The sequence below is a fragment of the Phoenix dactylifera genome, chromosome 16 (genome assembly GCF_009389715.1).
Source record: "Phoenix dactylifera cultivar Barhee BC4 chromosome 16, palm_55x_up_171113_PBpolish2nd_filt_p, whole genome shotgun sequence".
In the NCBI taxonomy this organism is placed as follows: domain Eukaryota; kingdom Viridiplantae; phylum Streptophyta; class Magnoliopsida; order Arecales; family Arecaceae; genus Phoenix; species Phoenix dactylifera.
This window is the reverse complement of record NC_052407.1, coordinates 1-72,089: the sequence shown is the minus strand read 5'-3', so window position 1 is coordinate 72,089 and position 72,089 is coordinate 1. Positions and strand designations below refer to the sequence as shown.

The 72,089-nt window shown below is 38.3% G+C and overlaps 2 protein-coding genes across 2 annotated transcripts; both read right to left on the bottom strand.

Moving 5' to 3' along the window:
* Positions 1-31,430: 31,430 nt before the first annotated feature.
* Positions 31,431-33,160, bottom strand: LOC120113373 (aspartic proteinase nepenthesin-2-like). The gene has a single exon (XM_039134512.1). It carries the CDS (start codon positions 32,888-32,890, stop codon positions 31,601-31,603), a length of 1,290 nt encoding a protein of 429 aa, XP_038990440.1. The 5' UTR covers positions 32,891-33,160; the 3' UTR covers positions 31,431-31,600.
* A 10,776-nt stretch (positions 33,161-43,936) lies between these two features.
* Positions 43,937-71,765, bottom strand: LOC103697305 (magnesium-dependent phosphatase 1). The gene is made up of 4 exons (XM_008779145.4): positions 71,406-71,765; positions 62,876-63,047; positions 44,833-44,949; positions 43,937-44,266 (listed from the first exon to the last, which is right to left on the bottom strand). Exons 1-4 carry the CDS (start codon positions 71,513-71,515, stop codon positions 44,144-44,146), a joined length of 522 nt encoding a protein of 173 aa, XP_008777367.2. The 5' UTR covers positions 71,516-71,765; the 3' UTR covers positions 43,937-44,143.
* Positions 71,766-72,089: the final 324 nt, after the last annotated feature.

Below are 72,089 nucleotides of genomic sequence, written 5' to 3'. Positions count from 1 at the left end.
ATGTAAATATTTCTTTGCCTTTGTCCTATAAATACAATGCTATTATCTTTAGGATTTGTGATTATGCATACTGAGGCTTCAAATGTGACTTTAAAACCTTTATCACAAAATTGACTTATGCCAAGTAGGTTATGTTTCAAACCATTAACTAATAAGACATTTTCTATAAAGGTAGATGGAGTAATAAAAATTTTATCCTTTCCAATGATATACCCTTTTCCATTGTCTCCATAGGTTACTACTCCACCCTTCTTAGATTTCAAGGTGAAAAATTATTCTACGTCACCTGTCATGTGTCTTGAACAGCCGCTATCTAGATACCATCGTTTATCCACCTTATTAGCTGCAAGACACCCCTGCAATCAAAATCAAGAATAAGCTTTAGGTACCCAAACTATGTTGGGTCCTTTAGGGTTAGTACTTGATGTTCCTTTTGGAACCCAAACTTTCTTGAATTTAAGCTTATAATTATTACTCAATTTGTTGTTGCTAGACTTTCTATAGTTACATTCATATGTTTTATGTCCTAATTTATTGCAGCAATGACAAGTTATATTTTCATTTTTAGCTTTCACAAATATGTTCTTTAAGTATTTTTGTTTCCTATTTGTTTTATATCCTAATCCAGCTTTATCATATACGGCCTTTTGACTATCAAGAATCATATTTAATTTGGTTGAGCTAAGTATAAACTTGTCTACTAAGGATTTGTATTTTTCAGCATCTTCTTTTAACTTGACATTTTCAGCAATTAGATTCTCGGTTTCATTTGTGAATCTCCTACTTAATGTTTTATAGTTATTAGATAGTTTCAGCTTATCTTTGATAAGAGACTGATTTTCATCTTTTAGAACTTTATTTTTATTGATTAGTTTTTTGTGTTCTTCCATGAGTTCTAAAAATGCATCATGTAATTCTTCAATAGTAAAATCACATTCAAGTTCAGAATCTACCTCATCGTCATTAGCCATATGACAGATATGGGCCGTCTCTTGTTGATCTTCCTCTTCCGAACTTGACACCTCACTTTCACTCCATTCAGCCATGAAGTTCTTCTTCTTAAGCTTTCTTGCCATCCACTTCAATTTCGGATAATCTATCTTGAAATGCCCGGGCTTGTTACACTCATAACAAATTGGTGTTTCCTTTTCCTTTTTTTTGTCCTTACCATTTTCTTTGTTTGAGCTACCTTTGAAGAAGGGCTTCTTTTTATGAAATTTCTTCTTTCCTCTCATAAATTTTCTGAATTTTCTTCCAAGCATAGCCATTCCTTCTTCATCAAATTCCTCCTCATCATCAGATTCTTCCGATTCAGTTTCATGTTATGGAGTGGTAGTCTTTAATGCAATGGTCTTTCTTCTCTTGACCTCATCTTCTGAATTTTGCCTCATGGTCAACTCATGGGTCATGAGTGATCCAAGAAGTTCCTCCAATTGCAGTGTATTGAGGTCATTTGCTTCCTGAATTGCTATTACCTTGGCCTTCCAAACTCTTGGTAGAGATCTGAGAATTTTTCGCACCAATTTAGAGTTAGTATAAGACTTTCCTAAACTTTTTAGCCCATTTATGATTTCCGTGAAACGAGTAAATATTTCAGTTATGGACTCAGTGGATTCCATTTTAAACAACTCATACTTATGTACTAATATGTTTATTTTTGACTCCTTAACTTGATTAGTTCCTTCATGTGTGACCTCCAGTTTATCCCAAATTTCTTTTGCGGAGATGCATGTAGATATTCTATTGAATTCACTTACATCTAGTGAACAGTAAAGCACATTAATTGCTTTAGCATTTAGTTGTGCTAGTCTTCTATCACTCTCATTCCAATTCATTTCTGGTTTGGGAATGAGTGTGCCCTCTATACTAATTGTGGGTGTGTGAGGTCCTCTAATTATAATATGCCACAATTCATAGTCTAGAGCTTGAATGAATATCCTCATCCTAGCTTTCCAGTATGTGTAATTAGTGCCATTAAATAGAGGAGGTCTATTTGTGGATTGACCCTCACTCATAGAACATCCTACTTGGGTTGTCATGATCTTTGTCTCTTGATTGTGAGATCAACAGAATACTATGTGAGCACCTCGCTCTGATACCACTTGTTGCCCAAGGTGACAAGCCAAGAGGGGGGGGGGGTGAATTGATTTTTCTAAATTTTTGCTATCTTACTTTAGTCAATTGATGAGTGAGTAAAATTAAACTAATACACAATACAAACACACAAGAAATATAGTGGTTCGGTGCTCTCCTAAGCACCTACGTCCACTCTCCAAGTGACCTCTTGAAAATTTACTATAATCCCACGGATTACAGTTGGATTGTTTTCCGGGCTCACAATCCAAAAACCTTTACACTTTGGTTTTCCGGGATCACCAAAAATCTATGTTGGTTTTACGAGCTCACTAACGAACCTTCACAATTGGTTTTACGGGTTCACCAATAAACCTACACCGTTGGTTTTGCGGGCTCACCAACAAACCTTTACAAGATGATTAATAAAAGAAAGAAGAAAGTTGAAGCTCCTAGATGAGCAAATATAACAATTATAAGCTACAAAGAAGAGTTTAGAATATAGTTATTGCTTGATGAAACTTCTCTCTTCTTTATCAAGAATGCTTTACTCTTCAAGGGTGGATGGAGCTCTTAATATCTCTTGAAATATGCTCAACCACTTCCTTTTGACTCTTTGAATGAAGCACTTGGATGAAGAAGATTAGGGCATTTGTCTTTCTTATGTAAGCTTTGATATTTTGCAAAAGAATCTTTTTCTCTGATGAATAGTGTCCCTTTAAATAGTTTTCCTCACCCATTGGACACCCCCCATTGATCAGATTTCAAAAACTAGCCGTTACTTACTGTTGGGAGGACAAAAAATACTTCTGCAGAACTAGCCGTTATGTTTCTGCCCGTGCTTGGGTCGACTCAACTTTTACTGGGGTCGACCCAACTTTCACTTGGGTCGACTCATGCAACATTGGGGTCGACCCTCTCAGAAAACACAGAACCTTGTATTTCAGCCTTCCTTCACTTGGGTCGACTCAACACTTTTTGGGACGACTCAAGGTTCAGTTGGGTCGACTTAAATTTCACTTGGGTCGACCCTCTCAAAGATTTCAGAGAACTGATTTTTGAATGACATAGCCTTTGGGTTGATTCATGAGCAATTGGGGTCGACTCAAGGTTGGGTCGACTCAAGTTCCATTTGGGTCGACCCTCTCAGGGATTTCAGAGACTTGTTTTCTTAAGGCTTGAAGATGGGGTCGACTCAACTTTCACTTAGGTCGACCCAAGTACTGTTCATCCGTGCCAGTGCCAGATGTTTCCTTGATGTGCCGGGGTCGACTCTACCAATCTTGGGGTCGACTCAATCCACACTTTGCTGCAACTTAAGGTTAGATTCATCCATATAATCAATGAAATAACCTTCAAACAATTTCGAATATATGTCATGGTGGTGCTACATACTCTAAACAATGAAAATTACTATTGTCTACTTAAGAGTACGTTTCACTTGAAACTTTGCCAAATTGGAATTTTGAATTCACTATCCCTTTTCTATCGCAAATTTTATCTCATTGTTAATCATTAAAATATATCTTGATCTCATTCTACTAATGTACCGAGAGTGACAAACTTAGTAATGATGTATCATATTACCTTGTAATATTTAATTAGGTATACCCTCAATGGTTGTGTTAATCATCAAAATAACACTATCATCCTCAGCAGTAATCCCAGCAATCCGTGGTAATTAACTGCAGGCTTTGTCATTATATAATGAGTAAGGAATGGCCGGTAAGATCTTGGGAGGGAATTCAGAATCGCATCCTTTCCCAGTTGATTGTGCAGGAAAAATTCGAGTGTGTTCAGGTGCTCAATCAACTCGATCATATACAGTACGTGATCAGTAACTAAAGTCCCATCCTTCATTCGGGCGCTGAAAATGGCACAACTAGTCTTGTGCCTTTCAACATCATCGAAAACTTCAGAAGATTTGTTCAACATTTGAAGCATGTAATACCCAGAAAAAAAAAAGGAAAGGGTGGACGGGCCGGCCCAAAAAGACCGGGCCCATTCCCCTTATTACGATCGTGCCCTAGGCACGATCGTGGAAGAAGAGGGGTGAAGGGGCGGCGGTAGCGTTCGGGGGGGGGGGGGGGGGTTGATCGCCGGAGAGGACCGAGCGCCGGAGAGGGTTCCGAGATCCGGCCGGCTGTGGGGAAGCCTTCCTCTTTCCTTCGGTGAAGACCCTCCACAAGAGAGGATTTTTTTTTTTAATCCAAGTTGTTCATAATTTCTCCGCCGATTCCTCGTCGGAAAGGTCGCTGGAGCACGCCGTCGGACCGAGGTAAGTGGGGCTCCCTTCCTTATGCTTCATATTCTAGATTTTGGGCTGCGCCGGTTGGGGTTTGGCCGATGAGATCGCCGGAGAAGAGTCCGAAACAGGGAACCCCTGTTTCGGCTTTTCTCCTCCGGATTTTGCCGCCGCCGGCCGCCGGTTGGCCGGGATCTATGGCATTGGGGGTTGATCGGGTTTGTATGGAGATTGGTGAGGGATTGCAGGTTTGGTTGGAGATGGGGGACGGCGGATCCGAGGCCTTCTTCCTCGTGATCCCGTCCTCTCCTCCTCTTTCCCCCGTCGGTTGGCCACCGGCGACGACGACGGCGGCGGCGTGGGCCACCGTGGCTGCCGTCGGGTGGGAGGGGAGCCGAGCCACCATCTCAGTGGTTCTTCTGTTGATGATGGAGGAGGGGGAAGGGAGGAAAAAGGGGGAATCTTTCGGTTCTTGGGGGGGAAGAAGAAGAAGAGGGATCTCCTCTTCTCTCTTTCCTTTGGCCGGCCACCATCGCCGGTGACTGCAGCAGAGGCGGCTGGCGATGGTTGGGCCAGTGGTGGCCGAGGTTCGGGTGGGTGGTGGCCGAGGGTTGGGCAGGTGGCGGCTGCTGCCCTTGGACCAAGAAATGGAGAAGGTGAGATGTACTCCCATCCGTGAAGAGAGAAGGGTCTTCTTCCCTTCTCTCTCATTCATCCTCCTTTTGGTCTTTTCACCGAGACCGGCCATCGTCGCCGGCATGGCGGCGGCCATGGCTGGCGACGACATAGGCCAGTGGTACAAGGCGGGGAGTCGGGCCTCCCCGACTGCCCCTAAATTTGGAGGGGTTGAGATGATTAGGGACCTAGTAATGGGCCCCAAAGTATATGTAAGTTATGGTTCAGAATATTTTAATATTAAATAATTTAGTTCGTGATTTGTAATTGATGTTGTAGGGGAAGAGTCAGCGGTACGAGGAGGTTTTGATCAGGGGACTCAGCACCCCAGCTTGTAGGTTATGATCCGGATCCGTATTTGAGTCAGTCCATAAATTTCTGTAAGAATTCCTACAACTGAGCACCTCTATTTATGCATGTATGGAATTTATCGTTGGTTATAATTTATCAGTATGTTGATATTAATTTTATGAGCTTGTATGACACATATGAGATGTGCATTTTGTTATGAAAATATTGAAATAATTAAATTGGGAAGAATTAACATATTTTTGAAAATTTTAAAAAAATATGTGATGTGATTAAAATTTGATTAAACATGTAAAACTAGACATGTAGAATGGGTTGGACTAACCTTCTTATGAGATAGCCTCTACGAGCTTATACGTAGGATAGCTGCCACGAGCTGATGCGTGGGATAGCCTCCACGAGCTTACACGTGGGATAGCCTCTACGAGCTTATGCATAGGATAGCCTCCACGGGCTTACGCGTGGGATAGCTACCACGAGCTTATGCGTGAGATTTGTGCAGTCTTGGATTGGGATATGAACTTGGTTAGTCCAAAGCCAGAAGTGAAAAGTCTGAAAACTTGGGAATCAGAGTATTACGTGAATGGATCACATAATGTGAAAAAGGATTTATGTATAAGAAATAGTTATATATATTTGTTATTTGTTGAGCTTTTGAAAAGATAAAATGACATTTATTTGATGCTTGATTATTTTATTATTATTACTGTGTGTGGTTGTTGGGATTCTTACTGGGCTGGAAAAGCTTATACTACACTTACCTTCTTTTTCAGAGGCACTGGATTTGTAGAGTCCATCGGGTGGGACGAGAAGTGGATGGATATGGAGTCAGATTGCTAGACAGATAGAAGTTAATTTGTCTTTTGCTTATGGACATTTGAAATTATGTAATTAATCAGTACATTTTGGTTGGATTTGATTTAATTACATTAATCATTAATTTTGGCGTTTATGTGAATATTGTACCTTCTAGGCCTTACATGATCTCTAGGGTTCTACTTTAGGGATTATGTGGCCGTGTCACGTGGTCGACCCGAGTGATGGGTTTGGGGCGTGACAAAGCATGTCTTCTGGTTGAGTGTTGTCGAATCTGCGACTGAACTCGTCACTCATAGAAGCCAGCATAATACAACGAACCGTGGTTCAGTTATTGAGCCACTTCAAGTAAGTGTCTCGGATCGCTCTCCGTGCATTTGGAGCAGGCTGCTCAGGTGCCGGATCTGTCAGAATGTACATAATCCGTTTGTGCTCTAAAACAATCTTCAGCTTTCTATGCCAGTTATTAAAGTTGGGTCCTATCAGCTTGTCGCTATCTAACTGGGATCGGAGCGACAATTTGTGGCCATTTCTACATAAAGAAAAATCATAAACTTTATTAGTATATGAATTAATTAGACCCAAAGACTTAGACTTTAGTCTAAAGGTTCTCCCACTATTTTATACAAATTGTTAACCTCTACATTCAATTTGAAGAACTACCCTAATCCTTTAGTGAGCACTAGAATCCACATGATCGCATATGGGCCCGAGTGTGGCTCGGCTAACCCATGTGCATCAATGGGTAGGTTCTTAACCAATTGTTTCATCTAAACAATTTCTAGTGTTAATTTTTTCCCATGCACCTCTTCAGCAGGCGTGTGGCGCCTCCACTAAAAGTCTTGGTTAAGTCCAACCATTAACATGACAGAATTCAATGTAACTCACTAACAAATAGCCAGGTCGGAGTTGGCTCGGCTAACCTGATTATCTATCAGAGAGCACAATTGAATCATCATATTATGGATAATAATTCCAATGGCCGATAAGCACTAGGTGTGTGGCGCCTCCAATAATTATCGAACCATTGAACCCATTATCATTCAACTTAATGGGAGGATTTGAGCTAGTTATCTCTATAACTATTTCATTTTAGGGACCTAATAATTTTAGAGGATTTGATGTAATAGAGAGAAGAGAAGAGAAGAACCGGTTAATTTTGATCCTTCCACTGACTTCACCAAGTCAGATTAAAAAGGAACTAGATTCAACCCGGTTCTTAGGCATCTAAATCAATCACACTGATTTTCCTTACAGGCATGGGTCAACTCGAATCATTAAGTGATCTAATCAAAAATGATTGACCAAGTCAGCCAGGTAAGTGAGATCGGTGGAAGAGATATGCCATTAACTCGACAAAGACGAATCAGTGGGAGTAGCTCCCAATTAAAAATCACTAGTCAAAACTGCCAAACTTACCTTAGACACCGACTGGTTAATCAATTTTGATTTTGACCATCCTAATGACTCGGGCTCAACCACTGAGCCTCAATCAAGTTCCATTTGGTCCAATCTAAGATATAGACTTGATCAAGTACAACTATTGTATTTGATTGAGTATCCTTGACCTAATCTAATTACTACTTAGTTAGATTTGATCAATTACTCCAATTAGTCCATCTTTAATTTTAACCTTAGGTCTAACCCAATTCACTAAAACTTGATTTGAGCTAACCCAAATATTCCCAAGATTTATGCAATGTCAATTAGATTTCAATTCACAATTCTAAATCACTTAATTCTCAATTAAGTGTAGGTTTATGAAAAATTTCAGATCATTGCATAAGTCTTGAATCACATATTATATACAAACTTTTAGTTCTTAAAACTTATTTTTAGATCTGAATTTGTCAATTAAACATGCTGATTTCAGATTTAATTCATGTTTAAATCTTATTCGATTTATGTTCATACATCATATATACAAACTAACATGAATTTAATATAAACAACATACATCATATGCATTTGATTTTCAGATCTAATTTACCATATAAAAACAGCAATTAAACCAATCATGAATCTCTTTTAGATCTAATTTAAACATATCTATGATTTTAGATTTAATTACGAAGATTAAAACTACTTTTAATCTTCTTTTTATGGTTCATCTTCAAGGATTGGATCACAGTTGCACCCCTACACGCCATAAGAGATCCCATTGAATGGAAAAAGAGGGTTATGGACCCTTCTATCTCCTATGACTGGATGTCCTGGTGATCATTCCAATCGGATTATATGACTACTAGGATTAGAAAACTTGTTTTAAGCATAAATGTTTAAACTACTTGGAACCTATGACTCTGATACCACTGTTGGAGATCCTGGTGGTCGCATGCATATATTTTTAAAAATTCTACAGCGGAAGCATGAATTAAACTATTTAATTTTTATGCATGCTAGAGATCATATCTCTACAACAAAAATAGATCCAGAACTTTAAACATTTATCCTAAATAAGTATGCATGATCCTATGTCTAATATGTAGTCATGCGGAATTTCAGCAACCTAGTTAATTTCTAATCCTAATTTCTAATGAGATCAAATCTCATACCTTTTTGCTTTGAGGACTTTGATGATGCCTTGATCAACTTGTGTAGCCGCACACGCATCCGGCCTCTACGAATAGTCTACATGAAGCTCTAGAAAAATCCACAACTGCAAGAGTGCTAGCTCGCGCAGAGGTGCTGCAGTGGTTGAACTTTTCTCCCTCGAAGCATTCAACTTTTGATTCTTCTTCGAGAGGATGAACGATGAAGATGAAGGAGAAGAAGTAGGAGAGAGGGCAGCTGGCTCTCAAAATTTTTCTAGAATTTAGAACCCTTTCTAAAGACCATTTTTTTCAAACCCTAGGCATGGGGGTCTTTTTATAGCCAAAAGACCCCCCACGCCTCACACCTATTTTAGGCAACGACTTTGGCTGATAAAATTTTCAAAAAATTCTGGTGAACCGGAAGCTAAGAAGTGAGCAAATCCTCTTTTAATTTTATGCCATGAATCCCTAAAAATCAGGGGGTTCATGTGTCCCAAACTTCGGTCGCACGCCACCCTGCTTGATGCGTCATGCAGTCCCTACAAATTAGGGATTTGATTCCTATCTTTTTAGGAAGATTTATGTGCCATATTTTTCAAAAAAATAGCCCCACACCTTCTCTTTCCTCACGTCAAAAATTGACCCAAAATAAAGAGGATAGGCACCACTAATTTTAGGGATAAGGATGTGGTGTTTTTCTTCTCTAAGAAAGAAAGCTAGGGTCCTAAAATTTAGGGATTCTTCTTCTTATTAATTTCTGAATTTTTGAACTTAGAATTCTTATCAAATAAAAACTTTTAATAGGCTCTGGTCAAGCCCAATCCAATTGGGTCAAGTCCGATTAATTGGATCGAGCCTAATCAATGCGGATCAAACCCAATCCAATTAGGTCAAACCCTGATGTAGCCCAAATTGAATTTTATTCAATTTGGCTTAACCTAAACTCAATCATTCAATCAATTGAGTTCATTAGCAATCTAATTGCTAATTAATCCTTCAATAATTTAATAATTATTTTACTGCAACTTTTGCTTAGGGTAATTTATCAATCAAATTGACCGATGTACTCCTAAATGATTCTTAATCATCGATCGGCCATTTGATCAACCTAGAAACTTCTATGTGTGTGACCCCATAGGTTCGAACCTAAGCCGGTAGCACATACTAATCGAAAGTGACCATCTAGCAATGGTATCCAACGTCCGGATAGATCGAATAATTGCAAAGCAATATTCTGGAACCCTTGGACTATGGTTACCGTATAATTAATCCCTATGACTCCAAATGCCTAGGATGACTTCAGAGTTCTGTCAACTCTTTAATCAGTGCATCTAAAATTTGTTTCAACTTTACAAATCCTGTGACTCCTCATAAGAATTATTCTAGCCAAGGTTTTGCTAAATTAAACACAAGGACGTACATTATCTCCTGTCACTAGGAGAGGTCAATTCCATCTTAACTCACACACTGACTTCGCAAGTACCTGACTGCACCCAGTAGCCTTCCATCACTGAATTAGAAATTCAGATAGTCCGGTACCAAAGTGCAGTGAGTTGCTTGCAAGTCACTGTGGTGATCTCAGATCTGAGGGATACTTATATCCATATCCACTCGAAACATCTCTTGACAGCAGAGCATTCCGAAACTGATCACGTTCATTAAAGTGTATTCCTATACTTCACCTATGTGACATATCAGTGTCTCTACACTCCTTGGTTAAGAGAATAACCAACGTATATGGCACACAACGACCTATTCTTGATAATGCTATTGTCCTAGTGATAGCATATCTTTGGATCGCGAACTAGTTTAAGGACTCGTAGATAAATCCTCCTTTATCGTTTATAGAGTCCTAAGGACTTCATTACATTACTTGAGCTCATGAAGATGCAAAATATATAATGAAATATTGCCAAATAACTTTTATTAATTTCATTAATTCATGTACAATTCAATCATCAACAGGCTGACGATTGTCTTTCAGGACACAATTTCCAACACATTGAGTTTCAAGAGTTCTAGCAACCATAATGCTACATACACATAAGTCAAGTTATAACGAGTCCATGAGTCGAGTCACATTGAGTCCATGAGTCGTGTAAAAGAGTCCTAGCTAATTTGGACTCTTTGTCATGTGCCAATTGAAGAGTCTAAGTTGATTAGGAGTCTTGAATTAGGGAGTTTGGGTCCAACATTGGGTGTGTCCAATGTTAGATTAAGTCCAATTTTTAGGTCTTTTGGCACTCATGTCCGGTTCCTCTTCTAATCCTACATCATGGTTTCAATTTTTCCATCCATCTCCTCAAACCACCTATTAAGGTAAGTCTTTCCCACAGGAGTCCTCTTAGGTTAGCTTGAAAGAGACTCTCAAGGGCTTGAGCCCATCTTTGAACGAGGCTTATGTTGGGAATTGTATCCCAAAGCCAATTTTTATTGTAAGAATAATGTATATGTTTTATTTAATGAATAATAAAATCTATTCTGGCATTCTTTTCATCACAAGTGTTGCATCTTCAAATAGGAACTCCTGTGTATTGTGATGAAGTCCTTAGGACTAATTTAGTGGATAAAGGAGGTTTTATCATTTAGTCCTTAAATTGGTTCGCGACCAAATGACAAGCTATTAATTAGACAATAGCTATGTCAAGTATAGGTCGTTGTATGCCATTTAGTTGGTTGTCCTCTTAACCAAGGAGTGTAGAGACACTGGTATGGCATATAGGTGAGATGTAGGAGTACATCGTCGCTGAACAGTGACTCACCTGTTGAGCACTCCACTGTCAGGAGTTAGCTCACAAAGCATATGGGCATAAGTATCCCTTAGACCTGAGACTATCACGGTGACTTGCAAGCAACTCACTGTACTTTGGCACTGAACGATCTGAATTTCTAATTCAGATATTGAAAAGTTGCTGGGTGCAGTTAAGTACTCGCGAAGTCTGTGTATGAGTCAAGAAGGGATTGACCGCTCCAGATTATAGAAGTTGATGTTTCGCTGTGTTTCAATTTAGTAAAACCTTGGCCAGGGTAAACCAAGTGATTGGTCACTTGAATTTAATTAATTGAAATACAATATGGATGACCGGACCCAAGTGTGACAGTTCACTTTGGGACATCTTGAGCATCGTTGGTCAAAAGAATGAATTATGCGGTAACCATATAAATGGGTTCTTGAATGTTGCTTTGCATATTCGACCTATCCGGACATCGGGTATCATTGCTAGATGGTCACCTCGATTAGTGCATGAAGTGGTTCATGTACTACCGGCTTAGTGTTCGAACCTATCGGAGTCACGCACATAAGTCAAGTTAAGTAGGAAGGACTTGATCCAATTTAATTGAGAATTAAATTGTGGGTCATTTGAGATTTGGTTTTGTCTATGTTCAGCTAGCACTGAACATGAGGTACATACTGAATTTCATAGATGTGTATTTAATTATGTCTGTATTCTGGCTTAATCAAGTTTCAATTAATGTAATTGAAATTGATTTGGACTCATTTGTTGAGTTTGGTTTTGAATTGGATTCAAATGAATGTAATTGGACTTAATGATGATTTTATTAGAATTTATTCCATATTTATTCTAGTCCAAGTGTGACTTGGATTGATCTGAAAATTGAACTAATTGGAGTTCACATGAATCAGATTCATGTGGAATTTTTTCGGATCCAAAATCTTTCAAATTGGTCTTCAATTTGGTTTAGAAGCAATAATGGACCCAAGCCCATTTGATTCAGCCCATTTGAATTAACCCATTTAAGAAAAGTCAAATTTGATTTGGAAATTTACTTGTTTGCCCCTCTAATTGAATGACACGTTTTTTTTTTGTTGGTTCTGGTTTCTTCCTTGGTCCAGTGGACCAATTTTTTCTGCAAATACTTCTCCCGTGGACCGCGTTACTTCTTCTTCTTCCGAACACTTCGAAGGCCGCTTGATCTTCCCTTTTTTGGCTACCATTTGAAGATCCGAAGAGACGTGTCTCTTCGATTTTGAAACCTCTTTAATATAGTACTGATTTAATTGAAATCAAACGGTTCAAAAAATTCAATAAAATCATGAAACGTTTGGCGTTCACTCTTCCTTTTTGGCGTTTTCTCTTCATTCATAGCTAGAAATTTTATTTGGGGAGAGGGGAGATTCATAATCTTTTGAGTAGCCTGTAAAAGAGAGAAAAAGGAAACGGGAAGAAAGAGGAAAAGAAAGAAAAAAAAAACAGGGAGAAAGAATTTTTGAAATTCTTTTCTTCCAGGGGTTTATTTGCAAAAGGGTTTTTGCACTATACAGACATCATCCTACCTTCTTGCATTTCTTGGCGTGCGTGTGAAGTAGAGGGTCCGTACATCCGGGCCTCGCATAGCACCAGATCCACTAGTACCAGATCCGGCACCAGATCCAGTTCCAGATCCAGTTTCCGATCCAGTACCAGATCTAGCATCCGATCCAGTATCTGATCCAGCACTTGGCCCTGTACCAGATTCTGTTCCAGAGTACCTCGACCATCTTCCGCTGCGGGATCGAGGTATGGTAAACATAATATAGTTATGTGTTGCCCAAGGTGACAACCCAAGAGGGGGGGTGAATTGGGTTTTCTAAAAATTATGTTCCCTAATTTTTACTTTGAATAGAATGCAGCGGAATAATAAGATGTTATTTACTTAAGCTCTAGGCAATTACAAGTAAAGCAGTGAAAAATTAAGCTAGAGCAATTATACTATGGCTTTAGGGTGCAATTGATCTAAAATTAACTTTTAGTTGTATGATCAATTTTAATCTATGTGTATGGTAAGAATGGAGTGGAAGCTAAGCAAATTCTAAACAATCACTTATAACTCTATAGAAAACAAAGCTAGAGATATTACACAATTAAGCATGAATGTAAGGCATGAAATACAAGAGATAAGGCATCACAAACACAAAGATGTATAGTGGTTCGGTGCACCCCAGCACCTACATCCACTCCCCAAGACCTCTTGGGAATTTCACTATAATCCCTCAGATTACAGTCGGTTGTTTTACAAGCTCACAACCCAACTTGTTGTTTTGCGAGATCACAACGAACTCGGTCGGTTTTCACAGGCTCACCGACTAGAACCAACCGATTGTTTTCACGGGCTCACAATCCAACCCAGTTGGTTTTCCCAAAGGCTCACCAACCACAACCTTACAACGATTGTTTTCCGGGTTCACAATCAACCCAGTTGGTTTTCCCAAGGGCTCACCAACCACAACCTTACAAAGTTGGTTTTTCCTTTGGCTCACCAACAAACCTTAACCCCTTGATTCAATCCCTTGATTGAATCAAGTTACAAGATATTAGAGCAAGAGTTTAAATCAAATACAAGCTTCTCAAATAAGCAAATATAGCAAATATAAATAAGTAAAGTAAAGAGATGAAGCCCTCTAACAAATTTGTAGATGGAGGAACTCGGCTTCTTCTTTACTTGACCCTCTTCTGATTTTGCACGAAGTAGAGGATCACCGAGGCAGCACACGGATGGAGAGGAAGCTTTGGGATTCACTTGGATGCTCTTCTTCTCTCTATTTTACTTTGAATGGCCCTTTTGTGCTTATGGGAGATTTTCCTTGTAAACTCTTTGAAATCTCTTCCCTAAATGTTCTCTCCCACTTCCATACCTTCTCCCCTAGCTCTCCTCTTGATTTTATAGCTTTAGAGGGAGTGCCAACAAAAATCTAGCGGTTAGAGACAAAAATAGAGCCGTTGGAACCAAGAAAAAACTAGCCGTTATGCCTCCCAGCGTGCTGGAGTCGACTCGGCTGAAGTAGGAGTCGACTCGGCTGAAACAGGAGTCACTTGTGAATAGTAGTCTGTCGGCACTGTAGCTGGGAGTCGGCTCCGCACTGTAGCACTGAAGTTGGAGTCGACTCGAGATCACTGTAGCGCTGAAAATCAATTTTCTGTTTTTTTTGTTTGTTCTCAGTCGGAGTCGACTCGTAGAGTATCGGAGTCGACTCGAGCACTGTTTCTTGAAACTCTAGAGTGCCAGAGTCGACTCTAAACTTTCCGGAGTCGACTCGAGGACTATTCTTTTGAATCTTTCTTTGAATTTGCTCCTCCAACTTAAATCCTTTGAACTTGAAACTTGGACCAATAAATTGTAGCTTTCTTCTAACTTTTCTTGAGAGCTTTTGAGGCCTTCTTGTATTTTTCCAACTTGCTATGTTCCTTGCAAAATAAATTATCTTTCTTCTTGCAACACAAGCATTAGTAATTATACTTTAAGGTTTTGTGATCATCAAAATCAATCTTTAACTCAATCTTTGGGTCATCATTATGTTATTTATTTATACCTGTTATAAATAAATAGATAAAATTTTAAAACTGATTTTCTGACCTGGCATCCGATTTTATCAGATTTGGCGGGATATTTTCCCTTCAATTGGTATCAGAGCCAGGTTGGCCGATGGAATTGGCCTATAATATCTAGAATTATGCATGATTTAATTTTTAAATTTAGATTAGATCTAGATTTATTGATAAAATATCAATCTTGTGTTGAATTATAAGGTTGTCCTGCTATAAGGTTAACCCCTTATAGTGAAAAGGTTGTCCTAGCACAAAATTGAGATTAATTTGTATCATAAAATAAATAGTTTATTTTTGTAAAATTATGCATAATTGATGTTTATGAAATTTTAGTTTTAAATTTATTATGACACAAAGTTTAAATATAAATTGTTTATATTTGGAATAAATTGACACCTTGAATCCATGATCATAATACATTTAATAAAGAATTAAATGTTGAATTTAAAATTTAAAATTTGAATTTCAAATAAAGATTTAAAATTCAAAAATTTGAAATTCGAATTAAAATTTAAATTTGAACATGAGATTTGGGGCATGGGTTAGTATAATCAGATTAGTTGACTACGTTAGACCTAATCATGAAATCAAATTGAAATGGACTAACTTAAGAAACATGATTTAATCTAATCAATAGTTGAACTAGACTAAATCAAGGTTTATAAAATGATCAAACTCAATAGTTGTAGTTTATCATATCCAAACATTTCAATTGGATCTGATTATGGCTCAGTGGTCGAGCCCGATTCCCAAGGATAACCTAAATCAACTTAATAAACCAATTGGTGTCTAAGGTAAGTCGGCATTTGATCATGGTTTTTAATTGGGGCTACCTCTTACCTGGCCAACATAGTTGGTGTCTAGGAAAGAGGTTAATGGCGTAACCCTCCCATGATCTCTCTTACCTGGCCAATTTGGTCGATTAAGTTTTGATTAAGGTACCTTGAGACTTGGCACTCACCCATGCCATTAAGAAAAATCAGTGTGACTGATTTAGGTGTCTAATAGACCAATAAGAGCTAGTTCTCTATATGATTTGGTGAAATCAGTGGGAGGATTTAGAATTATCGATCAGGTTACATATTATTTAAAATCCTCTAAATTATTAGGTCCTTAAAATGATAAAGTTGTAAGAAAAATAATAGATGAAAGAAGGAAGAACTTATCAGTTGAGGCGTGATTTCACTGTCCTTAAGAATAGATCGCGCCCCTCGGAGATTGAATCTCGGTGTAGCAGGTAATGGCGGCCTATCCTCCAGGATACAACAACTGGATCACTCCAAGCGTACACTCGCAGATGAAGTGACGGTCGAACAGCCCAGAACCGCGCTCTTGGAATGACAACAGAGAAGAAAACAGGGAGACTCTTCTCGGGAACAAGAAACAGAGAGGCTTTCGGAAACAGAGAGAGGATAGGTTAGATTAGATTACTCTATCGGATCTGATAGGGTTTAAAAAGAAATGAAGAGGCGTATTTAAAAGACACGTCGTTTTATGAAAGAGGTGTTTTTAAAGACGCGACGTTTTATCAAGAGATAACCAAAGAGCTGTTTTAAAGACGCGACGTTTTATTCAAAACAATTCAAAAAATAAAACGGCAAAAAGAAACCTGGCTCAAGCCCACACCCGCGGGGGGGGGGGGGGGTCCCCCTGCGCGTGATAATCGCAACGCGCCCGGTTAAACGTTTCCGGATCGGATTCGCCAATTTTGGCTTGGACCTCCATTGGGCTCATGCGCGCGTGGGCTACTTTCTTTCTTTGCTTCACCAAGTTAAAATGTTGAATACTATATAAAGATCTTTTGAGTTTTGTTCCTTTCCAATGTGGGACTAAAGAAAGTACACTAGACAAAAAGACAAAAGAGAGAGAAGGGCAGACTCGAAATTTTGAAATATTCCAACAATCCCCCACATATTTTAAAATTCAATAATAAGTTAACGAGCGCGAGAGTTCAATGCATCAAATTGGTGTCTTTGAGACTATGAACCATTTTTTAGGACTAGTAAGTATGACTTACAGAACTTTTGGTGAAATATGAAATTTCTATGAACCAAAAGTCCTTTATGTAAAACAGTGACTCATAGCCCACATTGACCTCTCAAGTTCTGGGCTTGTTCTAAACGGGTTGGTGCAAATAGGCCATGCACCTTACCTGGATATTCATGAGTGCTTTAGAGAACTGCCTAATTCTCATAGGAAGCGGCCCCACTCCCACACCCATATAGGTGGATCCATCAAGTGTGTACTGCAGGTATACACACCATCCTAAAGGACTATGGTATCCATTAAGAGCTTTACCTCATCCTTATCTACTGCAGTTTGCACTATCTACACCATAGGGATGGATTTTCCAAAATTAAATACGATAGTGTACTCACAATCAACTAGCGACTTGTTATTACCCATATAAACATGCTTCATGGGATCTCCAATCACACATGTTGGGTTTCTGTCGTTATTGACTTTGATATAGGCATTAGTCCCATCCCCCTCGATGTTTCACTCACTAGTTTTCTACCTAGTGGTTTTGTCAAAGGATCGGCCAAATTCAACTCTGACTTTACAAACTCAAGAGATATAATCCCATCATCAAGCAGCTGCCTTACAATATTATGTCTCAACCTTATGTGTCTATTCTTCCCATTATAAACTTTATTCTTAGCTCGATATATAGCAGCTTGGTTATCACAAAGAATAGACACAGAAGGTGTTGGTTTATTCCATAATGGAATATCTCCCACAAGATTTCTAAGCCATTCAGCTTCAGAACCTGCCTTTTCTAAGGCAATAAACTCGGACTCCATTGTAGACCGAGCGATGCATGTTTGCTTGGATGATTTCCAAGATACTGCACCCCCACCAAGAGTAAAGATATATCCACTCGTGGATTTCATCTCATCTGAATCAGAGATCCAATTTGCATCACTATACCCTTCTAGTACAGCTGGAAATCCACGATATAACAAACCATAATTAATGGTTCCTTTCAAGTACCTTAGTACTCTATGAACAGCACTCCAATGGTCCTTACTAGGATTATGAGTATACCTACTTAATCTTCCTACTGCATAAGCAATATCAGGACGAGTGCAGTTAACTAAAAACATTAAACTACCAATGATGCGAGCATATTCTATTTGTAAAATACCATTATCTTTATTTTTCCTTAAATGTATACTAGCATCATATGGAGTAGATACGGGTTTACTATCATAATGCTCAAATTTTCTTAAAATTTTTTCAATATAGTGTTCTTGTGATAGCATAAGTCCATTAGAACTTCTTGTTATTTTAATCCCAAGAATTACATCAGCTTCACCCATATCTTTCATATCAAAATTTGAAGCTAAAAATTTCTTAGTATCTATAACTATATTCAAATCAGTTCCCATTATAAGCATATCATTAACATACAAACATATGATCACAACAACATTATTAACAACCTTACTATAAACACACTTATCAGCCTCATTAATTAGAAAGCCATTAGATACCAATACTTTATCAAATTTTTCATGCCATTGTTTAGGTGCTTGTTTTAATCCATATAAGGATTTTACTAATTTACAAACTTTGTGCTCATTACCAGGAACAACACAACCTTCAGGTTGTTCCATGTAAATTTCTTCATCTAATTCTCCATTCAAGAATGCAGTTTTTACATCCATTTGGTGAATTACTAAATTATGAATAGTTCGGCATGGATTCTCCAATTGATTTAATTCTCCAATTGATTTAGCACCTGGAGGCAAATCAACTAAGGTCCATGTATGATTAGACATAATAGACTCTATTTCATTATTAATAGCCTCCTTCCAAAAAGGTGCATCAGCTGAAGTTATTGCTTCTTTATAAGTTTGAGGTTCATTATCAACAAGAAAGGTGTAAAAATCATTTCCAAAATTTTTCTCTTTTCTAGTTCTTTTACTTCTTCTTAAATCAATTTCATAATTTTCATGTGCCTCCTTTTCTTGTTTATTATGAGACTGAGAGTCAATTTTTTCTTTACCTAGTTTCATAGGAAAGATATGTTCAAAGAAATCAGCATTTTTAGATTCTATTATAGTGTTGGGTTCCATAATATTAGATTCACATTTCAATACCAAGAATCTATAAGCAGCACTATTTAATGCATAACCAATAAATAAGCAATCAAAGGTTTTAGGTCCCAACTTTCTTTTCTTTGGTTCAGGTAATAGAACTTTGGCCAAACACCCCCACACTTTAAGATATGTAAGGTTAGGTACATGACCTTCCCAAAACTCATAGGGTGTCTTACCAGATTTTTTATAAGGTATTCTATTTTGAATGTGACAAGCAGAAAGAATAGCTTCCCCCCACAAATAAAGAGGTACTCCTGAGCTTATTAACATAGCATTCATCATTTCTTTTAGAGTTCTATTTTTACGTTCAGCAACTCCATTAGATTCAGGAGAATATGGTGGGGTAATCTCATGGATTATACCTTTATCTTCACAAAATTTATTGAAGAGATTATACTCATATTCTCCTCCTCTATCAGTCCTTATTCTTTTAATTTTCTTATTAAATTTATTTTCTACTTCAGTAACATATTGCTGAAATTTTTCAAAAGTTTCATCTTTCGTCCTAAGTAGATATACCTTAGTGTATCTAGAATAATCATCAATAAAAGTTATGTAAAATCTTTTTCCTCCTCTAGTTGGAGTGTTTTTCAAATCTCCTAAATCAGAATGTATTAATCCAAGTAATTCAGTTTCTCTTTCTATTGACTTATGACTCTTTTTAGTAGATTTAGATTCTACACATACTTCACATTTATCATTCACATTTCCAAAGATAATATTATTTAACAAGCCTAGGTCTTTCATTTTCTTGATATAAGAAAAATTAACATGTCCTAATCTACCATGCCATACATCAACAGAATCAATCAAATAAGCAAAAGATGATGCATTTTCATTCATAGTTTCGGTTACATTCAAGACAAATAAACCCTGGTTACAATAACCCTTCCCAATGAAAACATTGTTCTTAGTCATTACAATTTTATCAGACTCAAAATACACTTTAACTCCAGCCTTTCCTAATAAAGAAACAGATACTAAGTTCCAACGGATATTAGGAACATGCAGCACATCATTCAGGGAAAGGACTTTTCCTGATGTTAGCTTGAGGAGTACTTTTCCTTTGCCAACCACTGGCGAGGGTCTCGAATCACCCATGAACACTTGTTCCTCGCCTTCATTCAATGGAGTGTAGGAAGTAAACGCACTTCTATTTCCACAAATATGTCTGGTAGCCCCAGAGTCTACCACCCAGTCCTTTGCTCCCATAACCATGTTGGTTTCAAACACAACTGCTGCAATAATATCTGTCTCCACCAAGTTAGCATTTGGTTTAGCAGATATATCATTCCTTTTTCTAAACCTGCATTGATTAGCATAATGTCCAGGTTTTCCACAAACAAAACAAGTTCCTTTTCTTTTAAAACCTGGACCTTGGAACTTAGGTTTCTTATCATTTTTGAGATAAGGCTTCTTGGACTTTGAACGAGACCCACCTAGTTTGCTGACTATTACATTGGCTTTTGAAGTCATTTCCTTGGCCAATTGTTCTCGGTCTCTGACTCGATTTTGTTCTTCTATTCTAATATGAACAATAACATCTTCAAGAGTCATATGTTTCCTTTTGTGCTTCATGCTATTTTTATAATTTTTCCAAGACTCAGGTAATTTTTCAATCAAACAGCCGGCTAGGAAAACTTCTTGAAGTATTATGTCTTCATTTTTAAGATCAGTAACCAGCCTATGAAAATCATGGATTTGTGATGACACATCCCTATCCTCAGACATTTGAAAGTGCAGAAAATTTCCTATAGCATATTTCTGTACTCCAGCATCTTCTAACACATATTTTTTATTCAGATTTTCCCAAATTTCTGCAGCTTCTTTGTATGAACAGTAGACATCAAAAAGTTCATTGGACAGTGTACTCAGAATTGTGTGTCTACAGATTTTATTTCCATGTTCCCACTCTTTGAATTTAGTGTCAAAATCTTCAGACCCTTCTATCGGTTTTGACTGATTTAAATACTGAGCAAAATTAAGCATATCCAATGCAGAATAAACACGTTCTTGCCATCTCTTAAAATACATACCATTGAAACTCTCAATTTTAGAAGTATCAGGAATTGATCTAGCAGTAATCATAGCAGAATCCATGCCGATCTATTCTTAAGATTGTAAGAAAAATAATAGATGAAAGAAGGAAGAACTTATCAGTTGAGGCGTGATTTCACTGTCCTTAAGAATAGATCGCGCCCCTCGGAGATTGAATCTCGGTGTAGCAGGTAATGGCGGCCTATCCTCCAGGATACAACAACTGGATCACTCCAAGCGTACACTCGCAGATGAAGTGACGGTCGAACAGCCCAGAACCGCGCTCTTGGAATGACAACAGAGAAGAAAACAGGGAGACTCTTCTCGGGAACAAGAAACAGAGAGGCTTTCGGAAACAGAGAGAGGATAGGTTAGATTAGATTACTCTATCGGATCTGATAGGGTTTAAAAAGAAATGAAGAGGCGTATTTAAAAGACACGTCGTTTTATGAAAGAGGTGTTTTTAAAGACGCGACGTTTTATCAAGAGATAACCAAAGAGCTGTTTTAAAGACGCGACGTTTTATTCAAAACAATTCAAAAAATAAAACGGCAAAAAGAAACCTGGCTCAAGCCCACACCCGCGGGGGGGGGGGGGGGGGGTCCCCCTGCGCGTGATAATCGCAACGCGCCCGGTTAAACGTTTCCGGATCGGATTCGCCAATTTTGGCTTGGACCTCCATTGGGCTCATGCGCGCGTGGGCTACTTTCTTTCTTTGCTTCACCAAGTTAAAATGTTGAATACTATATAAAGATCTTTTGAGTTTTGTTCCTTTCCAATGTGGGACTAAAGAAAGTACACTAGACAAAAAGACAAAAGAGAGAGAAGGGCAGACTCGGAATTTTGAAATATTCCAACAAAAGTTATATAGATAACTAGATCATAGCCTCCCATTAAGGTGAATGATAATAGGTCCAATATTATAGTTGAACATGCAGGACGCTTCCGTCTGGTGTTCCTCTAAATAATAGAATTATCCTTCATTATATGATAGCTTTTTGAGCTATCTAATTGTGATTAGGTTGGCCGAGCCTTCCTCGGGCCTGATCATACATTAGGTAGTATCATCGAGTTAGTTCATTAATGGTTGGACCTAACCAGGATTTTTAGTGGAGGCCTCCGCCTACTGATTACCACTTGGGGCAAAATTGATTGCTAGAAATTGTTTAGAGAAATAATTGGTAATGTACCTACCCTTAGATGCACATGGGTTGGCCGAGCCTTCCTCGGGCCCGCATGCAGTCTATGCGGATTCTAGTACCCACTAGGGAATTAAAGTAATTCCTCGAATTAAAGGTAGAGGCTATCAATTCGATTAAAATAGTGGGAGAAAACTTTAGACTAAAGTCCAAGTCTTTAGGATTAAATAAATCATATACTGATTAGTTGGGTTTTTCCTTTATTTTTCAGATATGGCTAACTCATTATCCCTCCGAACACTATTAGACAATGATAAGCTTAATGGACCTAACTTCGATAGCTGGTATCGAAAGATGAAAATAGTATTAGAGCATGAGCGGATCCTGTATGTGATATCGGATCCTGCACCTGAGGAACCTGCAGCCGATGCACCACGTGCAATCAGAGACGCTTATCAGAAGTGGCTCAACGATCGCACTACAGTGCGTTGCATCATGAGGGCCTCAATGAATGACGAGTTTAGTCGTAAATTCGAGGAAGCGCAGCCAGTCGAAATCCTTCAAATGTTGAAGGAGTCTTTCGGCACACCTGATGATGTTGAACGACATAAGACCTCCTGCGCTATATTCAATGCCCGCATGAGGGAAGGGGCATCGGTCACCGATCATGTACTGTACATGGTCGAACAAATCGATCGCCTAAGTAAACTTGGCTTTCCTTTGTACGAGCAATTGGGCAAGGATGCCATTTTGAATTCACTTCCCAAGTCCTACCTGACCTTCCTTAGTCATTATAGATTGACTAAACCTGAAGTATCTTATCATGGTTTGCTAGGTTTACTGCAGACCTATGAGAAGGATCACCAACTCAAAAAGGAGTCGGTGAATGTGGTAGGTGGGACTTCTGCAAGACTTTCTTTCTTTAAGAAAGGAAAGAAGAAGAAGGTGCAGAAAGCTCGTGTTGGGGTCTCTAAGCCCAGCCAGACTAAGAAGCATAAAGCCGATAAGAGCAAGGCAGAGTGCTTCTTCTGTAAGAAGATGGGTCATTGGAAGCGGAACTGTCCGGCTTATATAGCGTCCCTTGATCCAAACAAGCCTAAGAAGAAAAAGCAGCAAACAGTTGCTGCACAAGGTAATTATATGATAACACCTTATAATTTTTCAATTTATGATTCTACCACTTGGGTATTGGATACCGGAAGTCCAATTAGTATTTGCAATTCATTGCAGGGACTTCAAGTTAGTAGAAGATTCAAGAATGACGAGAGATTCCTGAACGTTGGAGATGGAAGATCAGTTCCAGTCCTAGCTTTAGGAGTCATTCAGCTTGTTTTTGAATCTAGAGTAGTCATATTAGATGATTGTCATTATTGTCCAACATTTTTAATGAATGTCATCTCTGTAGGCCTTTTGGCCAAAAATGGTTATTGTTTATCAATAAAAGAAAATTTTTGTGATATCATTTTGAATGGTATTAAAATTTTTCGTGGACAATTGAAATATGACATTTATACTCTATCACTGCCTGTGAATGTAATGTACACCTCTAATAAACGCCCTAAGTTAGATAATGTCAATGAAGCCTATTTGTGGCATTGCCGGTTAGGTCACATAAATAAAAACAGGATAAACAGGTTAGCCCAACAGGACATTTTAGAAATCAATGATTGTGAATCATTGCCAACTTGTGAATCCTGTCTTCTGGGTAAGATGACCAAGTCACCTTTTTCTGGAAAGGGTAAACGAGCCAGCGATGTTCTTGGCCTCATACATACTGATGTATGTGGACCTATGAATGTAAGTGCCAAAGGTGGTTATGCCTACTTCATAACCTTCACAGATGACCTATCCAGGTATGGGTATGTCTATCTGATGAAGCATAAGTCGGAATCATTTGAAATGTTCAAACAATTTCATAATGAAGTAGAAAAATAGACTGGAAAGAGTATTAAGATCCTTCGGTCAGACCGAGGAGGAGAATACCTTTCTGGTGATTTCTTGACTTATCTAGAGGAGAATGGGATTCTCTCACAATGGACCCCTCCAGGAACACCTCAGCACAATGGTGTATCCGAAAGAAGGAATCGAACTCTGTTAGACATGGTTCGATCCATGATGGGATTTACTAGTCTGCCTGTATCTTTTTGGGGTTATGCTTTAGAGTCTGCGTGTATAATACTAAATAAGGTTCCAAGTAAGTCTGTTGAGAAGACTCCATATGAGATATGGACTGGGCGTAAGCCGACACTTTCATACCTTAGGGTTTGGGGATGTTCGGCTTATGTTAAACGTTCTCAAACTGACAAACTTGGTCCTAGATCTGATAAGTGTTATTTTGTAGGGTACCCCAAGGAAACTAGGGGTTATGACTTCTACCTTCCTAATGAACAAAAGGTGTTCGTAGGACTTAAGGCAACCTTTTTGGAAAAGGAATTTCTTAGTGAAGGAATTGTTGCCTCTAAGGTTGAACTTAGTGAAGCTCAGCAGATGGAAGATTTAACACAAACTACTGAACCCACAGAACCGAATTCGATTAGATCAAACCCGAAGCCCAATGTAGAAGCACCATTAAGGCGATCAGGTAGAGTACCGCGTCAAGTGGACAGATACTATGGTTTCTTGGTCCAAGACGCAGATCCCATTGAGCTTGATGAGAACAATGAGGATCCGATTACCTATATGGATGCTATGCAGAGGTCCGACTCTGAGTTATGGCTTAATGCCATGAGATCCGAAATGGAATCCATGGAAATCAATAGTGTATGGACACTAGTTGATCTACCTGAAGGGATAAAACCCATAGGGTGTAAATGGGTCTTCAAGAGAAAGAGAGGCGCAGACGGAAAGGTAGAGACCTATAAAGCCCGTCTGGTTGCCAAGGGGTATCGTCAACGTTATGGTATCGATTATGACGAGACTTTTTCTCCTGTGGCAATGCTAAAATCTATTCGGATCATGCTAGCTATAGCAGCATATATGGATTATGAAATCTGGCAAATGGATGTGAAAACAGCTTTTCTAAATGGAGAGCTGGAAGAAAAGATGTATATGATACAACCTGAGGGTTTCACATCCATAGACGAGTTCAAAGTATGCAAGCTACAAAAGTCCATTTATGGACTTAAGCAAGCTTCTCGAAGTTGGAACATACGTTTCGATAAAACTATCAAAACATATGGCTTCGTTAAGAACGAAGAAGAACCTTGTGTCTACAAGTGGGCTAACGGTTCAGTGATCACATTTCTTGTGTTGTATGTGGATGACATTCTTTTAATTGGGAATGACATTCCTGCATTACAAAATGTGAAACTCTGGCTGTCATCACAGTTCTCCATGAAGGATCTGGGAGAAGCATCCTACATCCTAGGGATGAAAATCTATAGAGATAGATCTAAGAGGTTGCTTGGATTGTCCCAATCCACGTACATCGACACTATGTTGAAGCGGTTCAATATGGAGAATTCCAAGAAGGGCTATCTTCCGATAGGCCAAGGAATTTCTCTCTTTAAGAAAGATTGTCCGACAACTTCCGAAGAGAGAGAGCGTATGAGTAGAATCCCATATGCTTCTGCAATAGGTTCTATCATGTACGCCATGACATGTACAAGACCGGATATTGCTTACTCACTAGCAGTAGCGAGTAGGTATCAGTCTGATCCGGGTGAGAACCATTGGAAGGTGGTGAAAACCATCCTAAAGTATTTAAGAAATACTAAGGATCAATGGTTAATATATGGAGAATTTGATTTAAAACTTGTGGGGTTTACAGACTCTAGTTTTCAGTCAGATCATGATGACAGTAAGAGTATGTCAGGTTATGTATTTACCCTTAATGGAGGAGCAATCTGCTGGAAAAGTTCCAAGCAGCATTCACTAGCCGATTCAGTATGTGAAGTAGAATATATTGCTGCATCAGATGCCGCAAAGGAAGCTATTTGGATAAAAAAGTTTATCAATGAACTTGGTGTGGTTCCCTCAATCAACGGTCCAGTTCTTTTGTACTGTGACAACACTGGAGCTATTGCACAAGCGAAGGAACCAAAGTCTCACCATAAGACCAAGCACATTTTGCGTCGCTACCACCTTGTACGAGAGATTGTGGAACGAGGTGACATCAATCTTCATAAGATCGATGGAAAGGAAAACTTAGCTGACCCATTCACTAAAGCCCTTGCTGTAAAGGAGTTCGATTATCACAAATCGAAGATGGGTATTAGATACTGTACAAATTGGCTTTAGTTCAAGTGAGAGTTGTTGGGAATTGTATCCCAAAGCCAATTTTTATTGTAAGAATAATGTATATGTTTTATTTAATGAATAATAAAATCTATTCTGGCATTCTTTTCATCACAAGTGTTGCATCTTCAAATAGGAACTCCTGTGTATTGTGATGAAGTCCTTAGGACTAATTTAGTGGATAAAGGAGGTTTTATCATTTAGTCCTTAAATTGGTTCGCGACCAAATGACAAGCTATTAATTGGACAATAGCTATGTCAAGTATAGGTCGTTGTATGCCATTTAGTTGGTTGTCCTCTTAACCAAGGAGTGTGGAGACACTGGTATGGCATATAGGTGAGATGTAGGAGTACATCGTCGCTGAACAGTGACTCACCTGTTGAGCACTCCACTGTCAGGAGTTAGCTCACAAAGCATATGGGCATAAGTATCCCTTAGACCTGAGACTATCACGGTGACTTGCAAGCAACTCACTGTACTTTGGCACTGAACGATCTGAATTTCTAATTCAGATATTGAAAAGTTGCTGGGTGCAGTTAAGTACTCGTGAAGTCTGTGTATGAGTCAAGAAGGGATTGACCGCTCCAGATTATAGGAGTTGATGTTTCGCTGTGTTTCAATTTAGTAAAACCTTGGCCAGGGTAAACCAAGTGATTGGTCACTTGAATTTAATTAATTGAAATACAATATGGATGACCGGACCCAAGTGTGACAGTTCACTTTAGGACATCTTGAGCATCGTTGGTCAAAAGGATGAATTATGCGGTAACCATATGAATGGGTTCTTGAATGTTGCTTTGCATATTCGACCTATTCGGACATCGGGTATCATTGCTAGATGGTCACCTCGATTAGTGCATGAAGTGGTTCATGTACTACCGGCTTAGTGTTCGAACCTATTGGAGTCACGCACATAAGTCAAGTTAAGTAGGAAGGACTTGATCCAATTTAATTGAGAATTAAATTGTGGGTCATTTGAGATTTGGTTTTGTCTATGTTCAGCTAGCACTGAACATGAGGTGCATACTGAATTTCATGGATGTGTATTTAATTATGTCTGTATTCTAGCTTAATCAAGTTTCAATTAATGTAATTGAAATTGATTTGGACTCATTTGTTGAGTTTGGTTTTGAATTGGATTCAAATGAATGTAATTGGGCTTAATGATGATTTTATTAGAATTTATTCCATATTTATTCTATTCCAAGTGTGACTTGGATTGATCTGAAAATTGAACTAATTGGAGTTCACATGAATCAGATTCATGTGGAATTTTTTCGGATCCAAAATCTTTCAAATTGGTCTTCAATTTGGTTTAGAACCAATAATGGACCCAAGCCCATTTGATTCAGCCCATTTGAATTAACCTATTTAAGAAAATTCAAATTTGATTTGGAAATTTACTTGTTTGCCCCTCTAATTGAATGACACGTTTTTTTTTTTGTTGGTTCTGGTTTCTTCCTCGGTCCAGTGGACCAATTTTTTCTGCAAATACTTCTCCCGTGGACCGCGTTACTTCTTCTTCTTCCGAACACTTCGAAGGCCGCTTGATCTTCCCTTTTTCGGCTACCATTTGAAGATTCGAAGAGACGTGTCTCTTCGGTTTTCAAAACCTCTTTAATATAGTACTGATTTAATTGAAATCAAACGGTTCAAAAAATTCAATAAAATTATGAAACGTTTGGCGTTCACTCTTCCTTCTTGGCGTTTTCTCTTTCCTGGTTCAGCCTTGTCTTTGCCCATAAATAGGCTAGCTTTCTCTTCATTCATAGCTAGAAATTTTATTTAGGGAGAGGGGAGATTCATGATCTTTTGAGTAGCCTGTAAAAGAGAGAAAAAGGAAACGGGAAGAAAGAGGAAAAGAAAGAAAAAAGAAACAGGAAGAAAGAATTTTTGAAATTCTTTTCTTCCTGGGGTTTATTTGCAAAAGGGTTTTTGCACTATACAGACATCATCCTACCTTCCTGCATTTCTTGGCGTGCGTGTGAAGTAGAGGGTCTGTACATCCGGGCCTCGCATAGCACCAGATCCACTAGTACCAGATCCGGCACCAGATCCAGTTCCAGATCCAGTTCCCGATCCAGTACTAGATCTAGCATCCGATCCAGTATCTGATCCAGCACTTGGCCCTGTACCAGATTCTGTTCCAGAGTACCTCGACCATCTTCCGCTGTGGGATCGAGGTATGGTAAACATAATATAGTTATGTTATTTATTTATACCTGTTATAAATAAATAGATAAAATTTTAAAACTGATTTTCTGACCTGGCATCCGATTTTATCGGATTTTGCGGGATATTTTCCCTTCAGCTTAACCTAGCTATCCCATCGGGTTCCTTCAGAACTTCTCGAATGCAGTTTGTTGTTGTTTTATGCCAATTGATCTAGTTGAATCCTTGTGTTGGCTTGATTATTGGCATCCGATAAAAGTAGGTCCCACACCATTAGCATCAGGGCTTTTACCTATTGGATGAACAAATTAAACTACTCTGGATACAGGAGTGGCAGGTAGATGATCCAGGCCCTGAGAATCATGCAACTCTAGCCAGTTATCCAAGACCGAAGAGGATGCTCATATGATTACTACATATATTTTTTTGGTCAAAAAATTTAAAATAATCTCTTTAAGTACATGATTATATATATATATATATATATATATATATACGACATTTTAGTTTGATGATGAGATGAAGCAATATTGTTTTTACATGTCCTATTTAATTCATTATTTCTTCTTATTGTTTCATTAGATTTTGAATGAAAATAAATACTTTTATAGGGGTTCATAGTAGATGTTAGAAGCAATGGGAGAAGGAAGCTGACGCTAGAAGGTGTTGAACTTAGACCAAAAATTTAAAGGAAGAAAGGTATATCGATGTAATTAATTTGTGGCGAGGTAGAAACCTTACTATGGCACGTATGGCATAAGATGTCGGAGCCTAAGGTGGCAATGACAAACCCACAGGCTGGTTATGTCCCAAGATGGGCGGATTGTAGTTGGAAAAATAGTAGGGATGGATTATTCCCAAGATGGGCGGATTGTAGTTGGAAGAATAGTAGGGATGGATTACTCTCTTTCAAGACCAAGATGACCATCTTGATTGGCCACTCTAAGGATACAACTCTTATATGCTCTCTTGTAAGTCTTAGTAATCCATCAAAAAAGAGTGTTGATAGAATAGAGTGAAGCCACAGAAAGAATAATTCCCACAATAAAATTTTCACTAATCAATAACTCAAGAGTAATTACATTATTAGCCCTAATGGGTTATTTATAAGTAGTACTATGAGATTCTTTTCTTTATGTTTCCAATATAAGATTCCTACTCTCACTAAGACGCGAATAACCTTAACTATTAATTTTTCTAATAGCATCAAAAGTTTTCAAAAAGAAAAGTTTATAAACATCAAAACTTTCTAGAGTTAACTAGCATCAAATTTTTCTATAAGATAAAGCTAGCTTAGGTTCCAAGATCCAAACATATAGAACCCATAACCCGTGCGGGGAGCACATGCACCTTGCACGGTCTCATGACCCATGCATTTTAGTCTCGCATCCAGTATTTGGCCAAACCCACTCGCGTAGCAAGTGAGCTCAACTAACAAAATCAAAGAGTTAATCCACAAAACCATTGGCCATAAAAACCGACTATAGCCGGTTGTAATTTTGCATCAAACGAACAAATGTAATAAATTGATTTATGTAAAAAAAAGATTATGCAACATTTTTTCGAGTAAGATAATTTTTCAGTTCAAAATCAATCTCAAATATTGGGTAAACCAATATTCAATCCTTTTTTTTGGTTAAACCCGAATTTTCTCATATTTAAACTGCATTAATAATGCAATTTTTACGACTAAAATTGATCCCAACTTTTGCAATCCAAATTTTCAGATCAATCCATAACACAAATTTAGATCACTCAAACAAGAGTGTAATAAATTTAATTCAGTTACTATTTGGGTTCTAAATCCATATGTTTCTTGCTCCAATACCACATGTAAATTTCCAAAGATCATACACAAGAATTTAGAACACTGAATTAAATTAAATTAAATCATGCCTGTGTTAATCGCAGCCATGTAGTTGATGCAGTTTGCACATGCAAAAGGTATTCATGTAAGTATTTTCTCAAACACTACGGGCAGATCTTCCTCTCCTTTTTCCCGACTAAATGGCGGCTCTCAACAGGACAAGCATGATCATTAGAATTTCCAACAATTGCGGGCGTGGAGAGAGGACGTAGCTTTTACATAATTAATCCAACAGGTCCTCCCATTACAGGCTACTCCTGGACACCACAGGCCTATACATACTATACCGTCCAACCACATCTTATCAATAAGGGGTGCATCAATACATAACGCATGGATCATTTCTAAAACTGGATCCGAACATGCATGCCTGCCTTATTAAATTGTATATTTTCAGCTCATTTTATTAAAATCAAAATAGCAACAATTAATATAATCCCAATTCTGTTGGAAATCTCCCACAGTCGTACTTGTGAAGGGCTTGTTGATTTGCCACCGTGGTAGACTGCTAACACGGCATACTAGTTTCAAAATTTCCTTGTTGGTGTTCCAGTGTCTGTTCAGCGACTCGTTCCTCCGCCCACTGGCGTCTCACTTCAAGAAATCCATTACGTAGAAGTTCCGTGTTCAACAACGGATCGCAGTGCTGCCGCCGCGATTTCTTTTATAAAAAAAAGATTGCTCCATGCTTGATCTTAGGCGTTTCCAAAGAAACAGATCAACGGTCAATCCGCACAGATTGGAGAAACTTTTTTTCCAGCAAAAGATTCTAGACGATGTGGGTGGGAAATAACGAGCATGGTTATTAAGATTCTCCATATATATATATATATATATATATATATATATATATATATATATATCTTTCGTTAAAATAAATTGCAATGTGAAATCTAACAATCAGAAGACACGTGGAGCTGTAAACTGGTATTATTTCATAGGCGGTGATGCGATCTATGACAAATCCAGCAACTACAAATGAGCCAATATAGATTTACATTGTTCCACAGGAACGACAAAAGACAATATCAAGTAAGAAAATCCAAACCTTAGCAGAAAATAACTCACAGCTGATCGCATTGAGTTGGAATGAAAGATAACTTCTCATTCTCCAAATCATATAGAATTTGCATGTTCTGCTGCTGGAAGTTGCCCAATATTGACATTCCATGAGACGGCATAACTGTTAAGCATAGCAAACCGGTGCTTGAATCAACTATCATGTAGTTATCTGCCGGTAAATCCAAATCAGCACCATCAAAGTGGAATTTAAGTTTTGGAACCTCCACAGTTGATGAATCGGATGGCAGTGAGAAACAAAGATCGAGACTGATATCGGTGCCGTCTGCGACCGGCAATTGCATCTGAGACAGGAAAGCCTTCCTCACCATCTTGTATCCAGCCAATTCCAAGTAGGTGATGGAGGTACCGGAGTCTATGATCAGGCCACCAGTCCCATCATCTTGCAGTTCAAAAGTTGAGCTTGGGATTTGTAGATTGATTGATCCAACTGTTATCCCTTTTAGAGTGAGATAGTAGAAGGATGGCTGAGAAGGGTTTTTGACTAGCGGTATGGATTGAACTTTCTCTGCACCCCCACCCAAATCGGCTAGAGAGCCAAATAAAAGAGGGCTCTTCTTAGATTCGTCTAAAGATGTGAGGCAGTACGAGAACTTGCCGAGGCCTAGTTGGGATATCAGGGACAAGGGTCCACGCCCGAGTCCAACAAGACCAGAGCCCTGCGAGAACCCAGCGCCTTGGTTTGCGTCGCCACATCCGAACGCGATGTCCGAAACTGCTGTAGACCCAAAGGCGAAGGTCTCGCTTGCCAGAACACCTTGGGTTGATGAGGAGTCTCCATAAGAGTATAGGTAGTTGCAGTCGGATTTGCATGTGGAAGTAGGAAGAGCCTGGCAGAGATCGCTAGAGCAAGGAATCCTAGAGAATGTGGATGACTTCAACGGATCAAACAATGGAGTAGGCTGCTCGAAGCAGTCGGTGCAAGGCTTGCACTGCGTCCATATGAGGTCGCTTCCCGTGTCAAGGATGGCAGGGAAAGGCAGGCTAGGAGTGCCAATGGCCAAGTCCATCAAGAACTCCCCATTGCCTGCGTGGACTGGTGCTTGGACTTTGCTTCCCGAATCCACAGCCTTTGTCGTCTTTGCTATCAACCTTGCCATTCTGTGGTTGCTCCGCAGGGCTGCACGTTGCAGCAGCTCAAGCTTGGAGTAATTGCCCTTCGAATCAACATGGATTAGATCGACGCGAAGGCCTCTTGGCTCGGAATAGACTTGGGAGGCCAAAAAGAACATAACAAGCAGTACTAGAAGCTGGAGGATGTGGGATTGCTCCATTTTCAGCAATGGTGAAAGACGAGGACGAGGGAGAGACAGTTGTGGGAAAGAAAATCTACGTGCCTAAGTACTCAGGATAGTTTGTTGTTTGAGAGGAGAAGATAGTTCATGCATGTGCCTAAATACATGCATATTGGTTCTATATTGGTTGACGACCAGTTTTCCGGCCAGTTAATAGAAAACTGAACCAGAAGAGATGGTCAGTTGAAAGGACTTTAAAGAAGAGGAGACGAGGATGGAAATGTACCTAACATGAGGTAGCGTGTTGCTTCACTTGGGGTTACCGGTCTCCCAACCAGAAAAGAGCAAGAGTCTGCCTTGGTTTACATTAGGTTTAGAAAGGTGGGACATCTGTTTCCACCACCACCACCAACGTGAGATGTAACGTGGAAGTTTCTTCTTAGGGTGGGATGGACCTTCGTGGGATTGCATCAATTAAATTATTTGACCAATCCTCTCTTACGAGGAATATTTCGGGTCTCATGCAACTTTTAATATATACAAGTTAGGCTTCGCATTGTTGATTTCATATCCATTCAAAGGAGATTATTTTGTAGCAAATGAGAAAAGAGATGCTTGAGGTTTGGTAAGCAACTTGTCTACTTATTTCATCATCAAAAGTTGGCAGGAAGGACGTTTGTTTGTCTTCCAAGCATTCACCAAATCGTAATACAGACCTTGGAAGATGGTTGGATTTGGTACCGGATTTGGTGAACAATCAATTGAATATCCACTATTCTTTAAGGGATATCACCAACCCACAAATGAAAGAAACACTTTACCTTTTCAAGAAGCCCAGGAAGATAATATCCGCACATCAGAAGGGATTTTAGAAGAACCTCCAATACATCACCTGCTGGTTCTTATCAGTGGGAGACAGGTTTTGGCCGCATGAACGAAGATGAGGTCCCAGCGAAAAGTTAAGCAAGTGGAATGATGTCATTTTTTAGCACTTGGTATGTGCTATGCACATCAAAAGCAAGAATGGCTTAGATCATGTAAAAGGACCATATTGTGAAGTATAATCCAAATTATTTTGAAACTTAACTTATTAAATTGTTTTTGAACTCAAAAAAAAAATAGAGTCTTATTTTTAGTGCAAGCTAGTCGAGCTTTTTATTGTTGTTGTTAGGAGTTTGAATGTACTTGGACTTGTCTTTTCTATTTTGGACTCTATTGGTTCATGGGAAAAAGAGGGGGGTAAGTATGGCCAATGAAAAAATTGACAAAGTGATATATATTTGGTTCGATATTTCAAAAAAGAGTGATGAAAAAGTTATCTTCTCATGTGAATAAGTTTTCCATTCCCTATGGGAAATAGAACCTATGGACATCATCAAAACCCACTTTCTCATGGATTCAGAAACAAGATAAATTTTTTTCCCAAAAATATGCTTAATCCTAGTGGCTTATGTCTTTTTTTTTCTCCTTGTAATCAATTTACGAAGGGCATAAAAGATATTTTAAATTTCAAGAAAGTAGATGCTCAACCAAACATAAGTCACATTAAAAAATATACTTTCTATACCATTTGCTCATGGTCAACAAAAAATACTAAAACCATATTCCCAGGTACAATATACCAAGACATCAGCTTCTTAGGGAATATAATCTAGTGATGTAAATTTTTTTCCACAAACTAAACAAATCCTTAAAGGGATGAAGTGGGACGAGGAAAATAACAAGACAACCAAAAAATAATAATATTCTTCTTTCATCCAAACCCTCTCTCTTTGTTCTTTTTCTCGCTTTGTTGCCTTCGCCTCTCAAGACATTGCAAAATATCATTAAAAAACCAACGAGTATGGTATCAAAGCAATGTTTCAAGCAAGTTGAGCGAGCCCGATTTTGAGCAAGCCGTATGATAAGAGATCCAAAAATAAAAAAAAGAAGGTCAGATGGTTGTTGTCAGTAACATTGCAAGTATTTTCAATTACTTTACTCCAATCTTTGAAGGGAAAAATTATCAGTTTTGGTCTGTAAAGATGAAAGCATTGCTTATCTTACAAGATTTATGGGATCTGGTAGAAAATGGTTTCATTGAATATGATCTTGAGATCATAGGGTAACTGTAAGAATGGATTAATTAGTTTTTGATCCATGTAGTTGTTGCAACAAAGTACCAAGATACTTCTTGTTTTGGGTTTCATGGCCACAACAGTCAACATCTCTCACTTGGACGTGAAAGATGAAAGGTTTCTCCCACCATTTCCAACCACATGTATATATAGAATACATAGAACCTTAGGGTTGTGCACCCTTAGATGGATTTATCCTTCAAAGCAACACAAGGCTTGAGTCCTAAATTTCTAGTTGTAAGAATTTTTATTTTTCCAACTTCTTACTCTATATAAAGAAGAGGTTGAAGAATAAAATTTAGAGATTAGAGTTTTGCAGAAAATTTGAGAGCCTCTCTCGTGAAGGAAGTGAGATGCTTTCCTTTTTTTTTTCTTGGTAAGACGCCAAGTCTTGGTAGGAGTTGGTAATGGTGAGACTCATTATCCTTCTTCACACTATTCCTTGGATTTGTGTGAGAGTGAGACTCTCTCATCCAACCCTCATGTTTTCAGCAATATCCCTTCTTTTTCTCACGCAATATCCAAACCATTCACAAGTACGACTATTGGAGATTTTCTCCTTTCTCTGTCCAAGAACCCTAGCCGTCATTGCCAAGGAAAAAGAGAAAAAAAATAGAGAGAGAGTTTTAACCATTATCCACAAAAATCCAACAATATCCATCTCCGATTGCGTCAAGTGGTATCATAGTGAAAATTACCATGAGTACCAGAAGCGGCCGCCCCTACAACAACAAAAGACAATGGGCTGAGATGATGGTGGAACATCGGCATCAAGTTGCTACCTTGAATCAAAAAATAGAAGCTGTTTAAGAGCGCGTCTTCTCCAAGCCAAACAAACTTGAAGATGAACATGGCGCCTATGAGCATTCAGGAAAATTCAGAAGCACCATTAAGAGATGTTCCCGACCCCGAGATCCATTCTCCTAGGGGTCCTCCACCCCAACACCACCCAAGAGGTTCCCGAGTGCCACCCCCAATGAATCGTCGCATGAAGATTAATTTTGGGAACCTATATTGGCAGCAAAATCAGCGGAAACACGAGGACTTTGACGATGCGTTGAAACGGGTATGTATTGATGTTTCTAATTACAGTAAAAGCATGGATCCAAGCGCCTTCCAAGATTGGCTGATGTCACTCGAAGATTATTTTGAGTGGTACAACATGACCAGCAAACGGAAGGTTCATTTCATGAAGATGAAGTTGAAGAGACAAGCATGTGTTTGGTGGCATAGCGTAGAGAAAAGGCTTCATCGCCTTCGTCAGCCTCCTATCACCGAATGAAAAGAGATGAAACTTCGTTTGAAGAAGTTTCTTTCTCTTGATTATGAGGAGACCCTCTTCGAAGATCTTCTAAAGCATCGCCAAGATAGTTTATCCATAGAGGACTACACCATCTGATTCCATGAACTGACGATTCGCAGCAATGATACGGAGACGAAGCGGCAAGCCTGGGCTCGGTACCGATCCGAGCTGAGGGAGGACATCCGAAGAGAGTTGGTGATGTCTCGTATCTTCAATTTCGAAGAGGCATATCAACTCGCTCTTCGCATGGAGGCACAGTTGCGACAACGGTGCCCTGCCAATCCATCAATTAGGCGATGGTCTCCGAGGTAATCCCCCTTTTATGAGATACGATACACCTGCAAATAGAGGTCCAAATATGGAGCGAGGAGCAGCAAGATCCAGCAAAAAAGAAAAGGGACCAATGCTGCAAAGAGGAAGCCAAAATGATTGCCCCAAGTGCGGCGGTCGAGGGCACTTTGCTATCGTTTGCCCCACCAAAGACCAGCGATTCGCGTTGGTTTACAAGGAGGACGAGATCGTGGCGACCTCTGAAATTCCTTCTAAACCCACTGATGTTGAAGAAGAGGAAGAAGGCAACGAAGAAAAGGCATGCTCGACGGCTCAGATCTGCCCATTTATGTTGTTCGCAAGATCCTTACGAGTAGCAAACAAGAGGAGGATGTGAAAAAAGATTGGAGGCGCACCAATATCTTCCACACCCATATCGAGCACAACAATAAGGCCATGAACCTCATCATCACCAACGGGGGCGGCATGAATATCGTATCCAACGATTTGCTGAAAAAGATAAAGCTGAAACTGAAACCTCATCCCAAACCGTATCGCATAAGTTGGATCGATGACACCTCAATTTTTGTTAAACAAAGATGTTTGATTAGCTTTTCTCTTGGTAAAGATTTCCATAATGAAGTGTGGTGTAATGTTCTGCCCATGAAGGCATGCTACCTTCTTCTAGGAAGACCTTGATTGTTTGATAGGCATGCGATGCATAGTGGTCGTTCTAATTGCTATTTCTTGTTACATGCCAATAAGAAAATTGTATTAAAACCACTTCGGATTACTGATTTCACACCTGAAACTCTAATAATCCAAAGGGTTTTGTCCATGAGAAAGTTTGAAGAGAGTAGCCATGAGGTTGGAGTCATGTATGCTTTGGTTTCTAAGGAATTAGGATATGAAATTTTAGAAGTGATACCATATGATCTCAAGGAGAACAATCTGATTTTTTGGAGAAGCCGAGTGAGGCACACGCAGCGACCAACTGATCCACATGCGGTGCCACACCTAATGCCCGCATGCAAGGCTGCAACCAAGCGTCACAACTGCAGCGCCGCATGTAGCACCATCTCCCAGCGTTCGCCCGAACTCGCATCCCGTGTGCACCGGATCCGCATCCCGTGCACACTAGACTCGCATCCACGCCTGGCCATCCAGTTGGCGGCCTGTCATCACATCAGCCTGAAGTTTCAGTTCCATCAGAGCTCTCCCGGCACGCACCAACCCGTACCCGTGCACGCACCAAATGGCAAATCCCACCCGAAGCAGAATTCTTCAAATCAGCCCCAACTCGATGGAGTTCAGTTCTTCTCAGCATGAAAAAATTGATGCAGGAGCATGAGCCCAAGCCTGGGGCGTGTATAGAAATTGAGTTTCCTTCTTGGGTGAGCACCAAAGCACATTGAGTTCTCTGAGTTCCAGCAACCATAATGCAGCATGTGCATGGGTCAAGTTACAATGAGTCCATAAGTCAAGTCACATTGAGTCCATAAGTCGTGTAAAAGAGTCCTAGCTAATTTGGGCTCTTAGTTATGTGTCAATTAAAGAGTCCAAGTTGATTAGGAGTCTTGAATTAAGAAGTTTGGGTCCAATATTAGGTGGGTTGAATGTTAGATTGAGTCGATGTAAGGATTGAGTCAAGTCATATTGGGTTTAGTTGTTCCAACGCCTAATTAATTGAGTCCAAGGCATTGAAGGGTCCTGATTGACTTTCAGAGTTGTGTGATGAGTCATGTATCCAGTGGAAAAGAGTCCTAAAAAGAATTAGACTCCTTTCCCATGCGGCATGAAGAGTCCTCATTGAGTTGGACTCTTGGTCATGAGGCATGAAGAGTCCAAGCCAACTTGGACTCTATTCCATGCATCATGGGGAGTCCAAAATTGATTAGGAGTTCAATCATGTTATTTGGCTTAATCAATAGTTTGATTATGAAGAGTCCAATAAAAGTAGGTGTCCTAGTCCAAGTAGGAGTCCCTGTAGAGAAGAAGTTCTTTAAATATTAAATTGTAAGTGTCCAAGTTCATCCAACTCCTACTCTATAAATAGAGGTGGCAGAAGAATAAATTTCAAATTTTGATCAATTGCTTTTCGTGAAACTATGAGAGGCTTCACGTCAAGGAGAGAGTCCTTCTTGCTTGGTGCGACGCCAAAAGGGCTAAAGGAAGTTGGTGAGATGCCTTCTTCCCTTCTCCCAACCATTGGATTGAGTGAGGGTGAGACTTTCTTATTCTTTCCAAACTTATCTTACCCTTGATTCATGCCATGCTTTTGCTCACGCCCTCCTTAGAATCCTTCTTCCTTTAGGATTCCAAGGCCCCATCCACATCCAAGCACTGTCACGTTCCAAACCCAAATCAGAATTGGGTTCAAACCAAAGACCATCCACCCCATTAAATCAAGTCTAATCCTTCCATTCGGCCACTAATCTTGGGACCCAAGTAAACCACTTATGTGAGATATTGGGCTGAAGTCGGCAGCCCCAGCCGACTTCAGCCCAATGCCCCTTTTGGAAGGGGCAGAGCAGGGGATCGCAAACGCGATCCCCCTCCGCCTTCTCCGAGCGCGACGGGAGCGGAGGTGCCGCGGACAATCTGCAGCAGCCCCGCGGCCATTTTGTGGCCGCTCCACGTCCGCACGAGCGGCCGCTGATCACGGCCGCCGCGAGAATCATGGCGGTCCACCGTTCGAATTGGGGGCCTATTAAAAACCCCCCATTCTTCTTCCTCTGTGATTGCTCCACCACCGACCCTCTCCTCCCTCTTCTCCCTTTTTCTCCGGTGACCGCATGCACCACTCCAATCAAGTTCAGCCACCCCGGGAGCCTAGCTCCTTTGATTCTCATAGTCCCCTGTTTTTCAATCTAGTTTGGCTGTTGGAAACCCCACCATCGTCGCTGCGGCTAGCTGCCGGATCGAGCCACCTGCGGCCAGGATCCGCCGCCTCCGTCGACCGCCGGTAAGCCCTCTTCCCTTTTTGCTCTTCGATCTAGCCAAAACATGCTTGATTTCCTTTCCTTTGCTTTGGCCCCAAACTGAGATCACTCGATTTTCCCTCGACGCCCGTCGCTGCAGAAGCCGCCGGCCGCCACTACAGTCGGCCGGCCGTCGGCCGGGCAACAGCCCCCGGCCGCCTTGGTTGACCCCCCTCCAGCCGGCCCCTTCTTCTTCCTCTCCCATTCTCCCATCTCCCCTGTTCATGGGGAGCTCGGTGAAGAAGAAGGCCACTGTGGGCCGTGAGCAGAATGATGGGCCGATGGGCCCTGTTCCATTGCAGGCCCAACTTGGGCCCAGTCCAGTCCGATTGGGCCTAGTTGGATAGTACCCTTGTGGGCCCAACTTGGGCCTAGTTCAGATCCGAACCCGCAATCCGAAATCCGGAACACGAAATCCGAAACCCGAATCCGAAACCCAATAGTATTATTTTTGATTTTTGCTTAGCTCTGAAATTAACAAAGAAATTAATTAAATTTAAACAGGTGAACATGATCCGCCTACCTGAAGTAGGAGTTAAACGAGAAGAGGTAAGTAACTTAATGCTTCAAAGTGCATTTTCTAAATTATTTGATAAATTGATTGAATTTCGAAATATATTTTGTAATTAGTAAAATGGGTCTGGCATGTTAAATTTCATTTGAAAATTTTGTTATATGCTCTAGAATCCGTAAACTATGACTGGGCAGTTTATGAAATCTATTTTTATATATATGTATTCTCAACATGGCTATGATCTGTTCTGTTCTGTTCTGGCCCCGCCAATGGGGATTATACGTTAGACCTATCGACTTGTAATTTGTGAGGAACCGGTTTCGACACCGCGCCACCAGTGATTAGAATAGTGGATTTGGACACTGGCTGCTATCGGTGGATAAATATAGTGGATTTGGCACTTTTGTGCAACACCAGCTGCCGTCGGTGGATAAAAATAGTGGATTTGGCACCTTGTGCAACCCTTGCCACTGGGTTACGTGGTCGTAGCCTATTATGTTGGGATTCTGGTATCAGAGATTTTGGAAAAGTGATAATAAGTTTTGAAAATAGTAAAACAATGTTATTTATGATTTATTCCATTCACTATCCTGTATTTTGATCTGATATGCTCTGACCCTACTTTGGGGTATTTTGTTGCTTACTGGGCTAGTATAGCTCATCATTTTATTTTTTTCTGTTTTTCAGATCCAAAGGCTTGAACGCACGGAATTGGGGAGTGCGTTAGATTTTCCGACGAATTATTCAGTTATTGGTCCTTTAGTTAGATTAGCTTGGACATTTGAATTATGTTAGCAAATGTTATTTTGGAATTTTATAAGACTGCTTTTGAATGACTTTAATTATTTATGTCAATTTTAAGCATCTGTTATTAACCCTTAAATAAGTTTTAAGTATCCGTGATTGCTTCGATATGATCAGCTGCCATGCACGCCTGTGCAGCCCGCTGTGCAGGCGTGTGGCGTCTGCCGCGCCTCGAGCTCGGGGCGTGACAACTTAGCCCTCTCATCTTCATCCCTTCTCCATCCAAGAATCCTAGCCGTCATTGCCAAAGAAAAAAAAAGAGGGAGAGAGAGTTTCAGCCATCATCCACAAAAATCTAGCAACATCTATCCCCGACTGCATCAGTTGCTCTCCCAATCATAACCCTATGACATCTTAGTTCTCAGAATCAGAAAAAGAAAAAAGAAAGAATAATGAGCATGACAACCCAATAAGTAATGAATACCCTAACTAGATAATTCATTTAATAGCATAAGATACATAAATCAGTGACAACTAATTTCGCTTTAAAACACAAATCTATAAAAATCCATATCTTTCAAATATTCATATATATATATTCATAAATTTGATTTAAAATAAATTATATTCAACTTAATAGCCTTTAGCTGTGGCCATACTTATATCTTATGGCTACGTTAGAAATAGAACCGCATCTATTGTGGAGTAGGCCAGAATACTATATTTATACCCTATGGTATGGACTAGAATACCACATTTCTACCTTGTGGTGAGGCCAAAAGCAGAATCAATGAGCTTGATAATAGTTAACCTCCAATTACAGGGGCTAAACAACAGTCAGGCTAAAAGTTCAAATCTGATACATATCAAGTTCGTTTTACAAAATAACATATACATTATAATCTAATCAAAATATGCATGTACGATGTAAGATCAATAAATAATATAAGAATAGTCTGAAAAATATTACTCCAAGTTACATATCTATTTTCCATTCAAAAACCATCTCATAAAATTCATAAATCACAAATAAATCAATTAACAATATTTTTGATATAAAAATAATATTATATAAATTAAAAAATTTAGAAAAGGCAGATCATTCGAGTGAAATAAAACAATATGTCCAAATAATTTTGACAATTCCTCTTAGAACATATGACTCCAACGAGTGCTCAACTAAAATCTCCGGTGAACACCATGAGCCAAGACTGTTGGAAGTCAAAAAGAAAAAGAACCAATAGTGGTCTAGCAGTGATGATCAGCAAAACCTTCGATGGTGAAGTGAAAAAAGATATAAGGGTCTTTAAATAGCCGTTAGAGGATAGGTTTCCTAATTCCTATCGAAATCGGGATGGAGGAGTCCGTCATCTACTCCAAGTGGAAAAGGGCTCCATTTTGTTTTTTTCGTCTCCTGTCTTAATTTTTACATCTTGGCTGGTCAAGTGAACTAAGCCTAGTTTCTTATTAGCTGAGTTGGGTGTTACATTCTCCACCCTTCTTAAAAAAAAATCGTCCTCAAAATTTTCTTACCTGAGTCTTCAAAGAGTTGAGAATGCTTCTTCCAAATCAAATCATAACACTGCTTAAATCAAAGTTATCATATCTAAATAATTTCAAAATAATTCAATTCACCATGCTTCACTGCGCAGCTCTAATTTAAACCACTAATATTTTCTAGATTTACTAAATATCTTTTAATAAGAAGACCCAAAAGTATCAAATAGATAATGTAAATTTTTTTATTTAGAAATCCTCGAATAAGGTATCTCAATTCTTGAAATAATTTATTCTATAATCAATATAGATTTAAATCCCAATGTACGTATTGTCTATCTACCTACACTCATCCTATGTTGGATTCCTTGTCTTAGAATTTATCAACTTATGCTTTGATATTAATATTAATTGTCACACCCCCGACCCAAGATGATGAGCCAGAAATCATAGCAACTGCTCTAAACTTATAAAGAACTCTCTCCACAAGCATACAAGGCATCTCAATATAATATTATAAATAAATAGCAAAATAAATTTAAATAATCAATACTCAAATTTTAATTTAAATAATTAGAATTAGATTTTAATATCTCACAGAACCAACATTTTTTTAAAAAAACTAGGCTGAGTGTTATAGAATACAAGTTATAGCATGTGATTAATATTTATATCCGTATTTATATTGATCAAAAGAAACAAAGACAGATAATGATACATCAAAGTCCAGACTCCAATCTACATCCAAATATTTGACTTCGTTTATCATTCTATTTAACTTTGGATAGCCCTCATTAACTTCAAAAAAAAGTGATAATACCAACATATCTTTGATTGAATCTTTTTATACAATTAAATTTTAATTTAATAAACTTAGTAATAATTTAAAATATGTGAATTAGCATAATTGTTAGGATCCAGTAAAATGGTCAAATGATTTAGTGGGTTCAAATAATGTCTTTGTTGTGTTTCTAAAGATTACATGCTTGTCTTAGAAAAACAATAAAAAGTTCGAAGGCTTCCATAGTTAGAATGAGTTAAAAAATATAATAACATAGAATAATAATTTATCATAAAAAGTTTGAAGGCTTCCATATCAATATTTGTATTTATCAATAACTGATTCATATGCATATCCATAAATAAATATAAATTCCAATTATAGTGTCTAATTGGCATCCATATCTTTTGTATTTATAATCACACAAAAACAGAAGTGAGAATACATTGATATCCGATCCATTTACAGTCCTGCACACTTTATCTTATAGAGCCATTGGAACCAATGCTCTGGAATATTCAGTAGGAACTAAAATGACAACATAGCCAACTCGTAACGGGCAGAGGAGCTCCATAATTCATCTATTAAGCTCAATACTAGTTCATCTACAGTTCATCTACCAAGCACTCTATCAAATCAGTCAACTTGATAATCCACCAAATACTCCTCTCTCAAATCAGTAACTACTGTATACAAAACCTACCAAATAATGTCTCATTAGATCAGGCTCATTCTATCCAATACACTTCTAGCCAAAATCAGTCTCAAGCACCACATGTGCTTGAGTTCTAGGTAACTGAGATCTCCATTTTCACGGGCATCATTGAGCATTTTCAATCGATCCATGCACATGTATGCTTTGAAATTTAACATCCATGTACATGAGATTTGCAGGGCCATCATTATATAACTTGAATCAGTTCATGTAAATGTATGATTTGAAATTCAACATGTTCTTGAAACATATAATGAAAATAGAACTTCAGTACTTGCTTATAAAGCAGGCTGACATCATGGATTGTAGCATGAAAGTTCATGTAGCAAATGATAATTCTGCACCTGAAACTATCTTTGACTAAAACAGATTACTCCACTTGCTTCCTGTTGCATGATACAGAAGCAAGTGCAAATTTTCTGAGTCCTGACCTCAATTTCTCAAGGTTTACCCCATTATCCACCAAAATACTTGTCACTCCCATCTTTGATACCTGAAAAGATGTTGAATTATTGAATAAGAAGGGAGTCCCACCATAACAAGACAGTGCATCCAGTCTGGAAAATGGATCTAATCTTGGGATGCTCTTAAATCTAATGTTAGTTATTCTTCAATAACTAAAAACATGAAAATTTTGCTTAATTTGATATACAGCTGTTAGAATCAATACTCAGTCTGGAGAAATATAGGGAGAAACAGAAATGTACCAGAAATGCATGGAAGCTTGTATAAGAGCATGAAAGTGTATCATAAACCACCTAAAACACATATTGGACAAGGTTGAATGATAAAATAACATATTAACATTAGAGTGATTTTTTTCCTCATGTTTTTGTCTGATTTCCACATATAATCTCAAACAAACATTTACTCTTTTATTATATGATAATCTTCAATAATGAAAGTCGTATTATAACATATTCGGTCATATCATTTCTGTACATTTCCTATGTGTTTACTGTCATCAATTTTGCATTGAAAAAGACTTTCTATACTCCAGCCAATTCCCAATGGAATGTCCAAGAGCCATGAGGATCACAAAAGGCATAGATCAATTACCGCTTCAATATTCCTGCCCTCGTCATCAAAGAAGAGCATGGACTTAAAAGTAACACCAGTCCTCCTATGGATCCTCTGAAAATGCTCTGTCTTGTGAGTCCAACTAGAAAATATTTCCTGAATCAACATTAAAACAATGACATGGTCTATTTAGGAAAAACACCAATAAATATCTGACAGCACTGCAATACAAAAATTGCATCTGTACAAAGAATGCATACTTTAACATAAATATGTGCACCATTATTGACTAATTTATTAAATGTAAAAGTCTGTATATACAGAAAGAAATTAGATTTCAACATTAGAAATCCACAAAGCAGCCATAGGTCTACAGTGTTAATCATCCATAGAATATTTTAACTACACAAATGTTATCTGATAATGGGATTTCAGTAGATTCAAGGTCCACAATGTTGCACAGCACAGCTAGAAATTCTAGTAGTCTGGAGCCTCTACTGGCGTGCACAGACCCTGAAGAATTAGAACAAGAAAGTTCAAAGTACATTCTAGGCATCTTCATCTTACTTGATAGGTCATCTTTGTGTTGTAGAAGTACCACTGATAAAATGAGCTTATCACCTCTCTTTGTTGCAGCCCTTCCTTTGCTACACTGATGCACACATGATTTTCTCATCAATCCATCATCCGCCAATAATGAGTATGATCTAAGATGTGCTCACCAACTGTCCTAGTGCTTCATATATCCTGAACGATGAGGCATATCACATCAACCCATCCATAACTCACTAACTTGAGAAGAGGCACAAGGATACATTACACCATCCTAATTTATGGAATATCTGCTTTTAAGTGCACAGTACCTCCAAATGACTTAGCGTGCAATGCACTTCCTTTGGCTGAAATCCATCAAGCAGGAGGGCCGACCAAAGTTTGCTTGTGGATTTGACCAATATCCTCTCTCTCTATCTCCATATGTATGGATATAGATATGTGTGTGTATATATGTATATATATGCTTATACATATACTTATGATCCAGACTTGGCTACACTCGAGTGGATTTTCATTCAAAATCAATTAGTTCTACATCAAAATGATGGGGTCCCACATCAATGATTCGAGTTGTTAGATATGACCTACCATCTTTAAACTGCTTACATACCAAAAATCATGTGATTTGGAGACCGCTAGCCTATGCATCAAGTAATTAAAGAATCACATAGAGTTTTATGTATTAAGACCGTCCAATTTTTTGGCACCTGATGCATATGATAGGGATCTTCAAAGAATATAATTTTTGGTGTATAAGTAGTCTAAAAATAGTAGATTACATCCAACAGCTTAGATAATCGATGTTAGATCCCATTGTCCAATGTAGACCTCATCAGATCTGAGTGGGATCCACTCAAGTGTAGCTAAGTTTAGCCCTATATATGCATACGTAAAGGTAGGCGTGGCCCACCTCACACTTCATTGATTAATGAAGGGTCTCGCCTAATGAGGGAGAAGAAGACCAATGGTCTTGGTGAAGAAAGGGCAAGGACAGGTAGAGATAAACAAGATCAACATTGAAGGTGGCACAAAAGAAGGTGCCTTCTATTTCAAACATCCATGCTCCAGCTTCAACAACATCAGCATCAAATTGCTAGGCTAATTTATCTTTAAAAAAAGGGGGAAAAAATAAGAGAGCATATAACTTTTAGAGAGAGAGTAGGCAGTCTTGATTTTCACTAAAAATTACGTAACAAAAGAGACAACCCCCCCCCCAAAAAAAAAAAAAAAAGCTCTGAAAACATATGAAGTGTGTCCCTACATATGGTGTCTTGTTATCTCAATAATGTAATGCAAGAAAAGAAAAAGTTTGAAGTATTGGGGCTCTATCTAAAACCTATTTGTGTTTGAAAACCACCAAACCAACTCAATCATTATCAATAATGTTAGTTAAAAGGGTTAAAATCAACCACCTAACATAGTATATGAGTCAAAAACCCTACAGATGCATATCTAAAATCAATATGGATGATAAATCTTGTTTGTAACAATAAATAACATGAAAATGCATCACACAATATGTAAAGTTAAGTAACTTACAGAACTAAAATATTTCAAATAAGTTTAGTTAAAATGTAAATAATTTAGTTGTCTTTAGAAAAATTCTTAAAACTATGCATGCACATTTAGCAACTTCTTTTTTATTATCATATGCATGTATCCATCCATCCATCCATCTATCCATCTACCCATACATAGATACATATAGTAAGTTTTAGGCAATAGAAATATTAGCTAAAAAATAAGTACAAATAGAGGATCTTCATTGGATGCAATCTAAAATTAGTTTCCCCTAGGACTATCCTACAATCTAAAATTTATCCCTTAACAATATCACATGCCACTTCTATGGTCACTATTTTAACTTTGTTTAGGTTAATAAATAAAACATAAGCTGAAAAATAAGTTCTGCTATGGGATCAACATGATTGGGTATGCATAGCATACCAAAATAACCAAAAGTTGTCCTACATCATTGAGTTCTAAAATTCATCTGATATCATTATCACATGCAACTTCCATGCCAATGATGACAAGGACTATGGTCATGCAACGTGGGGTGGATGCATCAAACTTTTTCCAGACTGTAACCATAGTTAAGCATGAACTCTACTGTAACTATAATCACCAAAATGGGTGCTCAACTGAATGGGTGGAGTTTTTTTGTCACCTACAGCAGTAACAGCTAAAATACACCAAGTGGTCTGATGGATATATGTGCAGATTTGACATTTTATATAAATAAGCCGACATCCAACCTTGTTACTTAGGCTTCAAAAAATTTCCAATCTTTGTCTTTTGGAAACTGCTTGGTGTGGTCCCAGTGCGAAAGGCCATGAAGAGATGTTGAGAAGGGAAGATGACAGCTTACGTAGATGGGAAAGAAATATCTTAACATTATTGCCTATATAAGAAATTAAGAACAATGTATTTATGGTTATTCATTTCGTCTCATTAGAAAACATTTTCTTTGGATTTTCTCCTAACTTGACGCCTACACCCAATGTAAGAACACTTTGCAATGTGAGTGATCACCTTTCAATTTTGGAACTGATCTCTAGTTTGTGCCATCGATCCTCCAAACATTGTCTTAATATAGCATATTTCTCCAAGACTTTTCTCATGAGAGACCCAATGAATCCATTGTATCTTGCCTTCTCTTTCCAATGGAACACACGGGAAGGGTATCTAATCCTCTTAGTTTTCTAACCCATCTATTTAAAGTTCGCCGTACCGGTACCGGTTGGCGTACCAGTCGCCTACCGGACCGGTACGGTTCCGGTTCGTACCGAAACCGGCCGGTACGAACCGGCCAGCTCTTCCCTGCCAAAGCCCGAGAATAAGAATAAAACGAGAGAGAGCACGTAGAAGAGAGGGAGGGAGGAGACCTGTGACCGTCATCGGAGAGCCGCAGAGGGGCGGCGGAGGCCGAGGCCGCGTCTCCTATTTCGAAAGAAACAAGGGACGCAGCCACGGCTTTTTAATTTGAAATTTTTAAGTGAAGTCGGCAAATCGGATGCCGATTTCAATTAAAAATCTCTGAATTAAAAAAATTGGAGATTTTTAAGTGAAGTCAGCAATAGATTTGCCGACTTCACTTAAAATCTCCAAATTAAAAAGAAACAAGGGACGTGGCCGCGTAGACTTGACCACGGTTATGGAACCGCCGGTTCCGGTTATGGAACCGCCGGTTCCGGTTCCACAAAAATCTAGAACCTTAACCGTAACCGAAAATAGTCGGTTCGGTTCTGGTTCTAAACGGTTCTGGTTCCGGTTCTAGACAGTTTCGATTTCGATTTTTCAACATAAATTATAAAATTTTGAAAAAAAAATAAATTGTGTAATTAATTTGGGAAAAAATTATAAATACAAATTGATTATGTAATTAATACAAAATGATAATTTGTACCTCATTTTATTATTTACTATCAAAGTAAATTTTAATAATACAACTGGATAATATTATAATTTGTACCCCATTCTTTTCATTTCTTTTTTTTTTCAGGTTCGAACCGGAACTGAACCGCTGATTCCGGTTCCGGTTCGGTTCCATCAAACCTGGAACCTTAACCGAACCGTATTCCTTAAGGTTCCGGCTCGGTTAAAAACCGTGAGGCACGATTTCGGTTCCGGTCCGGTTCGGTTCCGGTCTGGTTCTTCCCGGTTCGGTTATTCCCGGTTCGATTCCGGTCCGGTTCTCCGGTTAGAACCGGACCGTGGTCAGGTCTACGGCCGCGGCCTTAGCCTCTGCCGCGCCCCCGCAGGTTCTCGCGCCCCCCCGGCCTCCGCCGCCCCTCCGTGGCTCTCCAATGGCAGCCACAGGTCTCCTCCCTCCCTGCTTCCAGCGCTCTCTCTCCTTCTCTTTGTCTTCTTTGTCTCCGGCACGGAACCGGCCCGTACCGATTTTCACTGCTCCGGCATATCGGTTACGGGCCGGAGCGGTCCAAACCGGCCAGTACGGGCCGGTTTGTCAGACCCTGCTTCTATCTTTATTTGAACGGTCCATATCACCAACTTTATCTCAAAGAGGGCGAATGGGCATAAAAAATTTTGTGCATGCACAGAATATTAATAAAGACATCATGAAAAGCTTCAGAAAATCAGGCTTTAACCTTCTCTTCTCTTTTCTTCAATAGTATCGTACCATGGTGGCATAAGCACACCCACCCACTTGACACTACCTCCATTTCTCAAGCCATCGGCACCCCTTGTGCTGCCTCGACAAGCCCAACTACCCCTCAATGCCACCCACCATGTGATTCAACATCCATCCTCGAGGCCATGTACCACTAGCACTGCTTGATTCCTCCCACTACATGGTTCTGTCAGCTCTCACACACCCACCAAGGGCACTTACTACCCATTTGGGACCCTCCACCAGTTTTGCACCTGCTAACCTATATGTCACGTCCCATTGATGCTTTGCTCACTCAGGTTTCCTACCGACTCCCATGCACTACCATCTGAGAATGCCATAGGCCAGGCACCACTGGAGTCCCTTCAACTTATCTTCTAATGGTTCCCTCCTTCTCCAAGCCGAGCAATGCTCAATGCTTTTCCAATCACAATGTAAGATCTATGGGCCTATGCTTCACCAAGAATGTATCAAAGAAAAAAGTTGTTCCTTTTCTATGTGCAGATAGAGTTTGGATCATTCTTTGCTTTTCTTTTCCTTTCGTGTTTTCCTTTTCTTGTGATAAAACATGTCCCTGCAATTTGAATAGAAGCAAGCAGCAAATCTAACCTTGCTATCACTTATTGGCACCAAACCATATTAGTTCGGTTACCATCTCAAAGCAAGCATGTGTGGAATGCAAAAGGTTTCAACAACTAGTGAATGACCGAACTGGGATACTCCTGTCCTACGGGATTTTAAACCTTGCCAATTACATTCATTGTGGCCAAAGCTCCAAAGTTTTCATTGTTATTATTCTTTGTTTCCTCCTATACAGCAAGAAGAGTAGCTTTCCCTATACTCACTCGATCACTTTAGCAAATGTGCATTCAGCTTTTATGATATTAGTTTGCCCACCATGTTACAAGCATCCATCATTCTCTAATTAGAAGAAGGATTCCCGTTCATAAGACATAAGCACTCAAAGAGGGTCAACCAGTGCATTGATAAACCTTCAGGAGAGGACTTGGACTTTTAGATTAAGTTCTTCAGATCTTTTCTGTGTATCCTTAGATTTGAAGCCAGGACTCTAGCTGCTTTCATATTGAAGAAAATGAAAGCAAAAAATAGCTTGATGAAATACAAGGTCACTAGGTACACTCATTGTGGCCAAAGCTGTGAAACTTTAATTGTTTTTATCTTTTGTTTCCTCTTATACAGCAAGAAGAGTAGCTTTCCCTAGATCTGATCAGTAGAATAGCATTCAGCTTTTTTTATATGAATTTGCCCACTATGCCGCAGGCATCTGCGGTTCTCTATTTTCTTTCCCACTGATACAGTTTTGAGTCTTTTGACTACTACTCTTACTGAAATATACTCAAAATGTACAAAAGTAAAAGAGCTATGGAATTGTTTGATCAGCTGCGTTGAATCTGTAGGCAACATTTGCAGATGTAGAAGATATAAGAAAAGACCGGCAGATGGATACATAGTTTTTAGGTAGATATTAGTTCTGATATCAGTTTTTAGGTAGATATTAGTTCTGATATCGTGTGGCCTTTATTTAGTTCTCTAAAAGGAGAAAAAATATATCAATTTAAGTTGACTGAAATTTCTTCTTGAATTAAATGGTAATGCAAGCAATTAAGATTGCAAGTCAAGCACATAAGGCGTGGGAAAAAAATCTTGCTAATCTCATTTTTATTTAAAATTTCTCGAGCACTTTGCAGTATATATAAGTTCGAGGGTACAAACAGCCAATAAAGATTTCATCATCTAGAAAGAAGAATAACAACTTTTAAGTAGAAGTTGTCTTCCCAACCTTAATATGTTGGTTGCCTAACAGCTACCCTCTACAAGAATTAGCAGAATTCAGCTGAAGGTTGAGCTCCAGAATAGTACAGTCAAACTGAACCCAAACTCAATAAAGTCATGAACCAATTGGCTTGTCCTTCTAGATTATCACCTAAGATACCTAGAAAAGGATGACCTAAAATTCTCCAAGCAAAATTTTTTCAAAGCTCTGGAACTAGGAGTAATTAGAAGAAAATAAACATCAAAACTAGTGGGACAAAATTTGCAAGTGCTTGTTAATATCTGCATATAGGCTGCTGTCTTGGATGGGGGGGGGGGGGGGGGGGAAGCACAAAAACAACAAGCCAAATGGGTAAAAAAGATGGGGCAAGAGACTGGTCATTGGTGGAGCCAAGTATGGTTTGGTTGCAGAATTAGTGGAGGGAGACAAGTAGGTTTTTGAGTGTCTGAAGTAGATGGTGAGAAGTGGCACAGCCTCGAAGTAGGAGGCATTGAGCAGCTATTGTGGGGAATGGCCTCCAAGATTAATGGTGGCTCTGGTGATGAGTGTCATTGATGGATAGTTGGGATGATTGGGGTGCCATCAAACCGCTAGTGCTTGGGCTATCATAGTGTGTTGGTGTCACATATCAGAGGGCAGATTGAAGAAAAAGAGAAAGGAAGAATAGAGGGGTAAAGCCTAATGCTCTGTCTTCCTCATGGGCAGAAAACTAGTGTAATGCCATTTAAATCCATCCACCCCTTTTTGAGGGAGTGTACAAGTTATGCAATCAAAATATAAAAATAGATTCACAAGTTAAAAAGAGTGTGAGGAGAAGGGGTCCAGTATTGAGGAGAAGGGGTCCGGTATTATGCAATCAAAATACTTTCTCATCTTACGAAGATGGTCCATCTCTCTCTATATACATGTAGGCAAGATTTGCCGTACCGGCCAGTACCATAGCGCACCGAGACTCGGTATGCTAAATCTTACTATACCATATTGCATACTGATACTATAATAAAATACAACCGGTATGGGGTCCAGTATTGAGGCGGCGAAGCTTGTACATACGTTATATATAACATTGTACATCTTTACAAATATATAGCATATTGGGTGGTAGGGTGCATACCATACCAACCTCATAGGGTACAAGTGTATGTACAGGCTTAGCACCCTCTACAGTGACACATGGCACTATTTGTTGTATTGACTCCAATAATTCACCATGTCACAGGATGGAGACATACTATACCATAATGTTAAGACAGATGTGGGACCTAGTACTCATACTTAAAGTAGTGACATTCTATGTATAGACACGCCACTTTCTTGAAAAATGGCAATACTATAAACAAGGGGACAAAGGAGAGACAATGAGGGGTCGGCCGCCTCTGAGTAAGTTGAGAGGGACAACAAAATAGCACTTGTTAGTCCAATGAGAAGGGTAAAAGGAAAAGAAAAATAAATGGGCGAGAGAGGAGAAAAGAAGAGGTAAAGGAGAAAATCTTTGAAGCATAACGAATGAGATAGGTAAGCCTCTATCTATTCCCTTTTGGTTTTGTTTCTCACTTTTCCTCTTGGTCTTGGACAGGATACAAGACTTGGCACCATGGCAATCCTAGAATTTCCTTTTCTCCCTCCCTTTTTTTGTTTCCTTCCTCAACTGGGGCAAGGCAAATCCTTCCCTTTCCAATTTTTTTTTTCTTTTTGTTTTTTCTTGGCTAGGGAAAGATATGGGACTGGGACAGCCTTTTTCCCTTTACTTTGATGGTTAAATTTTTCATTGATTTTTCCTTTTTGTTTGCTGGCTAATGCAATTTATAGAAACCATGACCAAATACTATCCCTGTGTCCCCCCTATGGCATACATGTCTTGTCATGTCCACATGGGGACATGGCAAGAAACTTGATAATTGCCATCTCTAAGTAACGCTATCTGAAGCTCACCTTTATGGGGAAATCTTCTTCTCTTCCTCTTTTTCATGATACATAGCACAAATGTGCATTCTTTGGAGAATAAAGTGCAGCAATAGCAATGGCTGTCCTAGGTGATAAAAACTTGCATGCATTTGGTTAAGCACCCATTTTGTTGTCGTAATACAAAAAATTTTGAACTCAACTTGAGGAAAGATACCGAGAAAACTGATATTCATAAACAAATGGGACCTATAGCATTGCCCACCCATTGCAGGGTGAATAATTTCGTTCTTCGGTTGCATCTGACATGATCTTAGCAATTCCAACCTAATTCTATCCACTCCAACCGAACCCTAGCCACATGATCTCACTCAATCATACCTGTTGTCACCAGATCATACTAAATCCTATCCAATCAAACCTAAAACTAGCCACCTAATCACACCCGATCTCACTCAATCATACCTAATCAAAACCATTTATACCCGACGACACACGATCCTACCCAATCTTACTAGACCACACCCAATCATGCCCAAGCCTACCCTAGCTCTACTCAGCCATTCCAGGCTCAATTGACCCACTCCGAAGGCCCAACACAAAACTGAGCCTAAAAGCTACACTTGTATCCAAATTGAACCTAACTTGAATCCAATGTAGGCTTAGGCTAGGCCTAATTGTTATGACCATAGCCACAATATTTTCACCCCCTCTCTTGTAGCATAAGTGCACATGAAAAGGTTCGATCTAATGAAGGTGCGTACCTAACTAAAACCGCCATCTTGTTTAAGCCTTCATCATCCTCCCCCTCAAGACCAATTATCTCTTAGCATGACAAGTTGCACCCTAATAAGCCTCCACCTCATTTTTATCATGATTCTTTATAACAAACTCAATCCTCATCCTCGCACCTTGTGCCATGTGCCTCCCAAACACCATTCTCTTGTGTTACCACCCCTGCACCAAACCTTAACCCCACAAGAGGACAAAGACGATATTATCCAAAACAAATTTATCATCCTCTCTTCATACCATTGTCATAACATGCATTGGATTAGATTTTCGTGTATTCTATTTGGCTATTTTACCTCTTCCTAATGACCGATTTAACCCTTAAAATTCTCCTTGCATCTAGCCCAAATCATACAAATGGCATTCTATCTTTCTCCACTGGATCCTCTTCTCTACCTCCTACAAAATCTCAACCATCCATCCCCCTCCATATCTTTTATCCAAAAGGAAAGAGAATTGGTCTATCTCCTTCTTGCATTTAGCATCCCTCTCCATCATTGGATCTAAATTTCTCTCCTCATCATATCCCTCCCTTCTATATTTTCATCCTATCCATCTAAAGAAACACAACCTAAGAAATACATTCTCCTCTAATCCTAGTATTACACCACTATAATCCTGTCTTCCCCTCTCTAGAAAATAAGAGCACACCATCTCATATCAATCTTAGCTACTAGATCCAAAGAGCTCTAATCCTAGCCCTTATACTAAGACCTATCCTAGCCCTTGGATCCTCAAGAAACACTAGAAGCACACAATATTAAATCCTAACCTTTGAACCTAGATATCTCATTAATCCATTTTCTCACATCCTAGCTAATAGGATTAATCTATTTAGCACTTCATAACAACCCTTAGATCTAGGGAAATGCTATTCCTTATTAAATCCTAGCCCTTATACCACCTCCTTCCTCAATAAATACTCCTATCTTTCAATGCTAAGAAAAGGATAAAAAAAGGGAAAGTTTAGAAATGTTATCAAAATTCTTGAAGAAAACTATAAACCTTATCCTTTTCCGGTGCCTTCTTGTACCTCCATCTAGTCACATAGAACCCTAATCCTTGCTCCTAAATTTTAGGAGCTCCACATGCCATATATAAGAGAGAGAAAGGGGGCAGCACCCTAGTTTTTTCTCTTCCTCTTTTTCAGCCGTGAAGAACCACCTCTTCCCTTGGTTTTTTGAGCCGCAAGCAACAAGGGAATACGGCAGCAAAAACCCCTTTCTCCCTTCTTGGTTTCAGCCACAAGAAAAAACAAAAGGAAAATGATGGAGCTCCTAAAAGGTAGGAGCTCCATATGCCTTTAAAAAGGAGGATAAAGGGGCTGCCGTGAAATATGATTTTGCCCTTCCCAAGGAGCCGTGAACAGCATCCTATTCCTCTTGGTTTCAGCCGTGAAAGAAAAGGAAAAACTAGGGAGGCGTGCATCCCTTCTTTCATCCATTTTTTTTTTTGTTCCAAGAAAAAGAAAAAGAAAAGGCTGCAAGGGCTTTTTATTTTTCTTTTGATTCGTCCTTCTTCTTCAATAGGGAAATGCTATTCCTTATTAAATCCTAGCCCTTATACCACCTCCTTCCTCAATAAATACTCCTATCTTTCAATGCTAAGAAAAGGATAAAAAAAGGGAAAGTTTAGAAATGTTATCAAAATTCTTGAAGAAAACTATAAACCTTATCCTTTTCCGGTGCCTTCTTGTACCTCCATCTAGTCACATAGAACCCTAATCCTTGCTCCTAAATTTTAGGAGCTCCACATGCCATATATAAGAGAGAGAAAGGGGGCAGCACCCTAGTTTTTTCTCTTCCTCTTTTTCAGCCGTGAAGAACCACCTCTTCCCTTGGTTTTTTGAGCCGCAAGCAACAAGGGAATACGGCAGCAAAAACCCCTTTCTCCCTTCTTGGTTTCAGCCACAAGAAAAAACAAAAGGAAAATGATGGAGCTCCTAAAAGGTAGGAGCTCCATATGCCTTTAAAAAGGAGGATAAAGGGGCTGCCGTGAAATATGATTTTGCCCTTCCCAAGGAGCCGTGAACAGCATCCTATTCCTCTTGGTTTCAGCCGTGAAAGAAAAGGAAAAACTAGGGAGGCGTGCATCCCTTCTTTCATCCATTTTTTTTTTTGTTCCAAGAAAAAGAAAAAGAAAAGGCTGCAAGGGCTTTTTATTTTTCTTTTGATTCGTCCTTCTTCTTCAATAGGGAAATGCTATTCCTTATTAAATCCTAGCCCTTATACCACCTCCTTCCTCAATAAATACTCCTATCTTTCAATGCTAAGAAAAGGATAAAAAAAGGGAAAGTTTAGAAATGTTATCAAAATTCTTGAAGAAAACTATAAACCTTATCCTTTTCCGGTGCCTTCTTGTACCTCCATCTAGTCACATAGAACCCTAATCCTTGCTCCTATATATCCTCTCACAACCAAGGAGAGGGAGCACTACAAGAGCATCGAATGCCACATTCCTTTCTCTCCCTTTCCCCCCTCTTCTCTTATATTTTCTTCATTATTTTAAGGTTGCATGAAACCCTATACGAGACCTTCTCTACCTCCAGGACCTCCTCAATTGGGGGGTTTTGCGCGGGGGCGGGGCGGGGGGGGGGGGGGGGGGGGGGGGGGGGGGCGGTTGTTGTTGTGCATTTGGGTCATTCCCCACCATTAACCTAGATCTATACTCATTACCTTGTCCACTATAGGTTTCTTAGCTTACCTAGAAGGCTAAGGCCCTATTTGACATTAATAGTAGATATTTTGCCTCTAGAACTTTGGATAGTAAAGCTTTCAATAGTAGAGCTTTTAACAATAAGATGTTTGTTGTTCGGTAACTACAATTCTAAAATATTGTAGAACTTTACACCCATTTGGTAACCAAACTATGAAAATGCATTTAGTATTAAAAATGATAATAAAGCACATTATATGGTGCTTTCAATTGTCTAGCAGTTTATATAATTAGTAAAATATTCTTCAGTTATAAATTATTTGTTTGTCATTTAATCAAAACAATATCATAAATAATAAATTCTAAATTTATGTAAAAATAGTATTATATTTATTATATTATTATATTATAATTTTATTATTACTATAATAATGTTATAGAAAATTATTATATCATAATATTTATAATATTATAATATAATAATATTATTATCTTATATTATATTATACTGTTATTATATTGTACTATCAAAAACTATTATATGGTAATGTTAACTTATAATTTTTTATTTAAATCTAAACAATATAACAAATAATATAATTATTTTTATGGGTGATTGCCAAGTAACAAAGGATATCATAACTGGATAATTCTTGATTCTAATATTAATACAAATGTTTAAATTTGTTCGGTACTCCTTTCTTCCTGTGGTTCATCAACCTCTAAACAATTCTTCATTGCATGATTATGGCCACAAAAAGATACCAACTTAAATGATTATGGCAATAAAAATATTTTAAATTAATTTTTTTAAAAATGCTATTTCAAGGACTCGTACCCAAATCTCTTAGGTGAGCCCAAGAAATATAGCTTCCGACCCATCTCAAGTAGAGGTTTTGCCTAAAAGCTCCAAATTTTAAGGTAAAGCAGTATTTTATTGGAAAAGTGTTTTGTTGTTAAGATCCAAAAGTTGTTTTGAAGCTGTAGAAGTGGTTTGCTATATGTTTGGTTGGCAAACCCAAAAGCTGATTATGAATGACAAAATGACCAGAAAGGACAATTGCCTAAAATGATTCTAAAATTATTTAGTTATAAGATAAATGAGTACTATGATGCAAATAAATTTCATAAAAATCTTATGACAGTGTTTTTGCATATAGCTAATGTGAAAAATGAAATGAAATTAAATAATAATTGTTAAGGATGTTCCATCAAAAGAAGGTCACACTAACATACTCCAGTACCTTTCTATACATTAACACATCATGTATTCATACACCCAATGATATTGAAGGGTCCAAAAAAGGCCCATTTAATTGATGCCAATGGGTAATGCAACTAAGAACTCATTGTCCCTCCATTTCAAAAGTCAAAACTATTAAACAATGTTAACTTTTTTTCCCTAAAATATGTATTGAGCATTTGCTTTCCAACTAATGGATTACAGCTGTTGGGTTTCCCAGTGCCCTAGGGCGCAGCGGAAGATATGGGATTATAAAATTTTCTTATAAAACCCTTTATATGAAACCCTAATAAGCCAAGATCACCTTAATAGTATAACCAAATAATGTAGAAAATATAATCTTGGTATAGAAGAATACCTGTCACGCTATATCCAATATGTCTGAAGATGTCCTAAGGTGCCCAAATGTTCACCCTCCGATGTTGATCCACACAGGAATGGGTTCAAGACTCTAGCTCCACCAAAACTTGATTCTAATTGTTCAATCCTTCCAAAGGATTTAATTGGCTGATTTTCCTTCACTTCCTTCTTCCTTTCTACCTCTAAAACATTCACTAGCCTTTTTGTCCTAAAGAAGACCCTCTTGTCTTGGGTTAGGACAAAAGAGAGAGGCTTGTAAGAAAGAAGGGATAAGGGAGAGAGAAGGAGAGACTTTTTCTTTGATGATCTTTAGAACCCCAAGGCACCTCCTTATTTATAAGAGATGGAGGGATGCATCCCATCCACACACCTCATCATGATGAGGCATGTGCCAAGAGAGGCATCCCATCATGATGGGGTGCTAAGGAGAAGAGTGTATCAACTTCTTTCTCATATCTTCCTCTTAAATCCTGATGATCCAAGGGCCCAAATGCAGTGAACCAAAGCCAATGGTCCAGATCTAGGCACCATCTAATGGTCCAGATCAAGGCATCATCATCCAGGGTGCCATCCAATGGTCCAGAAGCAAGATGCCATCACCGATGGTCCAGATTCAGGCGCTGAGCAACGGTTCAGATCTTTCATCCAGAGAGACATCCAGTGGTCCAGATTCAGGCGCTGACCAATGGTCCAGATCCTTCATCCAGAAATCCATCCAATGGTCCAGATGAAGGCGCCAACCAGTGGACCAGATCCTTCATCTAGGAAACCATCCAATGGTCCAGATGAAGGCGCCAACCAGTGGACCAGATCCTTCATCCAGGAAACCATCCAATGGTCCAGATGAAGGCACCAACCAGTGGACCAGATCCTTCATCCAGGGAGTGATCCAATGGTCCAGAAGTGAAGGCCCTATCAAACCCAATCCAATTGGGTTTAACCAACTTAAAGAAAACATTAAACCTAATCAAATCAGGTCTAATTAAAGCCAAATGGGTTCCAACTCTTGGCTAACCCATATTAGATCATGATCTAATCATATTAGATCAACCTAACCTAAGAATCAGATTCGAATTTAATTTAAATCAGGAGCTAGGATTTGCAACACGTGCTAGCATGTTCATCTTGCAAACATGATCTAATCCAATTAGACCCTTGATCAATTCCCTTGTGTGTGACCCATTGGGTTCATTATCTTAGCCAGCAGTAGGTGCAGGTGCAAGTTGACCTAACCTGATTAGAATACCTCTAATCCAATTTAGGTTCAATTTAGTGCTAAACCTGACTTAGCAATCAGAACCTTTCCGATGCTTTGATCTAATCAAACTCTTTGATCCGATCAACCCACAAGACATGATTGACGTCTAGCAACGTATCATGTCTACCCGGAAGATGAGGAATGTATTGGACAAATCCAAACATACCCTTCAGTGGCAAGTTGCTGTGCAATTCAATCCCTCAGTCATACTACATCCTGAATAAGTGCATGAGTATGGATCAATATCAAACTCAATCACTTATTCATGTCTCTCTCAATCTTTTATATGATAATTCAAACAATAAAACATTAGAAATTCTTTCTAATATTTATTTTGCTTTGATCAAAGGCTTCTTGAATCATCATAAGATTAGAGTAAGTAGGATGTTACCTTCTCTTACTAGAAGTGATTGATTCCTTGTTGACCTACTCACAACCTTCGTACAGAATCCACCATATCCAGAATACCCCGTACACAACGCAATGTCGTGAATGAGGGTAAACCAAAATATAGCTTCAAGTGAACAAGGTACCATGGTGATCTTAGGTCTAAGGATCACTTGCACAACTCCCACTATGAGAACCATCTTTTGATAATTAAGTAAGAATCCATAAGATGTTCTCATGGCTGGTCATTTCAGTGAACTCATTCCTCTAATGAGCACCCACATCTTTGTATTAGTGTCTCACACAAGTGATTGTGAGATCAATCACCCTCTATATTGAGCATACATAAGATGTGCCAGTCTTTCCGGTAATATTGATCCCCAACTCAATATACCAATTTGACTGGGAATATTCTAAATTAGGATTTTAGGATTTTAGGTCTCACTGGTATGATCTCATCATAACCCTAAAACCAATGTCCTAATTTATGGGGTTCATCATCCAATAATAAAATAGATAAGCAGCAAATGATGAAACACAATGCCTTTATTGATATATATCGAGTGTCAAAGTACATGATTTGGAGGATTACAAAGAGAAACCCATCAAATGATTGGCTTATAGGGCATCTACTGTTTCAACAGCTATGTCCACCATAGCAAGGAGCACTTGAAACTATTTACTTCATTTAAGCTCAAAGGGGAAAAACACAAATATCTAGTTGTTCTCAAGAAAGAATGATGACAGAGGAATAGAATTATTACAAGAAAGAGGACAGCAAGATACCTTCATATCTTCCTTTTTCCTCTTCTTTTCAGGTATAAATTACTTTTCTTTTCACGCCCTTCTTTTCTTTTCACGTCCTCAAAGGGAACCAGATTGCGATTTCTTTCATTGGGCACCATGGACAGAGATGAAACTGATTTGGATTCTAGTCAAAATAGAAGAGATGGGAAGAAGAGAGGCAATAGGAAGAAGAGAATTGGTGATTTCTTTCACAAAGAGAGATGAAAGAGATTTGGATTTCGATCAGAGTAGAAAAGATAGGAAGAAGAGAGGCAAATGGTTTCTTTCTATCAGTTCTCCTTCTAGCATAGTAGATTTTCTCGATAGGTGAGGGTTTCCTTTCTTTTCTGGGAAAAGGAAGAACCTAAGAGATTAATCTCAAGGAGAGTCCTAATATGTTTAGGAGTCAGGAAGAAGTAGACGTGAAAGAGTATCGAGGGATAGTGCACCACTTTCTTAAACGAAATAACTTTCCACAAATGTGATATTCCGCTCGCGGGACCACGTCTAGGGAAAGCAGGAGGGGGTCAGCTTTAAGCAAACCACATTTTGGGGGATTTTCAAAATGGTTCAAAATTACTTTTGGGTTGTAGCCAAACACCCAAATTCTATTTTTAGACTCAAAATCACTTCTAACGAGTACAAATGCACCTCCAAACATGCACCTAATCTCAAAATCATCCAAATAAGCTTTTGGCTCTCTAAGAAGCAACTTTTGGCCCTCTAAGAAGCAACTTTTGGCCCTCTAAAAGCAATACCAACAAGGTGTAAGTGGTGACCCCCTCACCCAAGGGGTAGCCTTTAGGGCCAAGGTTAATGGGTCCTACACATTGGGCAAATTATAGCCCTCATCATGGTAGAGATTACATAAGGATCCTAAATTTTGCTTCTTTTTTGCTCCTTTCTATCCCTTCGCTTCCTTTTTCCCTCTTCCCTACTCTTTTCCCAATCTTTCCAACCTTTCCTTTCCTTCAATTTCCTCTCTTTCATTTGGCGAGTTAGGATTCTATACAACCTTTTTCCATCAAAAAGTCAGGTAGGTCTCATAATATTACAACTTACCATTTATATACTTGATCAATTGTTATAATCTAATCTCAAGTGGTGAACCATGAGACAACTAAAATCTTGCAAATAACCCCATAGAATAGAAAATAACACAAAAGATTCCCTAAAATTTAATAAGAAAATAAAAAAAGAAAAATCAGCAAAATCACAAGCAAAGATTGAAGAAGTTGAGTCCTTGTTGGGATATCCTGTCAGCAGTTTTTTGGTGGAGAAAATGAGAGGAGAAGAATACCGGTGTTTAGACTTCATAGCTTCTTCTAAAGATACTAAAGATATTGTTTGAGAGATTAGGAATTATGATTTGAATATATATTATTGCTTCTTGAAAATTGGATAAGGCTTGTTATCCTTAGGCCTGCTTGCATTGGGATTATTAATAATAATGATAATAATATTTTATTATTGTTATTATAATTTCATTTCAAAACATTAATGAAATGAATTTATGGGCATTGTCATCTTTTTCTCCAAAAAACAAAAAGGGAAAATCACAAAATTAGACATCTTAAAAAGAACGCAAGATCTAGCCTAATCTTACCTTGGAGTATGTCAACAAGTTTGCAATGTCATGTATAGTGTATGTATTGATTATGAATATATTTGAACGAATAGGTATATACACAATTACAATGTGATGTTCTACCTATTATGAGTAGGCCATCCTCTACTAATATTTGCTTCTCTACTTTCATAGAGCATAACCAAAGGTGTGCTAGAATTCAAAAAGTGGGCATATCATCCAACTTTTTAGCACGAATACCAAAGAAACCAGAAAATATGCAGCAAACATCAGCTTATATATTACGGCGGGAGCCTCATCCACGCTGCCCTATTCCTAACATCAGCTTATATGTGATTTACAACAAGGCAGGATATGATTTTCATACTACGAGAAGAAACTTGGAGATGAACAACCCAACAACTAGTAAACAATAATACCACCAAGAAATCACAAAAGTAAAAAATGACCCAAAGCAAACCAGAGAAACTTAATTACTTTCATCACCATAATAATTTTGGCATCAAAAATTTAATCTGAATTTTCACTAGAATTTCATAAATTCCACAAGCCTACCGAATTTTGAATGAAAAGTGCAGGAACATAATAGACATATAAACAACGGACAAATTTTCTCATGGGCTCACCTGGGCCACAAACATAGATTGAATGCCCAATTTATCAAGAAATGTTTTCGCTATATCAGGTGTTGGTGATCGAGAAGCAATTGCTATGTTTATTCCTTTATCCTTAAGTGCTTTCAATATGCCCATAGCATGTGGATAAAGACACGGCATTTCCCTTTTCGAGCGGCATTCACTGGAAAAGGAAACCAAAAACTTGATTATTGGGTATAAATCCATCTCAACATATAATAAGAAATAAAGGAATAAAGACTACTACTTATTAAAATATCTTTTCCTTCACTCAGTAAGTATCATCTCATTAATATGAATGTTGCCCAGCTATGCAGCCCAAGAGAGGGGAGAATTGGGCTTTTGGAAAACTTTAAGTGGAATGCAACGAAATAAAACTCGATGGGTGAATGTGAGTTGCAACAGAAAATTAACAAAAGTAAGAATGCAAGTGATCAATGCAGACAATTCATGCAATACAAACACAGAAAAATTTATAGTGGTTCGGTGCCAACCCTGCACCTACATCCACTCTCCAAGACATCCTTTTTGAAAATTTCACTATAATCATTCCAAGATTACATTTTGATTATTTTACCCGAGCTCACAATCAACCGAGTTGATTTTCACTAGAAATCAACCAAAATCACCACCAAGTCTATCCTCAAGCTCAATACAATCTAATTCAAGATTTGGATGTACTTTTTTCCAAGTTTCAGTCCCTAAAACTTATCACAACAGATTATAGAGAATAATGTATAACACAATAAAATATAACTCCTTAAAGACAAATGCAAAGAATAAATAGAGCTTTGAATCATTTGGTTTGCCTTAGTTGAACTTGAATGCACTGCACCAACTCTCTCAATGGTAGAGGATGTGATCTGTCAGCTCTCCATAAATACACTTGCATAATTTTTTTTTAAGCTCTCTTCTTTTTCTTGGCTCTTCAATTCATTCTATTTCTCATCTTCTTGCTTCTTTTTAGTGTTCTCATGCATTTATACTACTTAAGAGTGGTTGGAAGACTTTGCAAGCCGTTAGACAGATCGAAAGAGACATTATGAGACAAAAATGGTCATTCTGATTTATAGAAAATCTAGTTGTTACTGTTGCAGGCGTAGAATGATCGACTCGACGTTTTTAGGGGTCGACTCATAATTTTCAGAAATCGACTTGTGATATTCAAAGATCGATTCGAACTTGCTATTATTTTTGCTGCGTTTTGTCTTTCTCCTATGACAATTGTGGAATCAATTCTTTTGAATGAGGGGTCAACTCGTTATCTTCATAGGTCGACTCTTCAACAGACTGAATTTTACTACTCTCTGTCTTTTCTCTGTTGCCGTTCAGGGGTTGAATCACTTGTTTCTGGGGTCGACTCTTTATTGACTATATTCGGCTCGTATTCTTCATGAGTCGACTCGCTAATATGGTGAAATTTACAGCTCTCTATCTTCTTTGTGGCCATTCAGGGATTGACTCGTTTGCTTCTAAGATCGACTCTTATCTAATTGGAGTCGGCTCGTATTTTCATGGGTTGACTCGCCAATATAAAAATTTTTACAGCTTTCTATCTGTCTTCTAAGACTGTTTAGAGATCTACTCATGATCTGCTAAAGTAGACTCGTAAGGGTGTATTAGTTTGTATCAGTGTGCCAGAGTCGACTTATTGCAATTTAAGGATCGACTCTTGAGATAGCCCAAGTTGAAATTTTACATATTTGCATATGAGCATTCAAGAATTGCTTCAAGACCTTTTTGAAGTTGAATTTCTTTGCGTAGAGCTTTAGATAAATAATCTTCATTAGAGAGTTATTGGAGGCTTTCTTCTTGGCTTTTTGTAAACATTCAAACATACTCAAGTCAACTGATTAGTGAACTTTTTACTCAAATGTTTTGCATCATCAAAATCAAACCTTTAGGGTCAACAATGACTATATATCAAATTTTAGATTGTTGAGATTGTCAAGTGATAAAATGAAATGCACCAACGACATCTTTAGAAACTTGTTAACTGTCTTGATGTATCACAATTAGCATGATTACTGTAAACTTCAATAGTTTAATGTAATTTTTTTAGAATGTTAACTCAAAAAAGGTGCTAAAAAATCCAAAAATTCTTTATGCTTTTCGCCAACAAATGTTATAAAAATTGTAATGGTATTACCGAAATCCTCATTTATCTTCATCCTACTATCTCAACCTTGAAGCTAATTGATAGTAGAATTATCATGTCATTGTTTGCTTCATTCTAAATTAATTGCAACAAGAATCATAGAATTAAAACCTTGAGCCACACTAAAAATCTGGGAAATAGAGATGGAACAGATATTCATTAAATGATATGATCATCTCTTATAATCAATTTGAACTCTTGTATCATCATTTTGCTTCATCATAATTTAACTGCACCAAGAATCATGGAGTGAGACACACTAGAAGAGTTAGGAAGCAATGATGGAACAAATATTCAAAAGAATAAAGTGGATCATGTAATCAATTTAAATTGTCACAAGTCAATTTTTACTTTTCCCTAATGTAATTGCCATAAGAACAATAGAGTTAAACTTACGAACCCCACCACAAAGATATGAGAAAGGCAGGTGAAACAAATATTCACCCAAAAATGATAATCTCACAAATAATTTGGATCTATACCAACAATGACAATTAATGGATGTGACCTTATATGGGCAATTGATGGTATTTATGATACCAAGGAACAAAATTGTTCAGCATTGACACAGCCAAAAAAGGGTGGCCTAGTGCATGATGCTTCCACCACTGCATGGTATGGGGAGGGTTAGATCAAGTGTGGAGAGGCTGTTTGGTTGTTACGGACTAGTGACACCGAGGGCACTATAGAGCAACATTATTGTTGCAGCAAGGCTCGTCCTCTTAAAAAAGGGTAGACGTTAGCAAAACAAGCTGCAGATAGATGATCGAGTAGTGACATGCATTAGATATAGTTGTAGCAAGACATGCAAACCATGAAGCATGGGCACAAATCTAGGATATGGATATGACACCATACAAACATGTTAATACAACAAACCTATAAAAGTACGATAAATATGGCTAAGAGATATCGTTGGGTATATGTATGTATGTATGTATGTATGCATACAAAGCATATTAGGCTATCAAAATATATAAATATGCATAAGTACATACAGAAATATGTAAGTATCTGTAACAAAGAATCTACAAAGCAAAGTAAGCTATCAAAATAATGATATAATCTATACTTTATATGATAGCATCAACGTTTACAAGCTTATCATTTAATCATTATTCAAATCCATAAAGCCCCACCCATAGTTCACATTTTAATATTAACATTACAGATTACATAATTGACTATTAATCATGAAATGAGCAACACAAAAAAATGTCCCCCCATCATTTTTGAAGGTATCAAGTAGGTGATGCATGTATATTCAGGAAGTATTTGGAGTATTCTTTAATCTTAAGAAACTAGAATACTTTATACAAGTATCCGACAAGTATCTAAGAGGTATCGATACCGGTCGGCGTATCGATACCTGTCGGCGTACCGGTACCGGTTGGCATACCAGTGGCGGCCCGGACCGGTATGGTACCGGCCTGTACTGGCTCCATACCAATCCGTACCGGTTCCGTTGAAAGGCCGAGTTTTGAAGTTCCGCATACCGGTCCCGTATCGATACCGTACCGGTCTGTACCGGTCTCGTACCGGTCACGTACCGGTCTCGTACCAATTCCGTACCGGTTCTCCAACAATAAGTTTTCGATACTGGATTCCACGGTGATCCGGTACCGGTTCAGGGCAATATCAGTACGGCAAATTTTGATTCAACCAATATCAGTGTCTAATAATCAAGATTTTCAGAATTATTTTGAACTGCCTGGTTTAGATACTTTATAATGAGTAGCATAAAAAAAATACCTCACATCATTTTTGAAGGTATCTAGTAAGTACCTCAAGTATAATCGAAAACTATTTAGAGTGTTTTTTAATCTTAAAATATTAGGATACTTTATGAAAGTATCCTACAAGTATCCGAGAAGTATTCGGCTAGTATCGGGATCTAATTACCAAGGTTTCCAGAATTATTCTGAACTTCCCAATTCTGATAATTTATACAAGTATTGCTATCAAGAAAATGATATAGTCTATACTTTATATGATAGCATCAATGTTTCCAAGCTTATCATTTAATCATCATTCAAATCCATAAAGCCCAAACCATAGTTCATATTTTAGCATTAACATCACAAATTACAAAATTGACCATTAATCATGAAATAAGTAACATAAAAAAATACCCTCCCATCATTCATGAAGGTAACGGTAAGTACCTCAAGTATATTCAAAAAGTACTTGGAGTGTTCTTTAATCTTAAACAATTAGGATACTTTACAAGTATTCGAGAAGTATCTGAGAAGCATTCAGCCAATATCAGTATCTAATAAGAAAGGTTTTTGGAATTATTCGGAACTACCCGGCTCAGGGTGTACCAAACTAATCCGAAAGACACTTGTCAGTTCTAGGCTAGAATAGGCAAAAAGAGGAGAAGGAATCGACAAGGACATTTCTCCTCTCATTTGAACGTAAGGCGAGCATGGGAGAGCTTGAGCGAAGGCTTTTGTAGCCACTAGCAGCCCAGACCTTTGTCTTAGCAAAGTAAAACTCCCTCGCGTCTCGCTTATTTTTTCTTTCCTTGACTAAATGGGTCAAAATTGAAAAAATAAAGGGAAACTTTGATACCATTTTAGTCCAGATCTAAGTGTGATCTATACATTGATACCAACTTTATGATTTTTGGTTGGTTATTTAATTTTTAAAATTAAAAATATTTTTTAATAAAAATTACAAAATAAAGTTCATAATTAAAAAAATGGCAGCATGCATGGGGTGTATGCTACCTACTGTCTTTCTTTGGCAGCAATTTGTTTAAATTTTGATATGTTTATGACTATCTAAACCTAAGCCAAAATTTAAACAAATTTCAAAAAATAATTGGTCAAAAAAGCATAATGAAGGAATGTAAAAAATATTGGTACCCCTAGTAGGGTGCTCAATAGTCCAAATAAAAATACATTTTCTAATTTTTAATTAAATATATTTTTAAAGGAGAAACTTATAAAAATATTAATAAATTAGAAGATTAAGAAAAATTAGTATTATGTAGAGATAATTCAGATGTATTTTCTCGAGTAATTGGACTCTTTTTTGCATTAGTAACATTATAATACAAATATCATATCTGTGCCCTATCATCTATTTATTCTCTTTGTTTTGATGAGATTCCATATTAAATATTTACTTATTAATGGATGGATAGATTTGACTATCCAACAAGTAGAAATTATTAGGAGGTAACCTGAAATTGTAGCAAATTGGGTATCCCAAAATTGTGGATCAAATAAAATGATAGTTTAACTATATGTTGTGATTGTTCTTGACAAAAGATCTTCAAATAACACTTTGATTAATTGCAATCCATTGATCACAAAAGTTTTCCTAAATATCATCTAAATAGACATGCTCAAAACCACTTCATGATATCCAATATCATATGTTACTTGTAATATGTATGGGATTTATTAAAGAATGATCTTCGTCTTATCCTAGATACAAGTACTTATTTGCATTCCTCAGGTCTCAGTCATATTTTGCTTTGTTAATATTGCTAATAATGGTTTTAGTTAGTGTATAATGTTTATGGGAGCGTTTGGTACGAGTACAAAACTTTATAAGTGGTTATGTTGGTTGAGTTGTAGCTTTACCTGAATATGTAAGCTGAGAATGTTTTGGGAATTAGCTTAGTTTGTTTAGAAATTATGTGAGTTTGAAAATTTTGATTATTATCCTGCCTATATTTGTGGACTATTGTTAGTTTGGTTATAACTTTTTTATTTGACAGATCGTCACCTTGCATGCTATGGGGCCTAGCCTTACATGCATCCAGTAGGTTTTCACGTTCCTCAGGAGGTGCTTAGTCGGGGGCAATGACACCTTGGTGACTAGCTTAGGTGACTTCCCCTTGGGGTTGAACCATCTTACTAGCTCATATATGTAGGCCAACCTTGCAGAGGCTGTCCAAGTGGAACAATTTAGCATTGATCATCTTTAGGGCAGCTCATGGACTACGTGGGAAGGTTAGGATGGTGTAAACTTGATGTCTCTTTCTTGTGCCCAAACACCCCAAGTCCCTAATTAGCCATAACTTCCACTATTTTCAAATGACATTTTTTCCAAGTTTACATTGATCATACATTGTGTGGTAAAATTGTTTATTTCACACAATTGAGTTATTAGGGATAATTTTTGGATAATCAATATTCATTATAAACTTGTAGGAAAAATTCTGTTAGTTTACTATATAACACCATGCTACAAAAACAGATACTTAATAAACGTAAATTTTTTTCTAATTTAGCCATTATTTCTTTTTATCCTTTTATTTCTAAATTTCTATTATTATATCTATGAACATTGATAAACGTTTATGATATTTTTGACAATCAACCAGGACATTCATCTAGCACCTACTTTTTACCTAAGCACTATAAAATTCCCTGCTCCTTGTGCCTCCAAACAGAAGTAGACATTTTTAAACACTGACTCCTAGAAAATTAAATGGACAAGAGATACCATAGTGTGCATGGTAAAAATATCAAGGAGAAAAGGTTAAAGACATCTGTAATAGAACTAAAGCTCAGTTGATAATACAAAGATGAGCTTTGAGAAAATAGCATATTCTTAGGTCATGTGAATGAAACTTTTATCAAACAACAGTAAATATGTTATATGGTTCCAATTGTTAAACAATAGAATGGATTCAAGCAATCAAGACATTTATGGAAGAAATAAAGAATTATTAAGATGGATCTTGGAAAGATTAGGAAGGATCGAAAGATGAATAAAAGATGGAGAGGCACAAAGAGCAGTACCCTTTTTTTCTCAAGTAATACCTATGATTTGAACCCTGGACCTCCTCCAAGGGTAAGCCTTTGGACTAGAAGAGCCAACCAACTGACCTAACAATTATTGGTAAATGTACTATCTACTTAAGTATCTATTTTAGGCAGTGATAAAAACAATAAGGAGGTATAAGCAATTGCATGAAAATTTAAGGAAGCTTCTGTAAGGAGAAGTGCTCAAGTTTAACTTATAGGTTTTAAAAAATGGAAGATCCTGAGATAAGATGAATATAGATAATAAAGTATTTGAAAATATTGCGATAAAATCAAAGGAATCCAAAATAGAAAGGCTAGGTGACTAAGAAATCATAAAAATCCCAAAGTAGTTGGGGAAAGGTTTGATAATTATGAATTTATGATTATAGTTTTCAATATGGCAAGGAAGCATTAGTCCATAGAGCAAATATTGGCAAATCATTTGCCACTGGTTCTTAAAACAATTTTCAGGATTCAACATTATAAATGCCTAGATATAGAGTTATATGATTTGAAGGTTTATTGCCCATGCATCAAATGGACAAAAAATAGATGGTGCTAACAGTGATATTGTGTTTTTCTTTTGGATATAACGGTAGTTGATAATGTGTTAAATGTATGATAGGCATATAAGTTGAGAATTCACACCATTGACCAGAATATTCCTCAATCAAGTTCTAGAAATAAATAGAAGCTATCTAGTAACAAACTCATTGTTGGAAAGAGTCCAACTCTCCAGAAGTCATTCGAAGTTGGAAGCAAAGAATTTGATAATCATTAAAATGTCTAAAATGGATCTATCTCAATAATACATACCCAACATAGATTATTTGAGTTGAAGACAGGAGAGTTTAAGCAAACACAACATGTAAGTTGACCTCTTCTGTAACTTATGGAGAAACCAAGTTGGTTGCTTAACAATGACGAAGATCAAAAATAATTCTTCGTCAAGAAACAAAAACAGTACAGAAATTTCCTTGATGCTCTAACTTTCCTCTTGTGCTTGCTAATATCTATTGAATTGATGAACAAGATATACGCAAAGAGCAAGAACCTAAACCTCTCCTTAGCTCTTTCCTCATCTAGAACTAAGATCCAGAATTAACATGATAATCTCCAATTCCTAATTCCGTAATATTTCTTTCGCTATTATCGATTCCCTCGAGATTGATAAGGGACTTTTAAAGAACCTATCCATCTAGATCCCTGATTTAATCTCATCAAATTTTCATGCCTATCCCGAAATCATATTTCATCTTCTTAATCCCTCTCATCTTCTGATGTTACGATCATCTCATGCATAAATCTGGGCAACATCTGCTCATGAGTTCATGATGGTCCATAGGATGTCCATTAATGCTTCATTAATTCCACTATGTCAAGCCATCCTGAGGCCCAACAACCCAACCGGTACCAAGCCATCCCCAGCGGCTTTCCATCACAAATTTTTTGACCGAAGGAAATAAAAATCCAGTCTAAACCAACGAATCATGCAAGATCTTCAGTGAAGCACAAAAAAATTGAAGGATTTGGAGAATGAATATAGGATGGATGTGAGGTGGGAAGGTCGCTCCTCACCCCTGGAGAGACTCACCAGTAGAAAGGCCAAAGGGTGTAATCGAGATCGAAGACGACCAATCGGGGAAGGGCTTGGAACACGCCGATGATCTGGAGAGCTTCCTCCTTCACCCTCTCTTCCTCCATTTCGCCGCCACCCCTCTCCTCCTCCGACCGGCTGCGCCTCCTTTCGCTCGTTCGTGTGGACGGTAGACACGCGGATGCGGTTTAGGTCCGCTGCGCGGTGAAACCAAGTTTCAAAGGATTCGCACCGGACTTGATGATCGTGCGAAACTTAAGGTAGCGGTTCACCATCCAATCAGCTTCAGACTCCCGGCTCTTGGATATGATATTTATCTTCCTATATGTACCAAATACACAGTCCCAGCCATTTGGATTCTGATTCATGAAATTTCTTTTGCCAGGATGTTATAAGTGTGAGGATCGGTGCGGGGTGTGTTTAGTCCCACATCGATTATTCGCTGTATAGATCTTGGGTACTATACAGGATTAAGAATCCAATAATACCATCCGGCTAGCCATTTTGGATGAGGTCCTGGGTTGTTACAAATGGTATCAGAACGGACCCGGCCATAACCTATGTGGACTAGGAGATATTGCAGCACGGATCCATTAGGGCTGACCACGGACCGATCGTGGTGTTTGTGATTAGATTTGAATAGATATAAAACCCTTAGCCTGACGAGGACGTCAGGGCTTG

Coding starts and splice junctions, on each gene's coding strand:
- LOC120113373 (XM_039134512.1), bottom strand. CDS start 32,890: ATGGAGCAATCCCACATCCTCCAGCTTCTAGTACTGCTTGTTATGTTC.
- LOC103697305 (XM_008779145.4), bottom strand. CDS start 71,515: ATGGAGGAAGAGAGGGTGAAGGAGGAAGCTCTCCAGATCATCGGCGTG. Junction 63,048..71,405: donor ACCCTTTGGCCTTTCTACTG/GTGAGTCTCTCC, acceptor TTCCTTTTCCAG/TGAATGCCGCTCGAAAAGGG. Junction 44,267..44,832: donor AGGGCAGGAATATTGAAGCG/GTAATTGATCTA, acceptor ACATCTTTTCAG/GTATCAAAGATGGGAGTGAC.